Genomic DNA, 66,644 nt, shown 5'->3' on the forward strand with positions numbered 1-66,644 from the left:
TATCCTCTCAACAAGTCAAAAAATGGCAATTCCTAGCCGTCAGTTCGGGATACCCACGGCCACCTAAATCTATCCGGCACAAATATTCAAATACCAATTATCACCTTAGAAACACGTAACGGTCCCGCAGCAATGCGCGGTGTATCATCTAGTTCAGTTATATGAATGAAACAACCTATACATATAGATAATAAGGATTTCATTCCTCGAAATTCCTTTGACAAGAACTTTCAAAACCTTAAAACTCCTCAAAAATTTTAGAAGAATTGCCCCTTCTTCCTAATTTGAGTAGCCAGGGCTCATTCTCATGACAAGATTCAGAGAAGCGCCCGCGCCTCCTGTCGATTCCATTCACGCCCCCGCGCCGCTCCAGCCCAGTGCCTAGACCGCCAACGCAACCCCACATCGCCACGAGATCATCGTGGTTGCACCCCACCAACCTCCGGCGAATTTTTTCTTCAATTTCCCATCCGGTCATTGTTGCGCTCCTCCCCGTCGTTCTTGGGCACGGCCACGCTCCCCCCTCCATCCCCGGCCATGGGCGGAACAACAAAAGACCCACAACAACACGTACACAACAACCTGCACAAAGCGACCTAGAGAAAAGCTTCTACAAAGGAGCACTTACATGACAACAGGCACCATAGCCGATTTCAGTGAACCGTGTGTTCCGGACCACGACATCGAGTCAAATGAGGACGAAAAAGGGAAGAACACATTCAAACAAAGAATTACCCAAAACGTCACCCGTGGATGACGAATTTCGCCGATTTTCTCAACTCCGTCCTCGCACACACACGTCACGTTCACAGAGCCTCTATCAAATTATTTTTGCAGGTCATCCATCCTAGGCCCTAGCTACCTCTTGGACATCATCTACGCCTAGAAGTCATTGTTCGCCTTGTGGAAATAAGAAGGAAGAAAGAATAAGATGGAGAGAGACTTCATGTGGGGTCTAGTTTATTTGAAGATTTAAATTTGAGGGTTCGGTTAGCTTCAAACTTTTTTTTAATCCTCACGTTTGAGGAGTTATGATTTGAGGAGGTGTTCGGGGGCTTAAAAATGTAGGAATTTGGTTAGAGATGCCTCAAGTAGTTTAAATAAGAGTCTATCCTGGTCCTAAGCATATAGCTCCTCGTTAGTGTTCTCGTCGGCGCCGTTGTGGGCTACGTCCTAAACTTGTTGTTGAGGCATATCTCTCTCGATGTGGTTTTGGTGATTGATGACAACGTGTTTGCGAACTAATCGTGTGCTTTAAGTATTTCAGAGATTCATCCTTGGCACGAGACGATTTCTTCCCCTCAGAGTGTCATTCAAGACGGTGTAGCTCTTTCGTTTCTCTTTCGGTGGACTAGTTGCGTAGAGGGCACCGTACTATCAAGAGGGGGTCCGCTGGGGTATTGCTTGGGTGGAATCAACACGTACACATCCGCTTCTCACCCTCAGAGCTCTTCCGCTTCGTTGGAGAGATCTTTTCTCTTTGTGTGTCTTGTCTGGATCCCAGCGGTAGTACCGTGCTACCTAGCGGTAGTATCGCTGAGGGGTCACAAGCGGCAGTACCGCTCCGCAGCGGTAGTACTGCCGGTGACTCCGCAGCAGTACTACCGCTGGCCTGCCTGGCCCTACCGCCTCGACTTCAGCTTCGATGGAGAGATCTTTTTCTCTCTTGTCTGGGTCCCAACGGTAGTACTGTGCTACCCAGCGGTAGTACCGCTGAGGGGTCACAAGCGGCAGTACCGCTCCGCAGCGGTAGTACCGCCGGTGACTCCACAGCTGTACTACCGCTGGCCTGTCTGGCTCCTACCGCCTCGACTCGAGGGCTCTTTTTCTCGTGTCGGGTTTTGAAGCACTAGTTGCGGCAGTAGAGGCGGTAGTACCGCTTCGCAGCGGTAGTACCGCCCTTACCACCGCGGTAGTACCGCTCTGGGTCCAGGTCCCTACTTCTCTTCTCTACGCGGCAGTACCACTAGTTGGAGCGGTAGTACCGCTGGCTCAGCGGTAGTACCCCCCCCCAAGCGGTACTACCGCCCTCTGCGGGGCTGTTTAGTGGGGCAACGGTTGGATTGTTGCCCCCACTATAAAAGGGGGTCCCCTTCTTCTCCGTTGACCTACCTCTTCCCACTCAAGCTCCATTAATGCTCCAAGCTCCATTTTCGCCCGATCTATCTCTCTAGCCAATCAAACTTGTTGATTTGCTCGGGAGTGGTTGAGAAGGCCCCGATCTACACTTCCACCAAGAGTTTTTCGATTCCCCCACCTATCCCTAGCGGATCTTGTTACTCTTGGGTGTTTGAGCACCCTAGACGGTTGAGGTCACCATGGAGCCATGGTCCATTGTGGTGAAGCTTCGTGGTCTTGTTGGGAGCCTCCGATTAAGTTGTGGAGATTACCCCAACCTTGTTTGTAAAGGTCTGGTCGCCGCCTTCAAGGGCACCAATAGTGGAATCACGGCATCTCGCATTGTGTGAGGGCGTGAGGAGAATACGGTGGCCCTAGTGGCTTCTTGGGGAGCATTGTGCCTCCACACCGCTCTAACGGAGACGTACTTCCCCTCAAAAGGAAGGAACTTCGGTAACACATCCTCGTCTTCACCGGATCCACCCTTGGTTATTTCTTACCTTTACTTGTGCAAGCTCTTAGTGTTACTTCTCTTGCTTGCTTGTTTGTTTGTTGTTATCACATCATATAGGTTGCTCACCTAGTTGCACATCTAGACAACCTACTTTGATGCAAAGTTTAATTTGGTAAAGAAAAGTTAAAAATTGTTAGTTGCCTATTCACCCCCCCCCCCTCTAGTCAACCATATCGATCCTTTCAATTGGTATCAGAGCCCCGTCTCTTTATTAAGGACTTTACCGTCCGGAGAGTATGGTTGATACCGTAGACGGTGTGGAGGAACACTCCGGTGTGAATCCGATCTCGTCTACGGGCGATGGGGGAACCTCGGTCTCTCATGAGGAGTTCAATGTGGCCTTGGAGACATTGAAAACCTCCATGACGACCGAGGTTGAAAGCATGTTTACTAAATTCCTTGAAGGGCTTAAACTATCCACCGCACCGTTGAAAGTGGGTAGTCCCATCGATAAGGTGACGGATGCTACCTCCGATAAGGGGGAAGCTAGTAGCGAAAATGCTCCTTCTTCTAGTGGTAAGAATGGCACCAGCATCTTTGCTCATGTGGAACCACCACTTGTTTATGGTGGACCGGTTCCTTCCACTCATTTGAATCATGCCGGTCCTCCCCCTAAGATTGTGAAAAATGAGGACTTTGATTCTTGGGTTTACCGCTTTAAACATCATTTAAATCATGTGAACACTAATCTTTGGAGAATCATTGAAGAAGGTTTCTATCTGCATGATCCAAGCAACTTCACTCCTCGAGAAGCCGCGGATAATCAATTCAATGAGAATGCTCTCTTCATCATTCAAGATGCAATTCCACCCGAAGATCTACCTCATATTCGGCCCTTCGCCTTGGCCAAAGACGCATGGCTTTGTGTTGTCTCACTCTACCGGGGAAGCGCAAGCATTCAACGCTCCAACTATGAAGTGGTGGAAGATGAGGCTGATGAGTTTGCAATGAAAGAAGATGAAGAACCTCGTGAGCTTTATCGGAGAGTAACCAAACTCGCGGTCTCACTCCGAGATCACGGGAGCAAGGACACGGATGACAATTTGATCAAGCGCAAATTCCTCAAGGCAATGATGCCCTACCACAAGGCCATGTCCTCCGTCATTCATCAAAGGCCGGACTTCCACACTTTGACCTCAAGCGAAGTGTTGGATGAGTTTGTGTCCATGAGCATTTTGGACAAGACCGCCGATAATGTGGTGCTTCGTTCTCAAAGGGAAAAGAAGCCCAACCTTGCATTGAAGGCCAAGCTCTACGTTGAAGAAGAAGAAGAGGAAGAAGAGGAGAGCAACCCCGAAGATACAAAGTATGCATATCATGAACACATGGCACTTGCTTCAAGGAAATTTTGGAGCAAGAAAAACTCAAGGCCAAACTTTAACAAAAACAACTCAAGTGGCACGAAGAGCAAGCAACATGTAAGGACTTGCTACAATTGTGGCAATGTGAGTCATTTTGTTGCGGAGTGCCCGTATGAGAAGAGGGAAGACAATGGTGGCAAGCTCATCCGAAAGGACAAGGCCAAGTCGTTCCCCAACAAGAACAACTTCACCAAGAAGACTCCCCCAAGGCATTGGTGGTACAAGAAGAGTACAGTGAGGATGATGACGATGATGAAGATGGTGAGTCGGTTGCCATGGCCTCTATTTCCATTGCGATGACTCCACGGGTATCTCTCTTCGACTCACCCAATGAGAGCATCACCGCCGAGTGCCTCATGGCTAAAGCCACCAACAAGGTAACCTCCAACATCAAAACTACCATCATTAATCATCCTTCTTCAACGGATAGCATTGATGAACATGAGGGAGCTAATGTGGAGGTGAATGAGTTTGATGCCTTTATGGGCAAACTTAAGGGTAAATCCAAGAAGCACTTTGTTGCTCTCTTGGAACAACATGGTGAAGACAATGACATTATCGAGGCTCACGAAGATACCATCTCTAAGATGGAAGGGCATAGTCGTGACTATGCCGATGAGATCTCAGATCTTTCCAATGCTATTGAGGAAGATCTTGGTCTTCATTTGGCTCTTGAGGAGTCACACAATGTTGATCATGCTAAGTTAAAGAAAGACTTTGATCATGTTCTCATTGTTTCTCGTGTGCTAAAATCCGAGAAGGTCGAACTTGAGGTTGATCTTGCTAGACTCAAAGAGGAGTTTGATCTACTTGACAAGGCTCACAAGGTCTTGAAGGGTGCTCATGCTAGCCTCAAAGAGTCTCATGATCAACTTCAAGTAAAGCTAACCAAGGAAAAATCCACTTTTCCTCGTATGATGTTAATTGATAATGCAAATGCTACTAACCCGTGTTGTGAGCATGTGCATCTTGTTGAGGAGAACGCTAAGCTAAAGATGCAACTTGAGAAAGGTCTTGCGTATTGCATACAAGGCAAGAAGAACCTCAACGACCTCTTGACCAACCAAAAGGGAGTTGTGGCTAAGGAAGGGATTGGGTACGCGCCCGAGTCCAAGAACAAGAAGAAGAATGACAAGACCAAACGACCTCCTCCTCTCATGCAAACCTTTGTGAATGAGGGAGAGAGTGCTTCCAAGGATAATAAGAACAATGCGAAGGGTGGCCGTGTCAAAAAGGGCAATGCCACTCCTCCCATCAAAGCCGGCGACTTTAATCCTTCTTATGTGTTATGTCGGGCTAGTGATGGGTATGTCTATGCCAAATTTGTTGGTTCCCCTCATGAGTACATTGAATGGTCTATTTGGGTTCCAAAGATACTTGTAACTAACATCAAAGGACCCATTACAAAATGGGTACCTAAAACCAAGCATTGATCTCTTGTAGGTGTTCGCTTCCGGTGGGGATCATGGTTGCTCGATAGCGGAGCTACAAATCATATGACCGGAAGCAAGGACTTGGTGGTGGACGTGCACAAGATTCCATCTATGCCCACCAATGTCGAGTGGGGTGACGCCTCATCTTCTAAGGTATTGGGACTTGGCAAGGTAGTCATTTCTCATGATCTCACGATCGAGAAGGTCATGCTTGTTGAGTCCCTTGATTACAATTTACTTTTCGTTTGTCAACTTGCAATCATGGGCTTTGCCACTTTCTTTGATATCGATACCGTGGCCCTCTTGTGGAGCAATACTATTAAAGTAGCCTTTGTTGGGCATGTCGAGAACGGTCTATATGTGATTAACTTTTCGGAGCGACCCACTAAGACCGTGACATGCCTAATGGCTAAAGTTGATGTGGGATGGCTTTGGCATCGCCGTTTAGCCCATGTCAATATGAGATCTTTGCAAAGTCTTCTCAAGGGGGACCATGTCCGTGGACTAAGGAATGTTAGTTTTGCCAAAGATCGTGCTTGCAGTGCTTGTATCGAAGGGAAGCTACATGAGAAGGCTCACCCTCCCACGACTATCATTTACTCAAAGAGGCCTTTGGAGCTCCTTCACTTGGATCTCTTTGGGCCTCCATCCTTCGATAGTCTTGGGGGTAGGAAGTATTGCTTGGTGATTGTGGATGACTACTCAAGATACACTTGGGTGTATTTCTTCAAGAGGAAGAGCGAGACTCAACAAACCGTCATTGACTTTGCAAATGAAGCACAATGTCAACACAATGCAAAGATATTGACAACAAGAAGTGACAACGGCACCGAGTTCAAGAACTACACCTTCGATGAGTTTCTTAGTGATGAGGGGATCAAGCATCAATATTCCGCACCTTACACCCCTCAACAAAACGGTGTTGCGGAGAGGAAGAACCGGACGTTGATGTATGCGGCAAGGACCATGATGGCGGAGTTCAAGTCTCCATACAACTTTTGGGCCGAAGCCATCAACACCGCGTGTCATGCATCCAGTGGCTCTACCTCCGCAAGAGGTTGAACAAGACTCCATATGAGATACTCACCGGTAACAAGCCCAACCTCAAGTACTTTCGAGTGTTCGGGTGTAAGTGTTTCATTCTCAAGAAAGGTGTTCGGTTGTCTAAATTTGAAGCTAGAGCTTATGAGGGCATATTTGTTGGTTATGCTACAAACTCTCATGCTTACCGTGTCCTCAATAAATCCACGGGACTTATTGAGGAGACGTGTAAGGTGGAGTTTGATGAAAATAACGGCTCCCAAGTGGAGCAAAGTGGCACTTGTGATGTAGGTGATGAAATTCCTCCTCAAGCCATAAGAAGAATGGGTGTTGGCTTTATCCTACCCATTGAGGAACCCCTTGTGGCCGAAGGAGAAGGACAATGCTCCACTCAAGTGGAGCCATCACCAACCCAAGGCCCACACGCTTCCGAAGAACAGCATGAAGGCCCTCATCCTCAAGAACAAGACCAAGGGCAAGATCATGCTCAAGATGGTGTTGACACACCAAGTGATGCCCAAGGTCAAGTTCTCTCCTCCGAGCAAGTTCAAGAACAAGAATAAGCTCAAGACGACACTCAAGATGATCAAGTGACCATTTCACGTCTCACCCCCGAGGAGGAATTGGAGCATCGTGCCGCCAAGGTTGCTTCCATGCTCTCCACCAAGGATCATCTCATGATGAATGTGCTTGGAAGCTTAAGAAAGGGGGTAAGCACTCGTAGACAATTAGCAAACTATTGTGAGCATCACGCGTTTGTCTCTTGTGTCGAACCCCACAAGGTCTATGAGGCGCTCGAAGATCCGGATTGGCTCAATGCCATGCATGAAGAACTCAACAACTTCGAGCGCAACAAAGTGCGGAGATTGGTGCCAAGACCGACGGGGAACCACAATGTCATTGGAACCAAGTGGATATTTAAGAACAAGCAAGATGCCCATGGGATTATCATCCGCAACAAGGCCCATTTGGTAGCACAAGGCTACTCCCAAGTCGAGGGTATCGACTACGGTGAAACCTTTGCTCCCGTTGCTCGTCTTGAATCCATTCGCATGTTGATTGCATATGCTTCTCATCATAACTTTAAGTTACAACAAATGGATGTGAAGAGTGCTTTTCTTAATGGTCTTATTAATGAATTGGTTTATGTCAAGCAACCCCCCGGGTTCGAGGATCCCTACTTTCCCGATCATGTGTATCAACTCGATAAGGCGCTCTATGGCCTTAAACAAGCCCCACGTGTGTGGTATGACCACCTTACCGAGTTGTTACAAGACCGTGGTTTTGAAGTTGGGCTAATCGACCCCACTCTTTTTACTAAGAAGGTCAAAGGGGAGTTGTTTGTGTGCCAATTATATGTTGATGATATTATCTTTGGTTCCCCTGACAAAGCTTTCAATGAGGAATTTGCCGCTCTGATGACCTCAAAGTTTGAGATGTCTTCCATGGGAGAGTTGAAGTTCTTTCTAGGGTTCGAAGTGAAGCAAAGAAAAGAAGGAACCTTCATCAACCAAGCCAAATACACTCAAGACATGCTCAAGAGATTCAAGCTAAGTGACGTCAAGCCGGATACCACTCCAATGCCTACCAAGTGCCAACTTGACATTGATCCCAGTGGTAAAGCGGTGGATCAAAAGGTATATCGCTCCATGATTGGATCCTTGCTTTACCTTTGTGCATATAGACCGGATATCATGTTGAGTGTGGGAATTTGTGCACGGTTTCAAGCCGCACCTAAGGAAAGTCACTATGTGGCGGTCAAACAAATCTTTCGATATTTGGCTCATACCCCAAACTTTGGCTTATGGTACCCAAGAGGATCAAACTTCAATCTTGTAGGGTATTCGGATTCCGATTGGGCGGGAGACAAAGTGGATAGGAAGTCCACTTCCGGAGGGTGCCAATTCCTTAGTTGCTCGTTGGCAAGTTGGTCTTCCAAAAAGCAAAGTTGTGTGTCTCTCTCGTCCACCGAAGCGGAGTATGTAGCGGCCGGTAGTTGTTGTGCACAACTCCTATGGATGAGGCAAACTTTAAAGGATTACGGTGTCATTTGTGACAAAGTGCCTCTTTGGTGTGATAATGAAAGTGCCATCAAGATCTCTCTCAACCCGGTGCAACACTTCAAGATGAAGCATATTGAGATTCGGTATCACTTCATCCGGGATCACATTAGGCAAGGAGAGATCAAGCTCAACTATGTCAACACTCATGATAACCTTGCAGATATTTTCACGAAGCCCTTGGATGAAGCAAGATTTCGCGAGTTAAGGCATGAGCTAAATATCATTGATTCGAGCAATGTGACTTGAATCCTTGCACACCTCACCACACTCAATTTGTTGTCTAGTTTAGATGTAGGCATGGACATAGGGGGAGTGTTGTTCTCTCAATGAACTCTCCCTCCCCCCATTATGCATAAATTGATCAAGTCTTTCACATTAGCCATTGTTGATGGTACTTGTGCTTCAAAGACGAGTTTTGGTCATGGGCCCAAGGTTAAAATCTTCGCGGCGCCATACCTCTTGACTCAAACATAGGTGGCCTCGGCCACCGCCCTCTCTTGAAGAGGTGTGTCTTGGCCTTTTGCTGGTGTGTTCTCTCTTCTTCTTGCCTCTTGTTCTCTCTTTTTTTTCGAGCTAAGCCATGGTGGTTAGTTGCCATGGCGTGCTGGGCGGTACTACCGCTGGTGGTGCGCGGTACTACCGCTCATAAGCGGTACTACCGCCCCCAGCGCGATACTACCGCTGCGGGGCAGGACCAGGGGGTTATATCGGGGCAGGGGGAGGTTTCTTCTCCCCCATACCCATTCGCTTTGCCCCCTCATTCCTCTTCCTCTCTCCAGCCACGCATCGCCACGGGAGGGCTCTGGCGGATCTTTGTCTCCGGGGCGTCCCTCTCCATTTCCTTCGGTGGAGTCGATCCTCACCTCATTCTCTTGCCATGGATGCCGGTATTGCCCCCGTTTCTTCTCTCCTTTTGTCTCGTTTTCAGATCTTGCTTCTTAGGGGCAATGGTGGTTGCATCGCTAGATTTTTGGCTAAATCTAGGCTTGAGCAGGTTGGAGAAGGCAACTAGACTATCTAGATTAGAGTTTGGTAGGAATATTTTTGAATTTGGCAGGCCAGTAGTGCCGGATCTGACCACGGTAGTAGGGAACTGCTGTTTCCCCGCCTCGAGCGGTACTACCGCTCTCTTTGGAGCGGTACTACCGCTTGGGCAGTACTGCCGCGTGCATGTCACGGTACTACCGCTGCCTGCCAAGTTCCATCATGTTCCTGCCATAACTTGATCCTTTTGTTGTGTTTGTTGGCTTATGCTCGTTCTTTCTGGTTGTTTTGCGTGTTTTTGTGTTTGGTTCCAGGTGATGAACATCCTGAGCCTCACGCTCGCCGTGTCAACCCCGAGCGTGCAACGTCAAAGCGCTACCGCACCTCTGGGCCAGCAGGTGGTTCCTCTAGCACTCAACCACCACCAGCAGGCGCTTTTGCAAGTGCTCCTCCACCACCTCAGCAGTCGAAGAGATCTGCCAACAAGCCAAAGGGAAAGACTGTGACTGAGATGACTGCCAAGGAGTTTTGGGAAAAGCGTCGCCGCAACCCCTATGAGGTGGACCAAGATCCCACTTTGGTCAATCGCCCGTTCTGGAACCGCTTTCAGTTTGCCATCTATTTTGATGTGATCAAGGCCAAGAAGAATCTCTATGTTGATGTTCGCTCCATCGACACTGATGCCATGGAGAAGAACCCTGAGTACTTTGGCGAAGCCCTTTAGATGTGTAATCAGCCGAACATTCTCAGGATCATGCAGTTCAACAAGGATTTCGATGCAGATTTGGTGGCTCAATTCTTTGCTACCGTTCATCTTGGAATGGATGCTGACAGGACTCTGACTTGGATGACCAATGGCAAGTTGTTTTCCGTTAAGTGGAAGGCCTTCATGGAGTTACTTGATGTGGAAGATCGCGGGCTTGAGACTCCAGTAGGTTTCCGCCCTCACCGCAATACTACATCCACTCATAAGCAAGCCCATTTGGCCCTACTGCAGTGTGAAGGTTCACCCAGTGACTAAGAAGGAAACCTATGAGTTGTCTACATATCTGGACATTCTTCATCGTGTCTTCCGTGAGACTCTCTTCCCTCGCATCAGGAATCTGTATATGGTCCACTCCATCTCGTGGACATGCTTCTTTTCTGCCAGCATGAGAAGGAAGCAAACACTGGAGAGAGCCTGGACATTTCTCATATTATGTGGTCTGAACTTCTCTCTGCCGTTTCTGAGCGCAAGTGCCCGATATATGGTCCATTCATCATGAGGCTCATTGAGAAGGCCTGGGCACATGTCTATCCCAGAGTGATGTTGGAAACTGGAGACTTGGTTTCTCATGAGATCAAGCGTCTGAGGAAGAAGGACAATTGGGGCACCCCAGCGCCTAAACCCGGGGGTCCATCGACTGCTGCTGCTGCCATGGAGACTGAGGGTGGGGCTGCCACTGATGATCATGAGGAGGACTTTGGGCCCTCTAGTGCAGAACCTTCTTGGGCAAAGAAGCTTAAACGCAATATGAAGAAGCTTTTCTGCATGAAGTCTCATGGTCAGTACATGACTCATGTGGCGGAGAAGCAGGCCAGGGTGCGCCACAAGGAGCTCATGCGTCACCTGGGTGCGACCGTTGCCAGTGGTTCTGAGGGACAGATCACTAAAGAGGAGGAATGGATTCACCAGCATTGCCCTTGGACCGATTCAGACGCCGAGCAGTTTCCGACCAACGACGGAGATGCAGACGATCACGCTGAGTTGTGATGTTCGAGATCCTCAGCTTGCCATCACCTGGAGTCGTAGCATCGCTCTTTGCCCTTTTGGTGTCTCGATGCCAAAGGGGGAGAGAGTTTGGGGATTTGTGTTGTTGCCGTGCTGCGAGTGTGTCTTTGTGTCTTGTGCTTTCTCGTGTGTTCTCTCGTTGTCTTTGTTTGGTTTGGTTTGGTGCCTATGAGACCTAAGTTCTAGACATGTTGTGTGAGACATATGCTCCCTATCGCTACATTATTACTTATGTCTATTCAGTACTGTAGTATCTTATGAGTTGCATGCTTGTCCTGTTTTATACCCTACTCTCATATATCATGTGCTTAGAAGTGTTGGACTATAAAATATAGGGGAAGTGTTGATCCGGATGTGTGTGTCTTGCATTCCAAAGGCTCCACTAACTAGGTGCACACATTCAGGGGCAGCCCGTCTATATTTTGTAGTTCTAAGTATTGTTACTTTTATATCTTTTCCTTGTGCAAATCCCTAGTTGTCATCAATCCACCAAAAAGGGGAGATTGTTGAGGCATATCTCTCTCGATGTGGTTTTGGTGATTGATGACAACGTGTTTGCGGACTAATCGTGTGCTTTGAGTATTTCAGAGATTCATCCTTGGCACGAGACGATTTCTTCCCATCGGAGTGTCATTCAAGACGGTGTAGCTCTTTCGTTTCTCTTTCGGTGGACTAGTTGCGTAGAGGGCACCGTACTATCAAGAGGGGGTCTGCTGGGGTATTGCTTGGGTGGAATCAACACGTACACATCTGCTTCTCACCCTCAGAGCTCTTCCGCTTCGTTGGAGAGATCTTTTCTCTTTGTGTGTCTTGTCTGGATCCCAGTGGTAGTACCGTGCTACCCAGCGGTAGTACCATTGAGGGGTCACAAGCGGCAGTACCGCTCCACAGCGGTAGTACCGCCGGTGACTCCGCAGCAGTACTACCGCTGGCCTGCCTGGCCCTACCGCCTCGACTTCAGCTTCGATGAAGAGATCTTTTTTCTCTTGTCTGGGTCCCAGCGGTAGTACCGTGCTACCCAGCGGTAGTACCGCTGAGGGGTCACAAGCGGCAGTACCGCTCCGCAGCGGTAGTACCGCCGGTGACTCTGCAGCTGTACTACCGCTGGCCTGTCTGGCTCCTACCGCCTCGACTCGAGGGCTCTTTTTCTCGTGTCGGGTTTTGAAGCACTAGTTGCGGCAGTAGAGGCGGTAGTACCGCTTCGCAGCGGTAGTACCGCCCTTACCACCGCGGTAGTACCGCTCTGGGTCCAGGTCCCCACTTCTCTTCTCTACGCGGCAGTACCACTAGTTGGAGCGGCAGTACCGCTGGCTCAGCGGTAGTACCCCCCCCCCAAGCGGTACTACCGCCCTCTGCGGGGCTGTTTAGTGGGGCAACGGTTGGATTGTTGCCCCCACTATAAAAGGGGTCCCCTTCTTCTCCGTTGACCTACCTCTTCCCACTCAAGCTCCATTAATGCTCCAAGCTCCATTTTCGCCCGATCTATCTCTCTAGCCAATCAAACTTGTTGATTTGCTCGGGAGTGGTTGAGAAGGCCCCGATCTACACTTCCACCAAGAGTTTTTCGATTCCCCCACCTATCCCTAGCGGATCTTGTTACTCTTGGGTGTTTGAGCACCCTAGACGGTTGAGGTCACCATGGAGCCATGGTCCATTGTGGTGAAGCTTCGTGGTCTTGTTGGGAGCCTCCAATTAAGTTGTGGAGATTACCCCAACCTTGTTTGTAAAGGTCCGGTCGCCGCCTTCAAGGGCACCAATAGTGGAATCACGGCATCTCGCATTGTGTGAGGGCGTGAGGAGAATACGGTGGCCCTAGTGGTTTCTTGGGGAGCATTGTGCCTCCACACCGCTCTAACGGAGACGTATTTCCCCTCAAAAGGAAGGAACTTCGGTAACACATCCTCATCTTCATCGGATCCACCCTTGGTTATTTCTTACCTTTACTTGTGCAAGCTCTTAGTGTTACTTCTCTTACTTGCTTGTTTGTTTGTTGTTATTGCATCATATAGGTTGCTCAACTAGTTGCACATCTAGACAACCTACTTTGATGCAAAGTTTAATTTGGTAAAGAAAAGTTAAAAAATTGTTAGTTGCCTATTCACCCCCCCCCCCTCTAGTCAACCATATCGATCCTTTCACTTGTGTTGTTCGGTGTTATTGGACTTGAAGGTTGCGGAATTGTGTTGCACCTTGTGATACGGTGGGTACCCAATTGTGTCGGGCATAACTTTTTCTATTGGTACATAAAGAAAACCATAATAACAACACAAACATAACACTCAACCACAAAATGACATAGATTAAAGACCGTCCTTTAACATTAAAAATAATGAAGTATAAACCACCATGACATTAAAAATAATGAAGTATAAACCACCATGACGCATACACAAAGCAAAGAAATTGCAATGCAAAAATACAATTTTCTATTATGTCTTTATTTTTTTAGGGGTTATATTATGTCTTTACTGTAACATGTCCATGCAATGAAGACATTTTCTCTAAGTGTTGAAAATACATTTTTCATCTGGAAGCACCGGTCATGCACTTCAATGGGTTAGTGGTTTGTGGCCTCTTGAGCACGAAAGAAGAATGTTATGATATCATTGTTTGTAGATATTGCTATGGTAGCGGAGATGATATTGTTCCTTCTTAGATGAAGATGATACTCTCTCCGATCCATATTAATTGACATTGCTTTAGTACAACGTTGTATTACTTCCGTCCCAGAAAGCTTCTTAGATTTGTAAGAAAAGCTTTTCAAGACGGAGGGAGTACTAAAGCAACGCCAATTAATTTGGATCGGAGGGGGTATTTTCCTTGTGAGTAAAGAAAGAGGGGATGCTTGCATTTTCTTGTGAAAAAATGATTCTCATTTGTATATTCTCAAAAAATTGTTATCACCCCGTGCAGGCTCCCAAAAATGTTTGATTGCATAAGATACATGTGGATATTATCTTTAAAGGCTCGAGTGGAATATGCATTATCCTATGGAATAGCATAACAATTGGCCATTAGGGGAGCAAAACTCTTCTAACTTTTTTTTAGATGAAAACGAGGCAAACTCCCAGACTCCATTCCTCATAGAAAACAAAACAAGTACAACCTAAGGCTCCCAAGTTTTGCGAAACTTTAAAGGCGGAAAAGTAAAAGCAGTTTTAGTTATGATGAAAGATCAAACGGCAACAGTTTTTGAACAAAAATCCTTTCTCCGAAAGAAACTGCCATGTCACCTGAAGAAAATGACACCCCTCACCATGTCCTAACAACTAAAACTGCCACCAAATCGTTCGCATATGACATTCTCCCTGTCCTATGATAATTGTTTGATATAGGGGGACCTGAAATGAAGCTATCGCCACCGGATTTACCCAATTTCTTGCCGCAATTCGCCGGATATAACGGGTCTATAGTTGGCCAAACAGGTCGTGCTAATTGGGCCGCGTAGCACGCGGCCACGGCACGACTCAGGCACAGCACGGCCTGGGCTAAACGGTCCAGGCCCGGCACGCGGCACGCCATGGGCCGTGCCTAAGCCTGGAGGCTCGGCACGCGGGTTGGCACGGCACGACCCGTTTATTTTTTTGAAATATATAAATATATATGTCCTATATAGATACCTAATACTTTAATATTTTCAATATTTTTGTAGTGCATGCGTATTTTATTAGTGCATGGATCCGAGTATTAGTAGTGTTATAGTGTAGTCTTTGTATTTTTTTATCCTTTTGTAATTCTAGAGCATGTCTTGTATTCTTTTACTTCTTTGAGATGGAAGTTTTTAATGATATAGGTGGTAATAAAGCTCTAGATTTAACCCACATAATAGTTTACCAAATTTTGCAATTTTTTATATATTTTTACCCTTTTTTGCTGTTTTCAGAGGTATTACGAACAAAAAAAAAGCCAGACGGGACAGCATGCCACAACGCGGACATGCCGGCCCACGTAGCCTATGTGCCGTGCCTGGGCTGCTAGCTCCAGCCCATGGGCCGGCATGAAACGGCCCGGTTATTATTCATGCCGATGCGGGCCGTGCCGTGCCAGACACGTTTATGGCGGGCCGGCCCATACTGTAGCACGAGCTTAGCCGGCACCCGGCGGCTTTTTTGGCACGATCACGATCACATGGACGATACCAAAGTTGACACATGATCCGAAGACAATGACACTGCCGTCGCTGCCCCTCGACCTCACAAGTCACGTCGCCTTTTCTCGCGGGAAAATAAAGTCACAACGCCACACCTGCACCTAATAATCGAATCAAAATGTCACAACACGCTACACGGTATATACCCCATTGAGCAAGGATTTTCAAGTAGTATCCAGCACAGTTGTCGAGCAGAAGCAGGATGTCTCCGTACGCCGTGCTCGTCGCGGCCGTCGCCGTGCTCGTCGCCTTCTGCTGCGCGACCAGGAAAGCTCGAGGCAAGAACAGTAAGCTCCCGCCATCGCCCCCGGCGATCCCGCTGTTCGGCCACCTCCACCTCCTGGGCCGCCTCGCGCACCGCTCCCTGCGCGACCTGCACGCTCGGTACGGCAGCGACGGCGGCCTCCTGCTCCTGCAGCTCGGGCGCAGGCGGACGCTGGTGGTGTCCACGGCGGCCGCGGCGGCGGACCTGTACAAGAACCACGACCTCGCATTCGCGTCACGCGTGCTCAGCGCGCCGGTGCACAAGCTCTCCTACGGCTCGATCAACGTCTCCTTCGCGCCCTACGGCGACGCCTGGCGCCGCAGCAAGAAGATGGCCGTCGTCCACCTCCTCTCCCAGCGCCGCGCCGACTCGTTCGCCCTCGTCGCGGGAGTCCGCCGCGCCGCGGAGGCCGGGGAGGCCGGGGAGCTGAGGGGGCTCCTGTACGGCTACGGCAACGCGGTGGTCACCCGCGCGGCCACCGGCGCCGCGGGCGCCACGGCCGAGAGGATGAAGCAGCTGATGGGCAACTCTGCGGCGCTCATGTCGGGGCTCCAGGCGGAGGACGTGCTTCCCGACGCGGCGGCGAAGGTGGTGAGGTGGGCGACGGGGTTCGAGAAGAGGCTGGACGACCAGATGGAGGCGTGGCACAAGTTCCTGTCCGAGATATCGCCGAGCACCTTGAGAAGAAGTGGGACGACAGCGCAGGGGAGGATGACTTCTTGGACGTCTTGCTGCGGCTGAGAGAAGAAGGCACCGCCGGACTCGACCTCACCGACGATCGCATCATAAGCATTGTCCAGGTGATCGATCGAAAGCCCCAGAATTTCATCTTTAATTTTGGGTCCATGGTCTGCCTACGATTTTCAGAATTGCTATACTTTTCGTATAAATGATCTTCTTTTCAATTTCAGGTAATTCTTTATTCTTCTATATAGTCTTTATATTTTGAATAATTTGAATAATTCAAATCACGCCTTCTGCGGTCCAATTATTCTCTTTATTTGTATGTCGGCTTTCATTTATTCATTTATAATTTTCTTTTAGGATAAACTCCCTACGTGTCTCTATGGAATACGCGTGGACTGAAATAAGTGAACAAACACACTAAAACATGTCTATATACATTTCATTTAAAAAGTAAGTTAGAACATGTTATATTTGTGAACTGAGGGAGTATTTGTTACTTTGGCTCAAGCGGTTTTAGTATACAATCCATTATTTGTTTATTTTGGGTAACAGACAGCCGTGGGTCATGGGTTTTGCTTGTAGTTGAATTGAACTTGTTTTGTTTATTTTCTCTTATTTTCTTTCTTTTTGCCTCTTTTGTCTCTTCTGTTTGTTGCTAGTTACTTCAATGTATATTTTTCATATTTTATTAAAAGTAGCAAAGCAATAATACATATCTTACATGTAATTTTGTGTTAAGAGAATCCAGGTTTAATAATGTGGTAAATATAAACTCACTTTTGATTTGAATAGTTCCTGGTTAAAGGTGTTAACAAGGCAAATTGGATTTTCTTTGTGCGAAATGTTTATCTGTAGCAAGTAACAATCCATTGCACCTGCCTTCACAAGCTCCGAAAACAAGCAAATCATAGCAAACAAGGGTGTAGCTGAGGTTTTGAAATCGTGTAAAATATATTTTTATTTTATAATGACATATGTCATTGTTTGTATGGTGTAAACTTTTGATTAACAAAGAACTGAAAATCAGTCAACTTGATAGTGTCATGTGTCATTGTTTGTATAGTGGAGAACGTTAACGAATACCAAATTATAAACCAGTCAATTACCAAATAGACAATCTAGAATTTTTCTTATAACACTTACAACAGAAAAACTCCCACTCAATTGAGATATAGGAAAACCATTTAGTTGCTTACTAATTTATTTTCTATCCTTTGCTTTGTGTTTTTTTGGGCATATGTAGGACATGATCTTCGCCGGAACTGAGACATCATCTATTACGCTGGAATGGGCCATGGCGGAGCTCACGAGAAAACCCCAAAAAATGGCCAAGTTGCGGGACGAGGTAACACGAGTCACCAACGACAAGTTGGCCATCGAAGAAGATGACCTTAGCAGGATGGAGTACCTCAAGGCGGTGTTGAAGGAGGTGTTGCGTCTCCACCCACCAACACCACTTCTCATCCCACACGAGTCGACGACGATGTCGATCGTCCAGAGCTACGAGATCCCGGCAAAGACGACACTCTTTATCAATGTGTGGGCAATCGGGAGGGACCCCGTTGCGTGGGGTGAAGGGGCGGAGTGTTGGAAATATGCCCTAGAGGCAATAATAAAAGCATTATTATTATATTTCCTTGTTCATGATAATTGTCTTTATTCATGCTATAATTGTGTTATCCGAAAATCGTAATACATGTGTGAATAATAGACACCAACATGTCCCTAGTAAGCCTCTAGTTGACTAGCTCGTTGATCAACAGATAGTCATGGTTTCCTGACTATGGACATTGGATGTCATTGATAACGAGATCACATCATTAGGAGAATGATGTGATGGACAAGACCCAATCCTAAACATAGCACAAGGTCGTATAGTTCGTTTGCTAGAGTTTTCCAATGTCAAGTATCCTTTCCTTAGACCATGAGATCATGTAACTCCCGGATACTGTAGGAGTGCTTTGGGTGTACCAAACGTCACAATGTAACTGGGTGACTATAAAGGTATACTACGGGTATCTCCGAAAGTGACTATTGGGTTGACACGGATCAAGACTGGGATTTGTCACTCCATATGACGGAGAGGTATCACTGGGCCCACTCGGTAATGCATCATCATAATGAGCTCAAAGTGACCAAGTGTCTGGTCACAGGATCATGCATTACGGTACGAGTAAAGTGACTTGCCGGTAACGAGATTGAACGAGGTATTGGGATACCGACGATCGGATCTCGGGCAAGTAACATACCGATTGACAAAGGGAATTGTATACGGGGTTGCTTGAATCCTCGACATCGTGGTTCATCCGATGAGATCATCGAGGAGCATGTGGGAGCCAACATGGGTATCCAGATCCCGCTGTTGGTTATTGACCGGAGAGCAATCTCGGTCATGTCTACATGTCTCCCGAACCCGTAGGGTCTACACACTTAAGGTTCGGTGACGCTAGGGTTGTAGGGATATGTATATGCAGTAACCCGAATGTTGTTCGGAGTCCCGGACGTCACGAGGAGTTCCGGAATGGTCCGGAGGTAAAGAATTATATATAGGAAGTGCTATTTCGTGTTGGAAATATGCCCTAGAGGCAATAATAAATTGATTATTATTATATTTCCTTGTTCATGATAATCGTTTATTATCCATGCTAGAATTGTATTGATAGGAAACTCAGATACATGTGTGGATACATAGACAACACCATGTCCCTAGTAAGCCTCTAGTTGACTAGCAAGTTGATCAATAGATGGTTACGGTTTCCTGACCATGGACATTGGATGTCATTGATAACGGGATCACATCATTAGGAGAATAATGTGATGGACAAGACCCAATCCTAAGCATAGCACTAGATCGTGTAGTTCGTATGCTAAAGCCTTTCTAATGTCAAGTATCATTTCCTTAGACCATGAGATTGTGCAACTCCCGGATACTGTAGGAGTGCTTTGGGTGTGCCAAACGTCACAACGTAACTGGGTGGCTATAAAGGTACACTACGGGTATCTCTGAAAGTGTCTGTTGGGTTGGCACGAATCAAGACTGGGATTTGTCACTCCGTGTGACGGAGAGGTATCTCTGGGCCCACTCGGTAGGACATCAGCATAATGTGCACAATGTGATCAAGGAGTTGATCACGGGATGATGTGTTACGGAACGAGTAAAGAAACTTGCCGATAACGAGACTGAACAAGGTATCGGGATACCGACGATCGAATCTCGGGCAAGTATCGTACCGCTAGACAAAGGGAATTGTATACGGGATTGATTAAGTCCATGACATCGTGGTTCATCCGATGAGATCATAGTGGAACATGTGGGAGCCAACATGGGTATCCAGATCCTGCTGTTGGTTATTGACCGGAGAGTCATCTCGGTCATGTCTGCATGTCTCCCGAACCCGTAGGGTCTACACACTTAAGGTTCGGTGACGCTAGGGTTATAGAGATATTAGTATGCGGTAACCCGAAAGTTGTTCGGAGTCCCGGATGAGATCCCGGACGTCACGAGGAGTTCCGGAATGGTCCGGAGGTAAAGAATCATATATAGGAAGTGCTATTTCGGCCATCGGGACAAGTTTCGGGGTCACCGGTATTGTACCGGGACCACCGGAAGGGTCCCGGGGGTCCACCGGGTGGGGCCACCTGCCCCGGGGGGGCACATGGGCTGTAGGGGGTGCGCCTTGGCCTTTATGGGCCAAGGGCACCAGCCCCAAGAGGCCCATGCGCCAAGAGATGAAGGAAAAGGAAGAGTCCTAAAGGGGGAAGGCACCTCCGAGGTGCCTTGGGGAGGATGGACTCCTCCCCCCTTGGCCGCACCCTTCCTTGGAGGAAGGGGCAAGGCTGCGCCCTCACCCTCTCCCTTGGCCCTATATATAGTGGGGGGAAGGGAGGACAGCCATACCTAAGGCATGGCGCCTCCCTCTCCCTCCCGTGACACATCTCCCTCCTCCCGCAGCGCTTAGCGAAGCCCTGTTGGAATCCCGCTACTTCCACCACCACGCCGTTGTGCTGCTGGATCTCCATTAACCTCTCCTCCCCCCTTGCTAGATCAAGAAGGAGGAGACGTCGCTGCTCCATACGTGTGTTGAACGCGGAGGTGCCGTCCGTTCGGCGCTAGGATCATCGGTGATTTGGATCACGACGAGTACGACTCCATCAACCCCGTTCTCTTGAACGCTTCCGCGCGCGATCTACAAGGGTATGTAGATCCACTCCTCCCTCGTTGCTAGATGACTCCATAGATAGATCTTGGTGACACGTAGGAAAATTTTGAATTTATGCTACGTTCCCCAACAGTGGCATCATGAGCTAGGTCTATGCGTAGTTTCTATGCACGAGTAGAACACAAAGTAGTTGTGGGCGTTGATTTTGTTCAATATGCTTGCCATTACTAGTCTTATCTTGATTCGGCGGCATCGTGGGATGAAGCGGCCCGGACCAACCTTACACGTATGCTTACGTGAGACCGGTTCCACCGACTGACATGCACTAGTTGCATTAGGTGGCTGGCGGGTGTCTGTCTCTCCCACTTTAGTCGGATCGGAGTCGATGAAAAGGGTCCTTATGAAGGGTAAATAGCAATTGGCATATCACGTTGTGGTTTTTGCGTAGGTAAGAAACATTCTTGCTAGAAACCCATAGCAGCCACGTAAAACATGCAAACAACAATTAGAGGACGTCTAACTTGTTTTTGCAGGGTATGCTATGTGATGTGATATGGCCAAAAGGATGTGATGAATGATATATGTGATGTATGAGATTGATCATGTTCTTGTAATAGGAATCACGACTTGCATGTTGATGAGTATGACAACCGGCAGGAGCCATAGGAGTTGTCTTAATTTATTTATGACCTGCGTGTCAACATAAACGTCATGTAATTACTTTACTTTATTGCTAACCGTTAGCTATAGTAGTAGAAGTAATAGTTGACGAGACAACTTCATGAAGACACGACGATAGAGATCATGATGATGGAGATCATGGTGTCATGCCGGTGACAAGATGATCATGGAGCCCCAAGATGGAGATCAAAGGAGCTATATGATATTGGCCATATCATGTCACTATTATTTGATTGCATGTGATGTTTATCATGTTTATACATCTTGTTTACTTAGAACGACGGTAGTAAATAAGATGATCCCTCACTAAAATTTCAAGAAGGTGTTCCCCCTAACTGTGCACCATTGCGACAGTTCGTTGTTTTGAAGCACCACGTAATGATCGGGTGTGATAGATTCTAACGTCCACATACAACGGGTGTAAGACAGATTTACACACGCGAAACACTTAGGTTGACTTGACGAGCCTAGCATGTGTACAGACATGGCCTCGGAACACAGAAGACCGAAAGGTCGAGCATGAGTCGTATGGTAGATACGATCAAGATGAAGATGTTCACCGATGATGACTAGTCCGTCTCACGTGATGATCGGACACGGCCTAGTTGACTCGGACCATGTAATCACTTAGATGACTAGAGGGATGTCTATCTGAGTGGGAGTTCATAAGATGAACTTAATTATCTTGAACATAGTCAAAAGGTCTTCGCAAATTATGCCTAGCTCGCGCTTCAGTTCTACTGTTTAGATATGTTCCTAGAGAAAATTTAGTTGAAAGTTGATAGTAGCAATTATGCGGACTAGGTTCGTAAACTGAGGATTGTCCTCATTGCTTCATAGAAGGCTTATGTCCTTAATGCACCGCTCAGTGTGCTGAACCTCGAACGTCGTATGTGGATGTTGCGAACATCTCACATACACATTTTGATAACTACGTGATAGTTCAGTTAAACGGTTTAGAGTTGAGGCACCGAAGACGTTTTGAAACGTCGCGAAACATATGAGATGTTTCGAGGGCTGAAATTGGGATTTCAGGCTCGTGCCCACGTCAAGAGGTATAAGACCTCCGATGATTTTCTTAGCCTACAAACTAAGGAGAAAAGCTCGATTGTTGTGCTTGTGCTCAGATTGTCTGAGTACAACAATCGCTTGAATCGAGTGGGAGTTGATCTTCCAGATGAAATAGTGATGGTTCTCTGAAGTCATTACCACCAAGCTGCTAGAGCTTCGTGATGAACTATGATATATCAGGGACATATATGATGATCCTTGAGATATTCGCGATGTTTGACACCGCGAAAGTAGAAATCAAGAAGGAGCATCAATTGTTGATGGTTGGTGAAACCACTAGTTTCAAGAAGGGCAAGGGCAAGAAGGGATACTTCATGAAACGGCAATTCAGCTGCTGCTCTAGTGAAGAAACCCAAGGTTGAACCCAAACCCGAGACTGAGTGCTTCTGTAATAACGGGAATAGCCACTGGAGCAGAATTACCCTAGATACTTGGTAGATGAGAAGGCTGGCAAGGTCGATAGAAGTATATTGGATATACATTGTGTTGATGTGTACTTTACTAGTACTCCTAGTAGCACCAGGGGATTAGATACCGGTTTGGTTGCTAAGTGTTAGTAACTCGAAACAAAAGGCTACGGAATAAACGGAGACTAGCTAAAGGTGAGCTGACGATATGTGTTGGAAGTGTTTCCAGGGTTGATATGATCAAGCATCGCACGCTCCCTCTACCATCGAGATTGGTATTAAAACCTAAATAATTGTTATTTGGTGTTTGCGTTGAGCATAGACATGATTGGATTATGTCTATCACAATACGGTTATTCATTTAAAGAGAATAATAGTTACTCTGTTTATTTGAATAATACCTTCAAATGGTCTTACACCTGAAATGAATGGTTTATTGAATCTCGATCGTAGTGATACACATGTTCATGCCAAAAGATAGTAATGATAGTACCACCTACTTGTGGCACTGCCACTTAAGTCATATCGGTATAAAACGCATGAAGAAGCTCCATGTTGATGGATCTTTGGGCTCACTCATTTTTGAAAGGTTTGAGACATGCGAACCATGTCTATTGGTGTATATGCATGAAGAAACTCCATGCAAATGGACCGTTTGGACTCACTTGATTTTGAATCACTTGAGACATGCAAATCATACCACATGGGCAAGATGACTGAAAGCCTCGTTTTCAGTAAAATGGAACTAGAAAGCAACTTGTTGGAAGTAATACATTTTGATGTGTGCAGTCCAATGAGTGCTGAGGCGTGTAGTGGACATCGTTATGTTCTTACTTCACAGATGGTTTGAGTAGATGTTGAGTACATTTACTTGATGAATCACGAGTCTGAATTATTGAAAGGTTCAAGTAATTTCAGGGTGAAGTTGAAAGATCGTCGTGACAAGAGGATAAAATATCTATGATATGATCATAGAGATGAATATCTGAATTACGAGTTTGGCACAGAATTAAGACATTGTGGAAATTGTTCACAACTGATACAGCCTGGAACACCATAGTGTGATGGTGTGTCCGAACATCATAACTGCACCCTATTGGATATGATGCATACCATGATGTCTCTTATCGAATTACCATGATAGTTTATGGGTTAGGCATTAGAGACAACCACATTCACTTTAAATAGGGCACCACGTAATTCCCATGAGATGACACCGTATGAACTATGGTTTAGAGAAACCTAAGCTGTCATTTCTTAAAAGTTTGGGGCTACGACGCTTATGTGAAAAAGTTTTAGGTTGATAAGCTCGAACCCAAAGCGGATAAATGCATCTTCGTAGGACACTCAAAACAGTTGGGTATACCTCCTATCTCAGATCCGAAAGCAATAAGGGATTGTTTCTAGAATTGGGTCCTTTCTCGAGGAAAAGTTTCTCTCGAAAGAATTGAGTGGGAGGATGGTGGAGACTTGATGAGGTTATTGAACCGTCACTACAACTGGTGTGTAGCAGGGCACAGGAAGTTGTTCCTGTGGCACCTACACCAATTGAAGTAGAAGCTTATGATAGTGATCATGAAACTTCGGATCAAGTCACTACCGTACTTCGTAGGGTGACAAGGATGCGTACTGCTTCAGAGTGGTACAGTAATCCTGTCTTGGAAGTCATGTTGCTAGACAACAATGAACCTACGAGCTATGGAGAAGCGATGGTGGGCCCGGATTCCAATAAATGGCTCGAGGCCATAAAATCCGAGAGAGGATCCATGTATGGAAACAAAGTGTAGACTTTGGCAGAACAACTCGATGGTTGTAAGGCTGTTGAGTGTAGATGGATTTTAAAAGGAAGACGGACAATGATGGTAAGTATCACCATTAAGAAAGCTCGACTTGTTGTTAAGAAGTTTCCGACAAGTTCAAGGAGTTGACTACGGTGAGACTTCCTCACTCGTAGCGATGCTAAGAGTTTGTTGGAATTATATTAGCGATTACTGCATTATTTATGAAATCTTGCAGATAGGATGTCAAAACATTGTTTCCTCGATGATTTTCTTGAGGAAAGGTTGTATGTGATACAACCGGAAGGTTTTGTCAATCCTTAAAGATGCTAATAAGTATGCAAAGCTCCAGCTATCCTTCTAAGGACTGGAGTAAGCATCTCGGAGTTGGAATATATGCTTTGATGATGATCAAAGATTTTGGGTTTATACAAAGTTTATGAGAAACTTGTATTTCCAAAGAAGTGAGTGGGAGCACTATAGAATTTCTGATGAATATATGTTGTTGACATATTGTTGATCAGAAATGACGTAGAATTTCTGGAAAGCATATAGGGTTATTTGGAAAGTGTTTTTCAATGGAAAGCCTGGATTAAGCTACTTGAACATTGAGCATCAAGATCTATAAGGATAGATCAAAACGCTTAATGGTACTTTCAAATGAGCACATACCTTTACATGATCTTGAAGGTGTTCAAGATGGATCAGTCAAAGAAGGAGTTATTGCCTGAGTTGTAAGGTATGAAGTTAAGACTTAAAGCTTGACCACGGTAGAAGAAAGAGGAAGGACGAAGGTCGTCCCCTATGCTTTTGTCATAGGCTCTACAGTATGCTATGCTGTGTACCGCACCTGAAGTGTGCCTTTCCATGAGTCAGTCAAGGGGTACAAGAGTGATCCAAAAATGGATCACAGGACAGCGGTCAAAGTTATCCTTAGTAACTAGTGGACTAAGGAATTTTCTCGATTATGGAGGTGGTAAAAGAGTTCGTCGTAAAGGGTTACGTCGATGCAAGCTTAACACCTATCCGGATAGCTCTGAGTAGAGATACCGGATACGTATAATGGAGCAACAATTTAGAATAGCTCTAAGTAGAACAGTTATTTGAAATGGCTCCAAATATAGCGTAGTAGCTGCATCTACAAGATGACATATAGATTTGCGAAGCACATACGGATCTGAATGTTGCAGACCCGTTGACTAAAACCTCTCTCACAAGCAACATGATCAAACCCAGAACTCATTGAGCTTTAATCACATAGTGATGTGAACTAGATTATTGACTCTAGTAAACTCTTTGGATGTTGGTCACATGGCGATGTGACCTGTGAGTATTAATCACATGGCGATGTGAACTAGATTATTGACTCTGGTGCAAGTGGGAGACTGTTGGAAATATGCCCTAGAGGCAATAATAAATTGATTATTATTACATTTCCTTGTTCATGATAATCGTTTATTATCCATGCTAGAATTGTATTGATAGGAAACTCAGATACATGTGTGGATACATAGACAACACCATGTCCCTAGTAAGCCTCTAGTTGACTAGCTCGTTGATCAATAGATGGTTACGGTTTCCTGACCATGGACATTGGATGTCATTGATAACGGGATCACATCATTAGGAGAATGATGTGATGGACAAGACCCAATCCTAAGCATAGCACTAGATCGTGTAGTTCGTATGCTAAAGCTTTTCTAATGTCAAGTATCATTTCCTTAGACCATGAGATTGTGCAACTCCCGGATACCGTAGGAGTGCTTTGGGTGTGCCAAACGTCACAACGTAACTGGGTGGCTATAAAGGTACACTACGGGTATCTCCGAAAGTGTCTGTTGGGTTGGCACGAATCAAGACTGGGATTTGTCACTCCGTGTGACGGAGAGGTATCTCTGGGCCCACTCGGTAGGACATCATCATAATGTGCACAATGTGATCAAGGAGTTGATCACGGGATGATGTGTTACGGAACGAGTAAAGAAACTTGCCGGTAACGAGCCTGAACAAGGTATCGGGATACCGACGATCGAATCTCGGGCAAGTATCGTACCGCTAGACAAAGGGAATTGTATACGGGATTGATTAAGTCCTTGACATCGTGGTTCATCCGATGAGATCATCGTGGAACATGTGGGAGCCAACATGGGTATCCAGATCCCGCTGTTGGTTATTGACCGGAGAGTCATCTCGGTCATGTCTGCATGTCTCCCGAACCCGTAGGGTCTACACACTTAAGGTTCGGTGACGCTAGGGTTATAGAGATATTAGTATGCGGTAACCCAAAAGTTGTTCGGAGTCCCGGATGAGATCCCGGACGTCGCGAGGAGTTCCGGAATGGTCCGGAGGTAAAGAATTATATATAGGAAGTGCTATTTCGGCCATCGGGACAAGTTTCGGGGTCACCAGTATTGTACCGGGACCACCGGAAGGGTCCCGGGGGTCCACCGGGTGGGACCACCTGCCCCGAGGGCCACATGGGCTGTAGGGGGTGCGCCTTGGCCTGTATGGGGCAAGGGCACCAGCCCCAAGAGGCCCATGCACCAAGAGATGAAGGAAAAGGAAGAGTCCTAAAGGGGGAAGGCACCTCCGAGGTGCCTTGGGGAGGATGGACTCCTCCCCCCCTTGGCCGCACCCTTCCTTGGAGGAAGGGGCAAGGCTGCACCCTCCCCCTCTCCCTTGGCCCTATATATAGTGGGGGGAAGGGAGGACAGCCATACCTAAGTCATGGCGCCTCCCTCTCCCTCCCGTGACACATCTCCCTCCTCCCGCAGCGCTTAGCGAAGCCCTGTTGGAATCCCGCTACTTCCACCACCACGCCGTTGTGCTGCTGGATCTCCATTAACCTCTCCTCCCCCCTTGCTAGATCAAGAAGGAGGAGACGTGCTGCTCCATACGTGTGTTGAACACGGAGGTGCCGTCCGTTCGGCGCTAGGATCATCGGTGATTTGGATCACGACGAGTACGACTCCATCAACCCCATTCTCTTGAACGCTTCCGCGCGCGATCTACAAGGGTATGTAGATCCACTCCTCCCTCGTTGCTAGATGACTCCATAGATAGATCTTGGTGACACGTAGGAAAATTTTGAATTTATGCTACGTTCCCCAACAGTGGCATCATGAGCTAGGTCTATGCGTAGTTTCTATGCACGAGTAGAACACAAAGTAGTTGTGGGCGTTGATTTTGTTCAATATGCTTGCAGTTACTAGTCTTATCTTGATTCGGCGGCTTCGTGGGATGAAGCGGCCCGGACCAACCTTACACGTACGCTTACGTGAGACCGGTTCCACCGACTGACATGCACTAGTTGCATTAGGTGGCTGGCGGGTGTCTGTCTCTCCCACTTTAGTCGGATCGGATTCGATGAAAAGGGTCCTTATGAAGGGTAAATAGCAATTGGCATATCACGTTGTGGTTTTTGCGTAGGTAAGAAACATTCTTGCTAGAAACCCATAGCAGCCACGTAAAACATGCAAACAACAATTAGAGGACGTCTAACTTGTTTTTGCAGGGTATGCTATGTGATGTGATATGGCCAAAAGGATGTGATGAATGATATATGTGATGTATGAGATTGATCATGTTCTTGTAATAGGAATCACGACTTGCATGTTGATGAGTATGACAACCGGCAGGAGCCATAGGAGTTGTCTTAATTTATTTATGACCTGCGTGTCAACATAAACGTCATGTAATTACTTTACTTTATTGCTAACCGTTAGCTATAGTAGTAGAAGTAATAGTTGACGAGACAACTTCATGAAGACACGATGATAGAGATCATGATGATGGAGATCATGGTGTCATGCCGGTGACAAGATGATCATGGAGCCCCAAGATGGAGATCAAAGGAGCTATATGATATTGGCCATATCATGTCACTATTATTTGATTGCATGTGATGTTTATCATGTTTATACATCTTGTTTACTTAGAACGACGGTAGTAAATAAGATGATCCCTCACTAAAATTTCAAGAAGGTGTTCCCCCTAACTGTGCACCGTTGCGACAGTTCGTTGTTTCGAAGCACCACGTGATGATCGGGTGTGATAGATTCTAACGTTCACATACAACGGGTGTAAGACAGATTTACACACGCGAAACACTTAGGTTGACTTGACGAGCCTAGCATGTGTACAGACATGGCCTCGGAACACAGAAGACCGAAAGGTCGAGCATGAGTCGTATGGTAGATACGATCAAGATGAAGATGTTCACCGATGATGACTAGTCCGTCTCACGTGATGATCGGACACGGCCTAGTTGACTCGGATCATGTAATCACTTAGATGACTAGAGGGATGTCTATCTGAGTGGGAGTTCATAAGATGAACTTAATTATCCTGAACATAGTCAAAAGGTCTTCGCAAATTATGTCGTAGCTCGCGCTTCAGTTATACTGTTTAGATATGTTCCTAGAGAAAATTTAGTTGAAAGTTGATAGTAGCAATTATGCGGACTAGGTCCGTAAACTGAGGATTGTCCTCATTGCTTCATAGAAGGCTTATGTCCTTAATGCACCGCTCAGTGTGCTGAACCTCGAACGTCGTATGTGGATGTTGCGAACATCTCACATACACATTTTGATAACTACGTGATAGTTCAGTTAAACGGTTTAGAGTTGAGGCACCAAAGACGTTTTGAAACGTCGCGAAACCTATGAGATGTTTCGAGGGCTGAAATTGGGATTTCAGGCTCGTGCCCACGTCAAGAGGTATAAGACCTCCGATGATTTTCTTAGCCTACAAACTAAGGAGAAAAGCTCGATTGTTGTGCTTGTGCTCAGATTGTCTGAGTACAACAATCGCTTGAATCGAGTGGGAGTTGATCTTCCAGATGAAATAGTGATGGTTCTCCGAAGTCATTACCACCAAGCTGCTAGAGCTTCGTGATGAACTATGATATATCAGGGACATATATGATGATCCTTGAGATATTCGCGATGTTTGACACCGCGAAAGTAGAAATCAAGAAGGAGCATCAATTGTTGATGGTTGGTGAAACCACTAGTTTCAAGAAGGGCAAGGGCAAGAAGGGATACTTCATGAAACGGCAATTCAGCTGCTGCTCTAGTGAAGAAACCCAAGGTTGAACCCAAACCCGAGACTGAGTGCTTCTGTAATAAGGGGAACAGCCACTGGAGCAGAATTACCCTAGATACTTGGTAGATGAGAAGGCTGGCAAGGTCGATAGAAGTATATTGGATATACATTGTGTTGATGTGTACTTTACTAGTACTCCTAGTAGCACCAGGGGATTAGATACCGGTTTGGTTGCTAAGTGTTAGTAACTCGAAACAAAAGGCTACGGAATAAACGGAGACTAGCTAAAGGTGAGCTGACGATATGTGTTGGAAGTGTTTCCAGGGTTGATATGATCAAGCATCGCACGCTCCCTCTACCATCGAGATTGGTATTAAAACCTAAATAATTGTTATTTGGTGTTTGCGTTGAGCATAGACATGATTGGATTATGTCTATCGCAATACGGTTATTCATTTAAAGAGAATAATAGTTACTCTGTTTATTTGAATAATACCTTCAAATGGTCTTACACCTGAAATGAATGGTTTATTGAATCTCGATCGTAGTGATACACATGTTCATGCCAAAAGATAGTAATGATAGTACCACCTACTTGTGGCACTGCCACTTAAGTCATATCGGTATAAAACGCATGAAGAAGCTCCATGTTGATGGATCTTTGGGCTCACTCATTTTTGAAAGGTTTGAGACATGCGAACCATGTCTATTGGTGTATATGCATGAAGAAACTCCATGCAAATGGACCGTTTGGGCTCACTTGATTTTGAATCACTTGAGACATGCAAATCATACCACATGGGCAAGATGACTGAAAGCCTCGTTTTCAGTAAAATGGAACTAGAAAGCAACTTGTTGGAAGTAATACATTTTGATGTGTGCAGTCCAATGAGTGCTGAGGCGTGTAGTGGACATCGTTATGTTCTTACTTCACAGATGGTTTGAGTAGATGTTGAGTACATTTACTTGATGAATCACGAGTCTGAATTATTGAAAGGTTCAAGTAATTTCAGGGTGAAGTTGAAAGATCGTCGTGACAAGAGGATAAAATATCTATGATATGATCATAGAGATGAATATCTGAATTACGAGTTTGGCACAGAATTAAGACATTGTGGAAATTGTTTCACAACTGATACAGCCTGGAACACCATAGTGTGATGGTGTGTCCGAACATCATAACTGCACCCTGTTGGATATGATGCATACCATGATGTCTCTTATCGAATTACCACGATAGTTTATGGGTTAGGCATTAGAGACAACCACATTCACTTTAAATAGGGCACCACGTAATTCCGATGAGATGACACCATATGAACTATGGTTTAGAGAAACCTAAGCTGTCATTTCTTAAAAGTTTGGGGCTGTGACGCTTATGTGAAAAAGTTTCAGGTTGATAAGCTCGAACCCAAAGCGGATAAATGCATCTTCATAGGACACCCAAAACAATTGGGTATACCTCCTATCTCAGATCCGAAAGCAATAAGGGATTGTTTCTAGAATCGGGTCCTTTCTCGAGGAAAAGTTTCTCTCGAAAGAATTGAGTGGGAGGATGGTGGAGACTTGATGAGGTTATTGAACCGTCACTACAACTGGTGTGTAGCAGGGCACAGGAAGTTGTTCCTGTGGCACCTACACCAATTGAAGTAGAAGCTTATGATAGTGATCATGAAACTTCGGATCAAGTCACTACCGTACTTCGTAGGGTGACAAGGATGCGTACTGCTTCAGAGTGGTACAGTAATCCTGTCTTGGAAGTCATGTTGCTAGACAACAATGAACCTACGAGCTATGGAGAAGCGATGGTGGGCCCGGATTCCAATAAATGGCTCGAGGCCATAAAATCCGAGAGAGGATCCATGTATGGAAACAAAGTGTAGACTTTGGCAGAACAACTCGATGGTCGTAAGGCTGTTGAGTGTAGATGGATTTTAAAAGGAAGACGGACAATGATGGTAAGTGTCACCATTAAGAAAGCTCGACTTGTTGTTAAGAAGTTTCCGACAAGTTCAAGGAGTTGACTACGGTGAGACTTCCTCACTCGTAGCGATGCTAAGAGTCTGTTGGAATTATATTAGCGATTACTGCATTATTTATGAAATCTTGCAGATAGGATGTCAAAACATTGTTTCCTTGATGATTTTCTTGAGGAAAGGTTGTATGTGATACAACCGGAAGGTTTTGTCAATCCTGAAAGATGCTAATAAGTATGCAAAGCTCCAGCTATCCTTCTAAGGACTGGAGTAAGCATCTCGGAGTTGGAATATATGCTTTGATGATGATCAAAGATTTTGGGTTTATACAAAGTTTATGAGAAACTTGTATTTCCAAAGAAGTGAGTGGGAGCACTATAGAATTTCTGATGAATATATGTTGTTGACATATTGTTGATCAGAAATGACGTAGAATTTCTGGAAAGCATATAGGGTTATTTGGAAAGTGTTTTTCAATGGAAAGCCTGGATTAAGCTACTTGAACATTGAGCATCAAGATCTATAAGGATAGATCAAAACGCTTAATGGTACTTTCAAATGAGCACATACCTTGACATGATCTTGAAGGTGTTCAAGATGGATCAGTCAAAGAAGGAGTTCTTGCCTGAGTTGTAAGGTATGAGGTTAAGACTTAAAGCTTGACCACGGTAGAAGAAAGAGGAAGGACGAAGGTCGTCCCCTATGCTTTTGTCATAGGCTCTACAGTATGCTATGTTGTGTACCGCACCTGAAGTGTGCATTTCCATGAGTCAGTCAAGGGGTACAAGAGTGATCCAAAAATGGATCACAGGACAGCGGTCAAAGTTATCCTTAGTAACTAGTGGACTAAGGAATTTTCTCGATTATGGAGGTGGTAAAAGAGTTCGTCGTAAAGGGTTACGTCGATGCAAGCTTAACACCTATCCGGATAGCTCTGAGTAGAGATACCGGATACGTATAATGGAGCAACAATTTAGAATAGCTCTAAGTAGAACAGTTATTTGAAATGGCTCCAAATATAGCGTAGTAGCTGCATCTACAAGATGACATATAGATTTGCGAAGCACATACGGATCTGAATGTTGCAGACCCGTTGACTAAAACCTCTCTCACAAGCAACATGATCAAACCCAGAACTCATTGAGCGTTAATCGTTTATTATCCATGCTAGAATTGTATTGATAGGAAACTCAGATACATGTGTGGATACATAGACAACACCATGTCCCTAGTAAGCCTCTAGTTGACTAGCTCGTTGATCAATAGATGGTTACGGTTTCCTGACCATGGACATTGGATGTCATTGATAATGGGATCACATCATTAGGAGAATGATGTGATGGACAAGACCCAATCCTAAGCATAGCACTAGATCGTGTAGTTCGTATGCTAAAGCTTTTCTAATGTCAAGTATCATTTCCTTAGACCATGAGATTGTGCAACTCCCGGATACCGTAGGAGTGCTTTGGGTGTGCCAAACGTCACAAGGTAACTGGGTGGCTATAAAGGTACACTATGGGTATCTCCAAAAGTGTCTGTTGGGTTGGCACGAATCAAGACTGGGATTTGTCACTCCGTGTGACAGAGAGGTATCTCTGGGCCCACTCGGTAGGACATCATCATAATGTGCACAATGTGATCAAGGAGTTGATCACGGGATGATGTGTTACGGAACGAGTAAAGAAACTTGCCGGTAACGAGATTGAACAAGGTATCGGGATACCGACGATCGAATCTCGGGCAAGTATCGTACCGCTAGACAAAGGGAATTGTATACGGGATTGATTAAGTCCTTGACATCGTGGTTCATCCGATGAGATCATCGTGGAACATGTGGGAGCCAACATGGGTATCCAGATCCCGCTGTTGGTTATTGACCGGAGAGTCATCTCGGTCATGTCTGCATGTCTCCCGAACCCGTAGGGTCTACACACTTAAGGTTCGGTGACGCTAGGGTTATAGAGATATTAGTATGCGGTAACCCTAAAGTTGTTCGGAGTCCCGGATGAGATCCCGGACGTCACGAGGAGTTCCGGAATGGTCCGGAGGTAAAGAATTATATATAGGAAGTGCTATTTCGGCCATCGGGACAAGTTTCGGGGTCACCGGTATTGTACCGGGACCACCGAAAGGGTCCCGGGGGTCCACCAGGTGGGGCCACCTGCCCCGGGGGGGGCACATGGGCTGTAGGGGGTGCGCCTTGGCCTCTATGGGCCAAGGGCACCAGCCCCAAGAGGCCCATGCGCCAAGAGATGAAGGAAAAGGAAGAGTCCTAAAGGGGGAAGGCACCTCCGAGGTGCCTTGGGGAGGATGGACTCCTCCCCCCCTTGGGCGCACCCTTCCTTGGAGGAAGGGGCAAGGCTGCGCCCTCCCCCTCTCCCTTGGCCCTATATATAGTGGGGGGAAGGGAGGACAACCATACCTAAGGCCTGGCGCCTCCCTCTCCCTCCCGTGACACATCTCCCTCCTCCCGCAGCGCTTAGCGAAGCCCTGTTGGAATCCCGCTACTTCCACCACCACGCTGTTGTGCTGCTGGATCTCCATTAACCTCTCCTCCCCCTTTGCTGGATCAAGAAGGAGGAGACCTCGCTGCTCCGTACGTGTGTTGAACGCAGAGGTGCCGTCCGTCCGGCACTAGGATCATCGGTGATTTGGATCACGACGAGTACGACTCCATCAACCCCGTTCTCTTGAACGCTTCCGCGCGCGATCTACAAGGGTATGTAGATCCACTCCTCCCTCGTTGCTAGATGACTCCATAGATAGATCTTGGTGACACGTAGGAAAATTTTGAATTTATGCTACGTTCCCCAACATTTCGAGCATCGGGACAAGTTTCGGGGTCACCGGTATTGTACCGGGACCACCGGAAGGGTCCGGGGGTCCACCGGGTGGGGCCACCTGTCCCGGGGGGGCACATGGGCTGTAGGGGGTGCGCCTTGGCCTACACGGGCCAAGGGCACCAGCCCCAAGAGGCCCATGCGCCTAGGGTTTCAAGGAGGGAAGAGTCCCAAAGGGGGAAGGCACCCCTAGGTGCCTTGGGGAGGAGGGATTCCTCTCCTTGGCCGCACCCCCCTAGGAGATTAGATCTCCTAGGGCCGGCGCCCCCCCTTGGCCCTCCTATATATAGTGGGGAGATGGAGGACTTCTGACCTTTGCCTTTGGTGCCTCCCTCTCCCTCTCCAACACATCCTCCTCCTCCATAGTGCTTGGCGAAGCCCTGCCGGAGTACTGCAGCTCCATCAACACCACGCCGTCGTGCTGCTGCTGGAGCTATCTTCCTCAACCTCTCCTTCCCCCTTGCTGGATCAAGAAGGAGGAGACGTTACGCTGACCGTACGTGTGTTGAACGCGGAGGTGCCGTCCGTTCGGCGCTAGGATCTCCGGTGATTTGGATCACTTCGAGTATGCCTTCCTCATCCCCGTTCTTTGAACGCTTCCGCGTGTAATCTACAAAGGTATGTAGATGCAATCCGATCACTCATTGCTAGATGAACTCCTAGATGGATCTTGGTGAAACCGTAGGAAAATTTTTGTTTTCTGCAACGTTCGCCAACAGTGGCATCATGAGCTAGGTCTATGCGTAGTTCTCTTGCACGACTAGAACACAATTTGTTGTGGGCGTTGATGTTGTCAACTTTCTTGCCGCTACTAGTCTTATCTTGCTTCAACGGTATTGTGGGATGAAGCGGCCCGAACCAACCTTACACGTACGCTTACGTGAGACCGGTTCCACCGACTAACATGCAAAAGTTGCATAAGGTGGCTGGCGGGTGTCTGTCTCTCCTACTTTAGTTGGAGTGGATTCGATGAAAAGGGTCCTTATGAAGGGTAAATAAAAGTTAACAAATCACGTTGTGGCTTTCACGTAGGTAAGAAAACGTTCTTGCTAGAACCCTACTTCAGCCACGTAAAACTTGCAACAACAATTAGAGGACGTCTAACTTGTTTTTGCAGGAAGTGCTTTGTGATATGATATGGCCAAAGTTGTGATGAATGATGAATGATCTATATGTGATGTATGAGATGTTCATGCTATTGTAATAGGAATCACAACTTGCATGTCGATGAGTATGACAACCGACAGGAGCCATAGGAGTTGTCTTTATTTTTGTATGACCTGCGTGTCATTGAGAAACGCCATGTAAATTACTTTACTTTATTGCTAAACGCGTTAGCCATAGTAGTAGAAGTAATAGTTGGCGAGCAACTTCATGGAGACACGATGATGGAGCTCATGGTGTCATGCCGGTGACAAGATGATCATGGAGCCCCAAGATGGAGATCAAAGGAGCTATGTGATATTGGCCATATCATGTCACTATTATTATTTTGATTGCATGTGATGTTTATCATGTTTTTGCATCTTGTTTGCTTAGAATGACGGTAGTAAATAAGATGATCCCTCATAATAATTTCAAGAAAGTGTTCCCCCTAACTGTGCACCGTTGCGACAGTTCGTTGTTTCGAAGCACCACGTGATGATCGGGTGTGATAGATTCTAACATTCACATACAACGGGTGTAAGACAGATTTACACATGCAAAACACTTAGGTTGACTTGACGAGCCTAGCATGTACAGACATGGCCTCGGAACACAGAAGACCGAAAGGTCGAGCATGAGTCGTATAGAAGATACGATCAACATGAAGATGTTCACCGACGTTGACTAGTCTGTCTCACGTGATGATCGGACACGGCCTAGTTAACTCGGATCATGTTATACTTAGATGACTGGAGGGATGTCTATCTAAGTGGGAGTTCATTGAATAATTTGATTAGATGAACTTAATTATCATGAACTTGGTCTAAATTTTTTACAATATGTCTTGTAGATCAAATGGCCAACGTAGTCCTCAACTTCAACGCGTTCCTAGAGAAAACCAAGCTGAAAGATGATAGCAGCAACTACACGGACTGGGTCCGGAACCTGAGGATCATCCTCATAGCTGCCAAGAAAGATTATGTCCTACAAGCACCGCTAGGTGATGCACCTATTCTCCCTGCAGAACAAGACGTTATGAACGCTTGGCAGGCACGTACCGATGACTACTCCCTTGTTCAGTGCGGCATGCTTTACAGCTTAGAGCCGGGGCTCCAAAAGCGTTTTGAGAGATACGAAGCATATGAGATGTTCGAAGAGCTGAAAATGGTTTTCCAAGCTCATGCCCGGGTCGAGAGATATGAAGTCTCCGACAAATTCTTCAGCTGTAAGATGGAGGAAAATAGTTCTGTCAGTGAGCACATACTCACAATGTCTGGGTTACATAACCGCTTGACTCAGCTAGGAGTTAATCTCCCGGATGACGCGGTCATTGACAGAATCCTTCAGTCGCTTCCACCGAGCTACAAGAGCTTTGTGATGAACTTCAATATGCAGGGGATGGAAAAGACCATTCCTGAAGTATTTGCAATGCTGAAATCAGCAAAGGTAGAAGTCAAAAAGGAACATCAAGTGTTGATGGTGAATAAAACCATTAAGTTCAAGAAGGGCAAGGGTAAGAAAGCCTTCAAGAAAGACGGCAAGGGAGTTGCCGCGCCCGGCAAGCAAGCTGCCGGGAAGAAGCCAAAGAATGGACCCAAGCCCGAGACTCGGTGCTTTTATTGCAAGGGAAGTGGTCACTGAAAGTGGAACTGCCCCAAATACTTAGCGGACAAGAAGGCCGGCAAAACGAAAGGTATATGTGATATACATGTAATTGATGCGTACCTTACCAGTACTCGTAGTAGCTCCTGGGTATTTGATACTGGTGCAGTTGCTCACATTTGTAACTCAAAGCAGGAGCTGCGGAATAAGCGGAGACTGGCGAAGGACGAGGTGATGATGCGCGTCGGGAATGGTTCCAAGGTCGATGTGATCGCCGTCGGCACGCTACCTCTACATTTTCCTACGGGATTAGTTTTGAACCTCAATAATTATTATTTAGTGCCAAGTTTGAGCATGAACATTGTATCAGGATCTTGTTTAATTCGAGATGGCTACTCATTTAAATCCGAGAATAATGGTTGTTCTATTTATATGAGAGATATGTTTTATGGTCATGCTCGATGGTGAATGGTTTATTCTTAATGAATCTCGAGCGTAATGCTACACATATTCATAGTGTGAATACCAAAAGATGTAAGATTGATAATGATAGTCCCACATACTTGTGGCACTGCCGCCTTGGTCACATAGGTGTCAAACGCATGAAGAAGCTCCATGCTGATGGACTTTTAGAGTCTCTTGATTACGAATCATTTGACACATGCGAACCATGCCTCATGGGTAAAATGACCAAGACTCTGTTCTCAGGAACAATGGAGCGAGCAACCAACTTATTGGAAATCATACATACTGATGTGTGCGGTCCAATGAGTTTTGAGGCTCGCGGTGGCTATCGTTATGTTCTCACCCTCACTGATGACTTGAGTAGATATGGGTATGTCTACTTAATGAAACACAAGTCTGAGACCTTTGAAAAGTTCAAAGAATTTCAGAGTGAGGTTGAGAATCAACATGACAGGAAAATCAAGTTCCTGCGATCAGATCGTGGAGGAGAATACTTGAGTCACGAGTTTGGCACACACTTAAGAAAATGTGGAATAGTTTCACAACTCACGCCGCCTGGAACACCTCAGCGTAATGGTGTGTCCGAACGTCGTAATCGCACTCTATTAAATATGGTGCGATCTATGATGTCTCTTGCCGATTTACCGCTATCTTTTTGGGGCTATGCTTTAGAGACTGCCGCATTCACTTTAAATAGGGCTCCGTTGAAATCCGTTGAGACGACACCGTATGAATTATGGTTTGGGAAGAAACCTAAGCTGTCGTTTCTAAAAGCTTGGGGATGCGATGCTTATGTCAAGAAACTTCAACCTGAAAAGCTCGAACCCAAGTCGGAAAAATGCGTCTTCATAGGATACCCTAAAGAAACTATTGGGTATACCTTCTACCTCAGATCCGAAGGCAAGATCTTTGTTGCCAAGAATGGATCCTTTCTAGAGAAGGAGTTTCTCTCGAAAGAAGTAAGTGGGAGGAAAGTAGAACTTGATGAAGTATTACCTCTTGAACCGGAAAATGGCGCAACTCAAGAAAATGTTCCTGAGGTGCCTGCACCAACTAGAGAGGAAGTTAATGATGATGATCAAGATACTTCTGATCAAGCTCCTACTGAAATTCGAAGGTCCACAAGGACACGTTCCGCACCAGAGTGATACGGCAACCCTGTCTTGGAAATCATATTGTTAGACAATGGTGAACCTTCGAACTATGAAGAAGCGATGGCGGGCCCGGATTCTGACAAATGGCTAGAAGCCATGAAATCCGAGATAGGTTCCATGTATGAAAACGAAGTATGGACTTTGATTGACTTGCTCGTTGAGCGGCGAGCCATAGAAAATAAATGGATCTTTAAGAAGAAGACAGACGCGGATGGTAATGTGACCATCTATAAAGCTCGGCTTGTCGCTAAGGGTTATCGACAAGTTCAAGGGGTTGACTACGATGAGACTTTCTCACCGGTAGCGAAGCTGAAGTCCGTTTGAATCATGTTAGCGATTGCCGCATTCTATGATTATGAAATATGGCAAATGGACGTCAAAACGGCATTCCTTAATGGTTTCCTTAAGGAAGAATTGTATATGATGCAGCCGGAAGGTTTTATCGATCCTAAGAATGCTGACAAGGTGTGCAAGCTCCAACGCTCGATTTATGGGCTGGTGCAAACATCTCGGAGTTGGAACATTCGCTTTGATGAGATGATCAAAGCGTTTGGGTTTACGCAGACTTATGGAGAAGCCTGCATTTACAAGAAAGTGAGTGGGAGCTCTGTAGCATTTCTCATATTATATGTAGATGACATACTTTTGATGCGAAATGATATAGAACTCTTGGACAGCATAAAGGCCTACTTGAATAAGAGTTTTTCAATGAAGGACCTTGGAGAAGCTGCTTATATATTAGGCATCAAGATCTACAGAGATAGATCAAGACGCCTCATAGGTCTTTTACAAAGCACATACCTTGATAAGATATTGAAGAAGTTCAATATGGATCAGTCTAAGAAGGGGTTCTTGCCTGTGTTACAAGGTGTGAAATTGAGCTCAACTCAATGTCCGACCACAGCAGAAGATATAGAAGAGATGAGTGTCATCCCCTATGCCTCAGCCATAGGTTCTATTATGTATGCCATGCTGTGTACCAGACCTGATGTAAACCTTGCCGTAAGTTTGGTAGGAAGGTACCAAAGTAATCTCGGCAAGGAACACTGGACAGCGGTCAAGAATATCCTGAAGTACCTGAAAAGGACTAAGGAAATGTTTCTCGTCTATGGAGGTGACGAAGAGCTCGTCATAAAGGGTTACGTCGATGCTAGCTTCGACACAGATCTGGATGACTCTAAGTCACAAACCGGATACGTGTATATTTTGAATGGTGGGGCAGTAAGCTGGTGCAGTTGCAAGCAGAGCGTCGTGGCGGGATCTACATGTGAAGCGGAGTACATGGCAGCCTCGGAGGCAGCGCATGAAGCAATTTGGGTGAAGGAGTTCATCACCGACCTAGGAGTCATACCCAATGCGTCGGGGCCGATCAAGCTCTTCTGTGACAACACTGGAGCTATTGCTCTTCCCAAGGAGCCCAGGTTTCACAAGAAGACAAGGCACATCAAGCGTCGCTTCAACTCCATTCGTGAAAATGTTCAAGATGGAGACATAGATATTTGTAAAGTGCACACGGACCTGAATGTAGCAGATCCGTTGACTAAACCTCTCCCTAGAGCAAAACATGATCAACACCAGAATTCCATGGGTGTTCGATTCATCACAATATAACTAGATTATTGACTCTAGTGTAAGTGGGAGACTGTTGGAAATATGCCCTAGAGGCAATAATAAAAGCATTATTATTATATTTCCTTGTTCATGATAATTGTCTTTATTCATGCTATAATTGTGTTATCCGAAAATCATAATACATGTGTGAATAATAGACACCAACATGTCCCTAGTAAGCCTCTAGTTGACTAGCTCGTTGATCAACAGATAGTCATGGTTTCCTGACTATGGACATTGGATGTCATTGATAACGAGATCACATCATTAGGAGAATGATGTGATGGACAAGACCCAATCCTAAACATAGCACAAGGTCGTATAGTTCGTTTGCTAGAGTTTTCCAATGTCAAGTATACTTTCCTTAGACCATGAGATCATGTAACTCCCGGATACCGTAGGAGTGCTTTGGGTGTATCAAACATCACAATGTAACTGGGTGACTATAAAGGTATACTACGGGTATCTCCAAAAGTGACTGTTGGGTTGACACGGATCAAGACTGGGATTTGTCACTCCATATGACGGAGAGGTATCACTGGGCCCACTCGGTAATGCATCATCATAATGAGCTCAAAGTGACCAAGTGTCTGGTCACAGGATCATGCATTACGGTACGAGTAAAGTGACTTGCCGGTAACGAGATTGAACGAGGTATTGGGATACCGACGATCGGATCTCGGGCAAGTAACATACCGATTGACAAAGGGAATTGTATACGGGGTTGCTTGAATCCTCGACATCGTGGTTCATCCGATGAGATCATCGAGGAGCATGTGGGAGCCAACATGGGTATCCAGATCCCGCTTTTGGTTATTGACCGGAGAGCAATCTCGGTCATGTCTACATGTCTCCCGAACCCGTAGGGTCTACACACTTAAGGTTCGGTGACGCTAGGGTTGTAGGGATATGTATATGCAGTAACCCGAATGTTGTTCGGAGTCCCGGATGAGATCCCGGACATCACGAGGAGTTCCGGAATGGTCCGGAGGTAAAGAATTATATATAGGAAGTGCTATTTCGGGCATCGGGACAAGTTTCGGGGTCACCGGTATTGTACCGGGACCACCGGAAGGGTCCCGGGGGTCCACCGGGTGGGGCCACCTGTTCCGGGGGGGCACATGGGATGTAGGGGGTGCGCCTTGGCCTACATGGGCCAAGGGAACCAGCCCCAAGAGGCCCATGCGCCTAGGGTTTCAAGGAGGGAAGAGTCCCAAAGGGGGAAGGCACCCCTAGGTGCCTTGGGGAGGAGGGATTCCTCCCCTTGGCCGCACCCCCTAGGAGATTAGATCTCCTAGGGCCGGTGCCCCCCCCCTTGGCCCTCCTATATATAGTGGGGAGATGGAGGACTTTTGACCTTTGCCTTTGGTGCCTCCCTCTCCCTCTCCAACACATCCTCCTCCTCCATAGTGCTTGGCAAAGCCCTGCCGGAGTACTGCAGCTCCATCAACACCACGCCGTCGTGCTGCTGCTGGAGCCATCTTCCTCAACCTCTCCTTCCCCCTTGCTGGATCAAGAAGGAGGAGACGTTACGCTGACCGTACGTGTGTTGAACGCGGAGGTGCCGTCCGTTCGGCGCTAGGATCTCCGGTGATTTGGATCACGTCGAGTACACCTTCCTCATCCTCGTTCTTTGAACGCTTCCGCGCGTAATCTACAAAGGTATGTAGATGCAATCCGATCACTCGTTGCTAGATGAACTCCTAGATGGATCTTGGTGAAATCGTAGGAAATATTTTTTTTTTCCGCAACGTTCGCCAACACGGAGGAGTTTTGGCCTGAGCGGTTCTTGGCCAACGGTAACGCGACAGACGTGGACGTGAGGGGAAACGACCACCAACTCCTCCCATTTGGTGCCGGTCGACGACTCTGTCCCGCCATCAACTTTGCGATGCCGACGCTAGGGATTGCGCTAGCTTGCCTCAAACGCCACTTCGACTGGGGTCTCGCTGTTGGCACGTGTCTGGAGATGGGCGAGGCCCCGGGGCTGACCACACCTCCGTCGACTCCGATGCGCCTTGTCCCCAGATGCATAACAACTTAATTAGGCGTCATTAGCAGTGCCATAAATTAGTTGGAATAAGAGATATTATAACGACAAAGCATCTCATCGGTGATGGGGTCGATGCCAACAACGTCAACAATATGAGCTTCACGATTCTCAATCTTATTGTGCAGCTAACTTGACCGATGATGTGATGCAAACACCATTTGACATCGTGACTACTCAATTGTGCGGGGCGTCTATGCATAACATAAAACCACAAAAATAAAAACACTAGACATCGATTTTCGGGGTTATTGTAAAAAAATACCACGATGCATACACACAAAAATGTACCATAGAAATATTACTTTCTATGATTTTTTTCATGTAACAAGATCCATACGATGAAGACAATTTGCCTAAATAGTGATTTTTTCATCTTGAGAGCACCAGTCATGCACTTCCATGATCCTTGGGGTAGTGGCCGCCATGGCCTCTCGGCACAACGAAGTCTGCTATGATACCATGTATTTAGATATTTGACTTCGCGAAAAAGAAAGACATTTGACTTTTGTGATATTAATTTTTGTTTTCAAGATTATTATGGTAGTGAATTGAAGTACGGATTTTTTTAAAATGATGTTATGGTGATGATGCTGGAGAGAGGGGGGAGGGTAATTGTACTTTCTTGAGAAATCAATCCCCATTCATGTATTTAGACAACTATGACCAAGAGAATAAAATCGATTGTCAAATTTCACCTTCTTTGCAAAATCTTCTGACATAACTTACTGCGTCGAAATTTCTTTGCCAAGCAGAGAGGATGAAATTTATTGCACTCCATCATCGAGACCCTTTCAATAGTTTGTCATGGATGTTGGGGTTGAGGATCTCGGCAAAAACCCGCCATTGTCGACAACATGATGACAAGGCATCTCCAACGCCTTGGGGGCATCAATCAACATAATTCATGGAAATCTCTTAAATGAAAATAAAAAAGAAATTTGCCCTAGCTCCTATCTTTGGCTCAAGAAGAAAGGGTGGTCCATATTATATTGACTTGGTAACGCTTCTCCTCTTTTGGAAGAACTACTATATGATGCCCCACACGTTACTACGAATTATTTTGCAATATATTTCAACGAGACTTAGTTTTATAAACATGGGTATTTGGATTAATACCATGAGACCTAACAATATATACGACTCTTGTATAACTATAAACATTTAATCCTTTTTTCATACATGGTTGCATGTTGAGGTGTCATAGTTGCATGTTGAGATAAATGTGTTAGTGGTGATCAACTACTTAGTTATATAGCATAGAGGATACCGAGTTGGGTTCTTCTCCTACAACTATCGAATAGAACATGCCGAACAACATCTTCCTCATTGGGTGTGGGAAAAGGGAACAAGAAAAGGGTCTTATTTGGTAAGTTTATAATTTAAAGAGTGAGAAATGTAAGAGTATATGTTTGCCCGCGGAACTCTTGTTGAATTATAATACTTTACCACAAATACGGTAAGAGTAAAAATAAGGCCCTTATTTCCTCAAAACACAAATTTGGCCCAAGATTGTCCTTTTTTTATTCTAGGGTTTCTCGGAATCTAAAAGTTACCACTTAGAAGGTTTCAATATCAAGGCTCAGTACAATCAAGTCCACGACGTCCACCGAATAACCTTCATGTGTTTAAATAAAAGACCTTAATACAACACCAACCCTATAGATGTAAATAGTTGATCCCCATTTTTTATATTTCTACCGACACACGGGTTATCTTCTAGCTTTTAGAAAGTAACATGCCTCGTACGGAACTAGCATATTTTTGCTTCGAGTGTTGCCCATCGTCGAGAATAGTTGAAGTGTCAAGCCCGAAGGACTTAAACAATATCTTGGCCGGTCTAGAGAATTAGACAACACCGAATAGATGAAACTTGTTTCCTACACAAAATCTTACAACACTAGACTAGATCTGCACACTCAAAACGTTGAACAGTGAAAAGAGAAGAACGTTGAGCAACGGTCTCCTTCGTCTTTCGGCGCTAGAATGGAGGCAAGCGAAACAATATATTGTTTTCTTCGATAAGGTTGTACTTTTCTTTACGTGGGTTATATGTAAGTCACATGTTTTCCTTTTCCGGTGTAAGTCAAATCTTCACCCATTGTTTTTTTGTTCCAAGATTCATGTTGTCTTTTTTATCTTAGTTACATCAAATTAATTTCCATCCGTCTTCGGTTTTGACCAATTTCTGTTGCACATTGACTATATGTAAATGGACTGATTATTCTTTGTGTAAGTCACTTTTTCTTTACTTGTATTAAGCCTATTTCCCCTTTTTCTGTTTGTGTGCCTTTGCGCATGGTGGTGTACTCCCTCCGTTCGGTAAAAATGTACGTTTGGCTTTCAAATTTGTCCACAAAAAAGTGTACTTTTATCTTTCCAATTATTTCTAATGCATTTTCAACTAGAAAAAAATGCTTCTCTCCCATCACCCGGTAATCAAGACCATTTACATTTTAGACATGGTCTCCTTAATTTCTGCATGCAATTAGCTTATTGGGGGTTGGATAATTAAAGAGAAGAAATATGGTGGCTTGCACCTTTCCAATGCATTTTTTACTTCATTCTATAATTTGTTCTGGAAATTTTTATATGTACAATTTTCACTGGACGGAGGGAGTACATATTTTTGCGCCAAAGTGTGTATTGGCGTGTGCGTGTGTGTGTGCTGGAGTGTGATGGTGTGTGTGCGCGCTGGTGTGTATTGGGGAATGACTAGTGTAAAAGCAGCACCTAGTGTGCAAAAATAGAAAAACTCAATGACATCCGTTGGATCCTGAATGGATGTCTCAGATTCAAAGCATGGTAATTGGCGAAGCTTCTTGTTTATAATTTATGATTTATGAAACCCACTTGACTAACAGTTATGTATAAACTGATCCATCCACCATGTCTCTCAAGTTGGATCCGAGGCACTCATTCAACATTCGATGGATGTCGTTGCCTACATGCTAAGTGTTGCTTTTATGTTATGAGTGCAGAATAATTGAATTCACATTTTATAGTTGGAACAATGCAGTTTCTACATAATTTGTGAGCAAAATTTTGTCTTTTTTCATTTTATTTCTTCTTTTTAGGGTAACACCAATGACCCTAATTCATTTTACCTTAGAATAACTTCTGTTTTTTGTTTTTGATTTGATGATGCTTTTAGTTTATGATTATGCATAATGGAACTAATAAGTTGATTGTGGGTATCGTACATTTGCTTTCCGTAATTTTGACCAATGCATGACTACATACGTGAATTAACAATAGACATTATATACATACTTTTTTTTGTAAAAAAGATTGTGAAAGTCCGCATGTGTAGTAAAAGAAAAACCAGTAACACATATAGCAACGAAAAAGTGACTTACACAAAAAAACTGACCTAGCACAAAAAATGAATTACACAAAAAATGTGACTTGTACATACAAAATAATTCATTCAACTTACAATGGGCCAATTCTTTTCCCCCCAAAAAAACTAGCCCAACAATCGCTCTTTTTTTTTAGCGAAATCACTAATTAAGGAGTACTCGTTGCAAAGAACACTTCACTTTCCCAGGTCGCGACAAGTGGCGCACATGCAGCGCGTCACTAGTCGCAACCTGAGAGTTTTTCCTTTTTTCATAGATCCGTTTATTCAAAACGCTTTATCTTTTAAACCGAGCGTCCAAATCTCGAACCGTTTTTACCATTGGATTCCTCGCGTCGAGATCTTCAAAACTAGATCCCATATTGATAGGTTTTGATGAACTTTTTTATGAAAAAAAAGAATGAAAAAACCGGACGAAAAAATTGAACTGGGAGCACAATTTTTTTCCTTTCCGAAAGTGGCACATCCGTGCCTCTCGCGAAATCACACCCGTGCCTCTCCTGGAAGCAAAACCGTGACTCTCGTGGAATGAAAAAAACAAACAGAAAACACGTTTTTTTTCGTTTCCGAGAGGCACGGCCGTGACTCTCGCGAAAGCACAATCGTGCCTCTCGCGGAAGCAAAACCGTGAATCTCGCAAAAAAAACAGAAAACACGTATTTTTCCCTTTTTGAGAGGCACGGCCGTGACTCTCGCGAAAGCACAACCGTGCCTCTCGCGAAAGCAAAACCGTGACTCTCGCGAAAAAAAAACAAAAAATGTGTTTTATTTTTCCCTTTCCAAGAGGCACAGCCGTGGCTCTCGCCAAAGCACAACTGTGCCTCTCGCGGAAGCAAAACCGTGACTCTCGCGAAAAAAAATACAGAAAAATTGTTTTTTTCCCGTTTCTGAAAGGCACGGCCGTGACTCTCACTAAAGCACAACCGTGCCTCTCAGGAAAAAAACCTTGACTTTCGCAAAAGAAAAGAAAAAAAACACGTTTTTTTGAAAAAAATTGATGAAAAAGTTAAGAAAGACTGGGGGAAACCAAAAGTTGAAAAAAGCGTTTAAAAAGGCAAAAACGCGTGCGAAAAAATAAAAAAATAAAATCCGGAGGGAGCGTCCAGAGCACGACACGTGGCAAATGGCTGAGAGCGCGCCAAGTGGCGTTGATCGTTGCGAGGCTCTCAAAGGAGCGCTCGTTAACTAGTTGCTCTTTTTTTTATCCGTGTTCATGTCCAACCCGGTGGACACAGCCCTCTCGTCCCCAGGCCCAACCGACACCAAAACTCCACGCAGCCCGGCCCGGCCCAGCACCGTACAGGAAGAGTCCGTGGCACTTCCTCTCCCACGCCACGGCTCCCCTCACGCCGAGCGTACCCTACCCTACCCCCCAACTCCAATCCAAAGCCGATGCGGCTCCAAAATCCTCCTTCCTATAGTCGTCTCGCCGCAACCGCCGCCGTGCCCTAGAGCTGCCGCCGTTTGCCGCTCCCCGCTCGCCGCCGACGCCGCAGGCCCCCCAAACCCCCGCCGCGGCCTCTCGCGCGCGTCGCCGCCGTCCCCGCCCCACCTCGTCGGCCCCCCGCGCCGCCCCCGCCCTCCCCGCGTCCTCGGGCATTGATTTCCGAGGTACGAGCTCCCTCGGTCTGGTTATCCGGCGGTTGGCCGCTTCAATCCCGGGCTAACCCCGACGAAGTCTGCGTGCGTCCAGGCCCGTCCCTGTCCCCGGCGCAGCGGAGGCCATGCCGACCACCCCGGACATCGTGCTGGAGGGCGACGGCGGCGGAGGGGCCGAGAAGCCTGAGGAGGACGCCCAGGCCGCTGGAGACGACGTGGCGGCGGGGGAGACTGTGGGTGTTGCTGACGACTCTGATCCGGCTGATGAGAAGCCCGAGGAGGGCGCTGGCGGCGCTGGGTTGCAGTCGAATGAGGAGGGCGCTGACGCTGTGGATGATCCCGCAGGCCTGGGTGCTTCCCTGGCTGATGTCGGTTCCGACCAGACTAGTCAGGGGATTCATGATGGTGCTGACGAGGCTGATCAATTTGGACTCGGTGCACAAGACGATGCTCCTCTTATTGTGGATAGTGATATCGCGGTTAGTGATTATGGGGTGGATGCTCAGGATGAGGACGGGGCGCCAATGGATGCGGTTGCTGCAACCGAGTTAATTGATAGGGATGCAGAGCTTGTCAAAGAAGACGATGATGTTGCAGAGGAGGGCACAGAGGTGGATACACATCCCTCAACTGGAAATGACGATGGAGAGGAAGCGGTTGCAGCAGCAATGGATGCTCAGGATGAGGGGAGGCAGATGGATGCAGTTTCCATCAGTAGAGATGTCGATGAGGAGAAAGCTGCCGGTGCGGTTGGTGTTAATGCCACAGGTGAGGACATACAGGTGGATGCAGTTGACCCGACTGTAGTTGATAGTCAGGAAAAGGAGATCTCTTCAGCTGGTGATGATGGTGCAGGTGAGAAGGGCACGGCTGGAGTTGAGGGTGAAAAAGATGTCACGGCTGCCCAAAATGTTGCTGAAGAAGCTGAACTCGACATGATTGATAATGTTGTTGCAGAGGAGGTCACAGAGATGGATATTCTTGCCTCAACTGGAAATGGCAATGAGGATGAAGGGATCGTAACAGCTGGTGATGCTTCTGCAGATGCGGGGACGTCGATGGATGCAGTTTCCATCAGTAGAGATGTCAATGAGGAGAAATGTACCGATGCAGCTGGTGTTGGTTCCACAGATGAGGACATGCAGGTAGATGAAGGCGGAGATCAGGAAAAAGAGGCTGGTGATGATGTTGCAGATGAGGAGGGTGTTGAAAAACATGTGGTTACTATGACTGGAGAAGATGAAGAAGATGATATGGCTGAGCAAAACATCGCTGAAGAGGCTGACAGTGTTCCGGAAGAAGTTGACTTGGCTGGTGATGTACCTGAAGAAGAGGATGTGCAGATATATGAGGATGACGATGATGACGAACCTCCACCGTTGGCACGAAGAGGTGTAGGGCGCCCAAAACGAGGTCGTGCATCTTCGAAGGCTCAGGCTGTGGTGAAGCCATCTGTTAAAAGGAAGGATGAGGAGGAGGTGTGCTTCATTTGCTTTGATGGTGGTGAACTTGTGATTTGTGATCGTAGGTTTGTGCGACAGCTATGTTATTTTTCATTTGCCATTAAAAAATACACAACTATGTTACAGCTGTTGACTGCTCATTTTGTGTCCTCAGGTTTTGTCCCAAGGCTTATCATCCTTCTTGTATTAATCGGGATGACGATTTCTTCAAGTCAAAGGGCCAATGGACTTGTGGTATGTGTGATGATCTTCAGTTTGAATCCTTCCGAGTGCTCTTAAATAGTTGCATTTCAACTTTGTGGATATTGCATATTACAACCATGAATCATCCCAAATCCATGTTTTTCAGGAGGAATTTTTTGCAACGGACCTCCTTGCTTACAATTCCTTTGTTGGGATTGTCACATAATTTTCCTGTTTGATATATCTGATTTAGAAAATTTGTTATTTGTCCGTGACTGAAATTAGCTGCATCCCTTTTGTTGCATGGTCTTTTTCTATCTGTTTCCATGCATGTATTAGGAAATACTCACAATGATACATGAGTTTACCTCTAATAATCATAATGATTTTTTTTGTAAAGGTAGACAATGACTAGTATTGATGCTCAGCCTACATATAAAATCTCCAGAATTCTTATTTTTGATTCCATTTACTTTGCGTAATTTGTCAGGGTGGCACATTTGTAGCAACTGTCAGAAGCCTGCTCGCCAAATGTGTTACACATGTACCTTCTCGTTATGTAAAGTGTGCATTAAAGAGACAAACTTCATCTCTGTCAGAGGAACTAAAGGCTTCTGTGAGACATGCCTGAATACTGTGATGCTGATAGAGAACAAAGAGGAGGCAACTGAGCAAATGGTAACCCTTTTACCTCACTCTTAGCTTCCCTAGTCTAATATTTTCTTTGAGTTTAGTAACTTGGTTTCATCTAATGTCTTGTTTTTTATATATTTTTTTGTTTTCTGTTATGGCATTGAGGAGCTCATTAGTGCTGTGTGATTCTTGTTCGTATGATAGGTCTGAACCTAGAAAGATTGCAAGCTTGATGCTCATTCTTTAGATGTCTGCATAATTTAAGCATACATATTGACATGTGATCTATCTTTGATTTTGTAAAATCAAGTGGGTGAACCTAACTTGTATGCAACTGAACATGTACGGTGTACCAATAACTATTGTTCTGTATTATTGTGCTAGAACTTGGTATACTGCATTCATGAAATGTTTGAATGTTTTTTTGCATGCAATTTCTGCATTAGCATTCAGACCTGTCATGGCTTCAAATCATTTAATTTTGTTGTTTTTTGCATTGGACGGTAATTATTTTCCCGTGCTGCCATAATTGGGTGGTCTGCTTTAAAAACTATTGAGGTGCATCCGCGGATAAGCTGCAGGATAACAAATGAAACCCTACTTATGGGTGCACCTCTGATCATTATTGAGGTGCACAAGGCACACGCAGAACACGAACTTGCCCCATGGAAGCAAGATTATGGAAGAAGTGATATAAATTATGAATAATGAACGGGCTGTTGACATTTACATGGCATGTACATTGTACCAGTAAACAACCGTTGCTTTGGAGTAGGGTCATTGCAGGTTTTGAAGTACTTGCCGGCCCAGCTAGCTTTGATGACATTGTTAGCCACTTATGGTACTTGGTCTCCACACTCTAGTGGGAAACCATGCTTTATCGTTTGGAGGATCACGTCCAAGGTTATCACCTAGACAGTAACCAGAGGTTGCGCACCTGGTATATTCGCAGTCTGCTTCGGTGTAGGCAATGAGAGCGTTGGTCAACAAGGCTCTGAGCTGGAGGGCATGATAAAGTTGCCCTTGGGGTATGAAATCACCTAGACAGTAAACCAGAGGTTGCACACCTGGTATGTGTCCAGTCTGCTTCGGTGTAGGCAATGAGAGCGTTGGTCAACAAGGCTGTGAGCTGGAGGACATGATAAAGTGCGCTCTTGAGGTATGAAATCACCTGCTTGGCGAGGGGGAGGTGCTGCTCGCATGGGTCGTGCATATGCAAGCATACTTGTTTCATGGCATATGCTATATCGGTCCTCTTGAACTTGTAGATGCTGTAGTGTGCCACTGGATCCGCAACAGGAGGGCCTGCTGGGAGAAGATTCTGGCGGGTAGACAACAGTATTTAGAAGATTACAACTATCCATATTCCTAATCCACGGTTGTGATGTTGGCTAGGGGACTAAATACATACGGGAACACCCATGTTGAGAAAACAATGGCATGTTGCACAAATGACCTATTCTGTTTCAAATGCTGATTAATCATCTGTCCATTCTTATATTCCAGTTAGACTTAGGATGCCGGGAAGCTTTTGGTTGGTTAGTCTATGTTTAGCTTCTGCTTGTTCTTTCCTTCTGCTTTGTTGTCATGACATGTCCATTTAACTTAGTATTGCTGCAAATTGCTTGTAAGATGTCTTCTTTTCCTGCTGACCAGTTGTCATGTCAGCAACTTTACATGCATGAAATGATCTATTAATGTTTCTCTGGTGCTCATACTTTCTACTTATACGACTGCACTTAACAGGATGTAGATTTTGATGACAAAGATAGCTGGTGGTCTTTGTTCAAGGATTATTGGCTGAATTTGAAAGAGAAGTTACCATTGCCATATGCAGAAGTATCAGCCGCTAGGCGTCTAAATAATAGATCTCATCTTAGTGAACTACCTGAAGCTAATGATGAAGAGGAGGCTAATTCAGACAGTTCACCAAAAACGAGGGGAAAGAAGCGATTAAAGCGTGCTGCTGACGAGGACAGCTCCAAAGGGAAAGGCACCACTCGTAAATATACTAAACAAGGCTCAGTTAGCCGTGATGCTAAGCCTAAGAAGCCTAGAGGTGCAAAGGCTAGACAACTGTCAAAGCGTGCTTCAAGCAGTGATCATGGACCAAAAGAATCTGAAAGTGTGGGGACATCGACATCCTCAGCTGAGGATACTAGTTGGGCCTCAAAGGAGCTCTTGGATTTTGTTGCACATATGAGGAATGGTGACAAATCAGTGCTATCTCAGTATGAAGTTCAACGCCTTGTACTTGAGTATATTGCACGTGAAAATCTGCGGGATCCTCGCGGGAAAAGCATGATAGTTTGTGATTCTTGGCTCCAAAGTCTCTCTGGGAAAGAACGTGTTGGGCATTTTGAAATGCTGAAGCTTCTTGAATCTCATTTTCCTTTGGCTGAGGTCTCACCAGCTGATATCGATGGCAACCATGGTGGTGTTGTAGACCCTGATCCTAGCCAGGACGCTGATGGTAACAGTGAAGCATCAGTTGTGATGAGTTCAGAAAAAAGAAGGAAATCACGGAAGTATGATCACAGAGCTCTGCAAACGAACCTTGATGACTTTGCCGCGATAGACAACCATAATATCGGCTTGATATACCTGCGTCGCAACCTAATGGAAGAGTTGATAGGTGATGCTGACACATTTAATGAGAAGGTTCTTGGAGCATTTGTGAGAATACGTATATCTGGTACAGGTCAAAGGCAAGACATCTATCGACTTGTGCAGATTGTCGGTAAGATGGTACACTTTCACAACAGTTGTCAGATTCAGCTCTTCATGGGTCTGATTGCTGAATTTTTCTTTATTTGTGCGCAGGGACTGGAACAGCTGTTGAGAAGTATAAATGTGGGAAAAAGGCAACTGACATAACATTAGAGATACTAAACTTGGACAAGAAAGAGGTTATTACTATTGACATAACCTCAAATCAAGAATTCACTGAGGTATTTTCTTTACTCAATAGGAATATGATAGTCCTACTCAATAGGAAATCCATATTTGGTTTTATAGTTCTCTTCTGTACTGAATTACTCCCTCCATTACAATGAATAAGGCGCGCACATTCCAAAATTGAACTTTGACCATAAATTAGACCAACTAAATGTTGGTTATGCATGACAAAAATTATATCCTTGAATTCGTATTCGCAAGAAGTTTTCAGTGGTAAATTGTTAAGTCACAAAAATATATATTATATTGGTCTAATTTATGGTCAAAGTTTGATTTTGGGATGTGTGCGCGCCTTATTCATTGGAATGGAGTAAATATTGGTTTAAGTTACTGTAACTTTGTATACTGTTAGTAAGTGATTGGTGCTGACGTAACCGACCTTTTACTATAATGATATAAGCAATGCGCTTATTCAGTAGATGTATTTGCATTTGCTGATTGCTATCATTGTTCTTGTTGTAGGAGGAATGCAAACGTTTACGGCAAAGCATAAAGTGTGGATTCATTTCAAGACTGACGGTGGTAATGTTATTGTTATTACATACTATTATGTTGTGTTTGTGTTACGGTGCACTGTTTTTCTATTGTAACCATCCCATCTTCCAGGGAGAGATTCAGGAGAAGGCAAGGGTTCTCCAGTCTGTGAAAGTCAATGATGTAAGCAACTAGTATTTCCAGTCAACCATTTCTATTTCATTTGTTTATTCATGAATGGCATTTGGATCGTTGCAGTGGATTGAAAGTGAAAAGATGCGTCTTGCGCATCTTCGTGACCGTGCCAGCGATATGGGCCATAGGAAAGAATATCCTTTTTGACATTATTTGATCAATCAATATTTAGTTGTTTCTGTAGATCATGATTCAAGATTATGGTCATATTTCTCCTCTCTTTCTTCTGGTTGTTTGTTTGTTTGTATTTTGAGTTTAGTTTTTTCTGCAATGAGGATGCATATCTTTCTGTTGTATGATAATTTAGCTTGCATGCCTTGACCAGTATTTACGCTTAGAGAATGTGTAGAGAAGCTGAAGCTTCTAAGTACTCCAGAGGAGCGTGCTCGTAGGCTAAAGGAAGAACCTGAAATACATGCTGACCCCGCCATGGATCCGAATTATGAATCTCCAGAAGAACCAGAGGAGGATGCTGAGAGAAGTACTTAACTTGATTTTGCTTTGTTCTGCCGTAATTTCTTTTCCTGATTCAAATTTCTTATGAGTCTGGCATCGACTTCCATTCTTCTTTTATACAGGTAGCTTCAGTAGGCCGAGAGGTTCTTTCTCTAGGAAAGATATCAATCCAGTGTCTCCTGGTAAAGGAGAGGGTAGGAACGCTGCACGAGATTCAAGAACTAACTGGGAGTCAAACCGAAACACATGGTCAAGTACACAATTGGAATCGCCTCATGGACGGAGATCTACATTTTCTTCTCATGGTGAAAGTGCTGGTTACACAGGTAAATCAGAGAGTCCAAACGTCAGTACACAAAAAGTTAATGTGGAAGCCACGGCAGCTAATACTCCACATGGGCCATCTGTTATCTCATCTCAAACTCTAACGGCTAATTTAATGTCGCCAACGCCAGCATCACAGTCAACAGTCAATGAGTCTGAAAAGATATGGCAGTACATGGACCCCTCTAATAAAATCCAAGGCCCCTTTTCAATAGTTCAGCTGCGCAAATGGAACAGCAGTGGGTACTTCCCTCATAATTTGAAAATATGGAAGTCTAATGAGAAGCAGGAGGACTCAATATTGTTGCCTGATGCTTTGGCTGGGAAGTTTGAGAAAGACCTGCCTCCGTGGGAACCACCACTTGGTAGCTCTTCTCAAACGGACAGAGGTTACTTGAGAAGCAGCTCAGATGTAGGTGCTAGACCCTCTGGTGACTCCCTTGTGGAAAGGACAAAAACCGGTGAACATATTTCAAAATCAGCAGTTTTAAATAAGTCACAGTCTTTCCCGGATACAACAAATCCTGGAACAACTGTGATCCAGCCTGGCGCACAAAGTTATTATGGTACGCAGAATCCTCAGGCAGCTTTTGCAAGCCAACAATCTCTCATTGAAAGTTGGAATGCATCCTCAAGTCAGTTTGGTGCTGCAGTAAATCCTATGGCACTTCCTCAGCCAACCATAGGAGGAGGCTTTTCAGGGCAGAATAATGCGGTTGCAGGAAATGTAGGTCAGCTGACTCCTGTACCAGCTCCTGCAACAGTGGGCACAGAAATAGTTAATTCGCAGTCTTCAGGTGATGGTATTTCCCTTTGCATGGTTTATATGCTTCAAAAATTTGGTTGAAATTTGGAATTTGTAGTACATATGTATTTTAGTTTGATGTATATTATTTCTTTCTCCTTGCAGATCGTGGACTAGCTCAGCCCGGAGCTGCGCCATCAAACACTCAGCAATTTGAAGGTAGCTCATTGCTTGCAACAGTTCTAATGCAAAGTCTCAGGGGTTTTCAATCTTAAACATCTCTTGTTGCTCCTTGTGAATTATGGTTTTCAAGTGTAAACCTACCTAACGTCGTTATTATGGATCACCTGCAGATGCAAGGAACCAATCAACCGACGCCTCCAACACGACACAGCTGATGACACATGCACAAGTGGCAAACACATCTGGCCAAGCTCAGGGGGCTGGAAATACGAACTGGGGATCCACACTTCAGAGTAATGCAAACATGGCCTGGGGAATGATGGGACAGACTAATATGAACATGCCCTGGCCAGCACAAGGTGCCGCCAGCTACAACATGGGTATGACCATGCCAACACAGCAAAATGCAGTCCAAAACATGGGCTGGGTCACACCAAATCCAGGAAACACCAACTTGAATATGGCGTGGGCTACAAATCAAGGCCAAGGGACTCCAAATGCAGCTGCTATGATGGGAGCTCAGATGCAAGGAGTTGCGATGGCCCCTTGGGGCGGTGCCATTGCGCAAGGAAATGCAAATTCTTATCCTGGTTGGGTGCCCCAAGTTGGAAACGCAAGTCAAAATGCCGGTGGCTGGAGTGCTCCTCCGCAGGGAAATTCAGGTCCTAACCCTGTAAATGGCACAGGCCAGGGGAATAATAACGTGAACTGGAATTCACCAAGTGGGAACCCGACATGGAACAACCAGCAGGATTTTAATGGTGGTGGCTCGCGTGGGAGGTCATGGAGGCCTCAGTCTGGGGGTCGGGGGTCACGGCCGCCGTGCCATGTCTTCCAGAGGTCTGGTCGCTGCAACAAAGAGCATTGCTCCTATTCCCATACGCCAGGAGACGAGGGATATTCACAGAGAAACGATCGCCACTTTGATAGGCGGCCTTCGAGCAACGAGAGACCTCAGCATGACAGGCGGCCTTCGAGCAACGAGAGACCTCAGCATGACAGGCAAAACGATAAACATTTTGATCGTCAAGTGTCAGGCAGCGAGAGGCAGCAGGATAGGCCCAACAGCAGGCAGAGCGGCTGGGATGGCTGGGATAACGGTGGGAAGGCTGATAGGTCAGAATCAAAAGAGGGGCAGTAGAACCATGGGGGCTTCTTCTTCTGGTCCGTTCTCCTGTTTTGTTGTATGCAGTAGCTAGCCTGCGTGTTTCTGAACCTACCTACCTGATGCGCTGTAGCGATTAGCATCCTGCCCAAACTGTCATGTGATAGAAGAATTGTAGCTTAAAGCATCATGTGCATCCTACTCTTGTGTTTTCTTTCTTGCCTTGGAACCAAACCAATACATTTTCTGAATAAATCCTGATGTCGGAGATGCAAGGGCTTGAGGTAGGTCCTGTTGTAATGTTGCTTGAGCTGCTGCTGCTGTGTCTGTATGCATTCTCGTTGGGTGTCAGGTGTTGATTATGCGTGAAGGTTTGCTTCTGTGGAACTTTGCTTGATCTGTTTAGCTAGTTTGCCTTGCACAAAGATCTCGCGGGCTTGGTTTTTACTGCAAATATAGTAGATTGTGCCATTCCCCTCTAATTTTTGTTTGCTTTTGCTTGACCTGTTTAAATTCTGCAAGGTGTCTGTGGGGTTGGATAATTCTGGTGGCACTCTTTGGGGGTATTTTGAGGTGCGTTCCTTGATCTTGGGTCGTGCATGTTGTTTTTGAAGGATGTTTGGTGAGAAGGCCAAGTGAAGATTCCCCAGTTTATACTCCTTTGCCCATGATCCAGGCACGTCCATGCAACCTGCGCTTCAATAGGGCCCCTTTCTGAATTGGCCTTTGAACAGTTGCATCAGGTGCTCTGTGTTACTTGATGGCTTCCGTGGAAGCATCAAGTTTACTCAGCTGACATGTTGATCCAATCTTGCCAAAGATTTGAAAGAGCAGACATGCCACTGAAACAAAAAAAGATTTTGCTCAGTTACCACTGATGGACAAATTTAAAGAGAAGACATGAGCGATTATGTGGCCAATATGGCGTTGGGCACATAGTGGTTGCCCTAAGAGACTTGATTCTTCCAGACATTGGCCCTAACCGTGCTTCGCGCTCTTCTAGTGTGTTGGATCATCTAGGTTTTTTTAGTGCCTTTTGCTTATAGTTCTAGGTCTATTGCTAAAGTGACCCGGCTTCTGGCGGCCACGTTGGCTCAAATCTTTGCTAGATCCAAAACTGTGCCCTGTTTTTCGGAGATGATTATATGAGCATTTGAAAAATAAGAAATGCCTTCAGTTTTCAGCAAAAAAGGGTCCATTGTAGCTGCCCTGGGAGGCTCTCTTCATTGCTGACCCTTAATCTTGAGACCCATCGTACCAAGGCCTCCAAGAAGCAAGCTCTCTGTCTTTGGTGCTCTTCTTTGTAATTTCCCTTTTAGCTGCTTGTCTTTTTAGTGTAGTATGCTCGGACCACCTTCTCTTCGATATTGTGACCATGTAATCTTGAAAACATTGTGTTCGGACTGTGGTCCCTGTTTTCTGCATTTTCATTTAATACAAAATACTGTGGGAGTTTCAAAAAAAAAAGTTGATTCAGAGGTGCGGTTTCACGTTCAAGTCCAATGCCGGAGTAGAAGATGTTTGCCAATGCCACTGTCGAGATACTATACGTTCATTCCTTTCTTGCTTAGCTTAGCAAATCGAGTATTTTATATCATCGATTTTTTGTCGAAACAGACCACCTGCCCACTGGAATTGCCAGAAAAGACCCCCTCCAGACGAAATTGACAAAAAAGACCCCCTGGGCCGTAGCGGCAGGCGACACGTGGCACCTGCCGCCACGCCAGGAGGCGGCAGCGCGGTTAAAACGTGCTTTGTACAGTTCTTCGTGCCGGGACGGAACGGGGCGAGCCTGGTGGGCCCTGCCGCCATCGGGTGAGGTGGCCTCTCGTGCCCATGCCGTGCCCAGGCCGACAGGCACAGCTACACGCGCGACGTGACTGTGGGCCATGCCGCCACCGGGTGAGGCGGCCGCGCTGTTTGTGCCCGACAACCTGTCCTATTGCAGACTGGGATGATTCCCACGCGTGCAACGACAACGAAATTCATGGGCTCGTTGTTGCAAAGTGGGGTGATTCTCACGCGCGGAGGACGACGAATTTCACGGGCGGGAATCACTCCGGCTTTTGCTTCTCTTGCCTCAGCGGATGCGACGACACTGCAGGAATCACTCTGACTATTGCTTCAGCGGATGCGATGGCACTGCGGGAATCACTCACTCGTTGCGGGAATCCGAGGCTACGGGAACCTGTTGTGCCGACACTACAGGGATCCTCTTCTTTTTATATAGTATGCTTCTGCTCCGTGCGCAAGCACATTGGCCTCCTCTTCTACCCTATGAGTGTGTAAGAACAGAGAGAAAGAAAAACTCACTAGGCACTTTCAGTCGTGATTTAGGGCGATTTAGAGTTGGATTTTGAATATGTTGAAGTTGAAGAAAAGATAGACGAAGGTAAGATCTATTCATTTTTGTTGGTTTCATTTGCATGCATGATGTTTTTACTCTTTTTGTTTAGTTCATAACTATGTGTTATCTGTTTTGTTAGGCATTATTTCATCACTTTTTGGAGTCATTTAGAGCTTCAGGAGTACGATTTGCCTAGCAAAGTGAACTACGAAGTTGAAGATCAAGGTATGAGCTTTGCAATACATTGATTTTTTTGTGCATGCAGGGTGGTAATTAGTTAGTCTTTTAGCTCGTTATTAGCTATGCAATGTTAGTGCTTAGAGGTTAGAAATAATTTCAGACGACAGATGTAGCATTTATAACATTTTTTTAGAAGAGTAGGTTAAAGATGTTGTATCAATGTTAGGGTGCATCCATTAGTATTGACATGTGAGAAATCTTAATACGGTAATTAAGAAAAACTTGTACTGTAATTGTTCATTGCATGTGGTATATGTTATTTCATGTGGTATGTTTATTAATAAGTCTATGGTTAGGAAACCTTAGGTCTACTTTGTTATGTTGCAATAATCTAAATTTTATATGTTAAGATTAGATGCTAATGTACTTCATGATGTATGTAATTAGGTAAAATAATTCATCTTAGTAGCAAACAAGGAGGAAATGATGTGATTGAAGAAATTGTGTTTCCATCTTCGCTGTCCCTTTTGAGGTGATGACCACATACATGCAAGTACCATGTTCATACTTTTGATAGCAGAAAGACAAATCCGTGTAATATTGATGTTCATGTGATAATAGGTTGACTCCGTTCATATAGTACTGGTGACGGATATTTATTTGAACTATTTTGACGCTTAATTGCATTCGCAAGCACATCCATATTGGAGCTAAGGTATAAAATGACACCATAATTTTGTTAATATTTTTTATATTGATGTACTGTTGTGAATAATGTGCATGCCGCTGCAAATATTATTATTTGTAAATAAATGATTGTTATTGTATGATATGAAAAAATTATATAAAGCCGGAAGAAATTAAATGTTTTACTCATATGATATTAAAATGTTATTATTGTACTATTATGTTTAGTGGTTGTTTGGATAGTGAGTCATTACCCTCGGTTTTGTCATAACATGTTGTAAGAAAATTAGTTTTTACTAATTTTTCCAAAAGCTCAGTTTTTGCATGTTACGAGAACCACTTTAGGATATTTTTGGGGTAGTTAGAGAAAAGCAAACAGAGTTTTAGTTTGTTACGCTCGTAGACGAGTTTGAGAAAAAATAGATCTTTAAATACCGAATATTTGTAACGAAAATACGATTATTATTTTAGTCGTATGATATGTAAATGTTGTCATCGTACTAGTACTAATTGTTCAGTTACTAATTATTTGAAATGTAGACATGTGTGTTGGTTAGGTACTATGAAAAATTTAGTAGTGTACTATGGGAAAGTCTTACGTGACGGTCCTTTCGGGGTGGATGTGTCCTTCTGCGAGTCAACTACAGTTGTAGTGAGAGACATGGTCAACGTGGGTTACGCAGAAGTTAGAAGGTGCATCCGAGCGGTGTTTGGCCCAGGGATGCAGGGGAAAAGATGACAATGGAGGCCTTCGTCGTTGATAGAGGAAATGATGGGACAACTTCCGTTGGGGTTTGCGGCCTGTCACGGGTGATCGGTCGTGGGGGTCGTACATGAGGTTTGCAAGCAATCCCAATAACTCAATGTATGGTCAGCCGATGGTGTATGTGAAGTTCATTTCAGTCACTGATGTTGCCGGATGCAGTAGTAGGGTTGGTGAGGTCGAGTTGGCCATCACATCAGCCCCTAGCGTCGGCCCATCGGAACCGACGGGCGGCCAGCCTGTGTATGACACATGATATTGGTCTGCGGCCGTTGACATGAGCGAACACGTGGAGGGATTGCCGGAGGCGCTAGATGATGATGATCATTCTTCTGCGTCTTCGGAGTCAAGCAAAGAAGAAGATGTTCCTCCTCAGAGGGCGGTCGCGGCGGCACTGCAACCTGGGTTTTTACAGGATATGAGCATCACCAATGAATTTCACTCTGCTTCTGGTCTAGGAGCGGGGAGCCTGGAGGTTGGGCAAGTTTTCCCAGACAAGAAGTCTGCTTACCAGGCAATGAGTAGCTATGCAATTGGTATCCACCACCAGCATAGAGTGAAGCAGTCTGATAAAACAGAGTTGAAGGTCATATGCATCCACATCACGAAAGGTTGCCGCGGAAGAGTTCTCGCTAGACTGAAGCCTGGGGTATGTCAGTCATGGCATATCACAAAAATAGTGAAGCATACCTGTGAGCAAACTGGGACTTTCAAATCACTGCAATGTGACAGCAAGATATGTGGCACAGATGATGGAAACGATTGTGCAGGGAAGTCTCAACATTAGTGTTAGGGCTCTGCAAAAAGATGCAGAGGATCAAATTGGCTTCCCTGTCAGCTACAGCAAGGCTAGGCGTGCGAAGGAAAATATATTCAAGAACTTGTATGGTACCTATGAGGAGGCCTATTCTTATGCCCCCAAAATGCTTCATCAGATAGCAAGTGCTAATAGGGGGACTCAAGTTTGGCGGAGAGAACGTCCAAACCCAATGAACCCGGGTGAGCTAATCCTGGACCGCTTATTCTGGGCATTCGCCCAGACTATACAAGCCTTTAGGCACTGTCGCCCGGTATTATCAGTTGATGGTACCTTTCTCACTGGAAAGTACAAGGGCACACTATTGGTGGCGATTGTAGCGGATGCAAATAATCAGCTTCTTCCTATTGCATATGCACTGGTCGAGAGCGAGAACAAAGATAGCTGGTTGTGGTTCCTGAGTTGCGTGAAGATGGGTGTCGTGAAAGAGCGTGAAGGTGTTTGCATCATCTCTGATCGCAACACTGGATTATTAAGCGCTCTTGACATAATTAAGGCATTGGAACAAGAGTGGGGCTGGCCCGATCTAGAGGGAAGGTGGTGCATGAGGCATTTGACAACAAACTTTTACTCCAAATTCAAAAACAAGGATTGGTTCAAGTTATTCAAGAGGACGTGCATGCAAAAAATTGAAGCCAAAATGGATGCGATCTGGGCATGTATCAATGGTGAGATCGACCGCGCAGCCTTGCCGCAGAGAGAAGACCGGAGGGGTTGTAGGACGCCCATAAATTTGAGTCAATGGATCCGCGAGAATTCCCCTCATTTGGACAAGTGGGCGCAGGACCACGACACCGGGGCTCGGTATGGAATAATGACCACCAACATGTCAGAGGTGTACAATGGTGTTCTTAAAGGGGTGCGAGCATTGCCTATCACAGCCCTAATTGAAGAAACTTGGAGCAGGACCCTGTCATACTTTGCAGACAGGGTCACCGTCGCCAAAGCACAAGTTGAATTGAACAAGCCATGGTCCGGGAAGATGCAAATACATCTGGACGAGAAAGCAAAGAAGTCCCAAAGTTATGGCTGCAGGAAAGTGGACGCACTTAGGAATAAGTGGGAGGTCAATGTGCGAGCCAAGTACGTTAAGGGTCACCACATAGGGTCAAAAAAGTAAGCTGTCACCCTCAGCTCAACGTCCTATGAGTGCACTTGTAACAACCCCAAGCTTGAGGGCTACCCTTGCAATCATGTTCTCCGGGCGGCTGCTGATCAAAAAATTAGTGTCGAGCCATACATATCGCCGCCATACTATCCCGCTTCACTCTTCAGCTTATGTTAGGCCGAAATGATTTTTTTTAATTTTGGCTGATGAATACTGTGCAACCATTGCCCATCTTATACATTGAAAAAAAATATTTTCGCACAACCCTTTCCCCTCAATATTTTCCCGCCAACGCTTTCCCTCCATATGTTCCCGCCACCCGTTTCCCGCCAACCCCTTCCCGCCATATCTTCCCGCCAACCCCTTCCCGCCAACCCTTTCCCGCCATACTGCAGTCGTTATTTCCTGCCATTTTCTCCTGTCTACCTATAAAACCCCCTTTAGACGGAGCTGGATAAGCATTCGAGTGTAGTGTAGTCGAGATGTCCCATTATCCTTTTGATCGTAGTTTTCACCCTGAGATGAGCAGGACTCTTCTAAGGCTAGCTACCGATTTCAGGATGGACAATAGGATAGTTCCATGGGACGAACTCACCGGTAGTGACACCATAATGAATGAGTTAGCTCACGAATTACGTAGGTCTAGGTGGCCTGAAAGGACCTATGAGGAGGTACGTAAAGGACTTCTTAGGTTGCATGCAAGGTGGAAGAAGGTAGTGGAGTCAAAGAGTGAAACTTTCAGAAGGACCGCAGAAAAGCATCCATTTTTATGGACTGAGGAGAGCGAGGACGAAGATGATATCTTCATGCCGCCGCTTTCGGGTTCTGCATCGTCAAAGGGCAAGAGTTCTGCATCGTCCAAGGGCAAGAGTACTGCATCCTCGAAGGGCAAGAGTTCTGCATCGTCCAAGGGTAAGAGTTCTGCATCCTTGAATGGCAAGAGTTCTGCATCGATGGAGGATGACGATGATGCCTTCATGTAGTTTTTAAGCTGTATTCCAGCTCTATCGTTTAATTTAGATGTACTTGCATTATTAGTTTGTACTCTTTTATTGTAGGGCATTATGTTCTATCTTAATTTCATTTTGTAGTTGTTGTACGCTGTTCGATAATTAGTGGAGGGAAAGAAAATGCCACTACTTTATTCTAAAACTATATATATATTTTCCATTACGGCACGGTAAAACTGAAAATAAGATACATCGTAGAGTTAAAATAAAGCTACATTTAACTACTGAAATAAAACTACATTAAACTGTATAAATAAAGATACAAATGATTGTGAAATTTAAAATACTACCACAGGAATCTACTGAGTCCAGCCTGGATATTTTTCTTTTCCATTGCCAGCTTCTTCTGCTGCCTTGGCCTCACGAGCATCGGATTCCCACCCGTGGAAATGAGCGTCGCCGCATGGGAAATGAGCGTCGTCTGCCATAGCACAGGTTGTCCGGCCGCATGCGTGGGAATCGTCGTGTGAGAATCAATCACCGCAGTCTGCAACAGGGACATTGTCGCGCGTGCAACAGCAACAGAGGTGCCCCCTACAGGTTCCTGCAGCGTGTGAGTAATTCCCACAGTGCCGTCGCATCCATGAGGCAAAAGAAGTAAAAGCCGGAGTGATTCCCGAGCAGCAGCACGGCATTAGCATGGCAAAAACAACCAGTGCCGGCACAAGGGCTCAAAATCCACAGATTCCCGCCCGTGAGAATCAGCGCCGTCTGCAACAGGAAAGATGCCGCCTCCTCCGGTGGCGGCCTGGCCCACGCCTCGGCCCACACGCAGCAGGGATGTCGGCCAGGGAGCGGCAGTGGCAGCACTCGCCGCCTCGCCAAGTGGCGGCCGGGCCCGCCACTCCTGGCCCGTTCCGTCCCAGCTGCGCCACTGTGCGATAACCCGTTGTGCCCCGCGTGGCCGCCTCCTGCCATGGTGGTAGGGCCCGCCGCCTCCTGGTGTGGCGGCATGTGACACATGTCGTCTGCCGCGTCTGCCGCCACTAGTGAGGGGGTCCTTTTTGACAATTTTATCTGCAGGTAGTCCTTTTTGACAATAGCGTTCAGCACGGGGTCCTTTTGGACAAAAAATCTTATATCATGTACAATGGGGCAAGTGTTTCTACTACCTACCTTGGGATGTCGCGGCGATCTATTATAGGAGCCGCACAACCTTGGCTAGCTAGCCGTGCAAGGATCAAAACAAACATATTGTATGTGACAATTTATAATCCACTGATGCTTGCTCACAAGTCACAACGAGCCCCAGCACATATCCAAACGCACGCGCCACGACTGAACAAAGCACATGGAATGGAGGTTGATTTTTCATTTTGTTCGTGAGTGAGTGTCACTTGACATCGGATTTGTTTCATTCGAGGATCAACTAGCAGATATCTTCGTCATATGTGGTTTTCCTAGTACGCACATACCTAGGGCCAGGGTTCCGCCTCCTCCTCCTCCAAGAAAGAAAGTTAGGGTTCGTGCCTCTCGCCAGCGCCGGCGCAGGTCCGCCTTGTCTCCGGTGGCCCTAGGGCCATGGAGGCGCGGTGGATCTTGGCAAAGGCCGGCGGGAGGGCTCCGTTTTTAGTCGTTTTTTCAATCTTGTTAGGGGTTGTGTCCTACTCAGGAAGGCGAGACGGCGGCGGCTCTCTGAAGATGGAATAAAGGTCTCCCCACCTAGCCCCCGTTCCGGCGGTGCGTCTAGCATCGTTGGTGGGCATGTGGAGGTGTGTCTTTGGCAGATCTATCTTTGGTGGATTTGCTCGGATCTCGTCGTTGTTCGTCTACGTTCGTGTGTCTTCGGTTTGGATCCTTCCGATCTACGTTATTTTTCATCGGTGGCGGTTGCTGTTCTGGGGTGCTGGTCCTATGGGGCCTTAACACGACGACTTCCCGACTGTCTACTACAACAAGTTGTGCCCGACTCCGGCGATGGAGGGACGATGACGGCGGTGCGCCTTCGGCTTGCTTCGGTGTTTGTAGTCGTCGCTAGGTGGTCTACGGATCTGGATGTAATTTTTATTTCTGGTTTTCGTTGTGCTGCCATGATTGAAGATAAATAGATTGAAAGTTTTTCTGCAAAAAAACTAGCAAATATCTTCAGAAAGGCATTGCCAGTTGACACGTTCAACAAGTTACGGTTCAATCTTGTCTCGGTTCCAGGGAAGTTGTGATCCAAGGGGCAAATATACAGAGAGATATGATTCCTTTTTTTTTCGAAATGAAGGCAAAAGATTTTCCTCATCCATTAAATAAGCAGAAAAGAGTTACCTGATTAATTAACGAAAAACCGGGCTAAAACCGTCACAAACCGCCGAGTGGCACACAAAAGATATCCCACACAAACCTCAACAAGGAAGGCCTCATCAAGATATACTCGGATGTCATCATTACCACGTCTCCCCAACATGCGTCATCGCCCTTCCTAGACTCCGACTTCACCGAAGACGAACCTCGACCGCACCCTCACCATAAAGGTTGTGTGGAAACACAAGCAAAATCGTGCCAGACCCAACTGTTGGAAATATGCCCTAGAGGCAATAATAAAAGGATTATTATTATATTTCCTTGTTCATGATAATTGTCTTTTATTCATGCTATAATTGTGTTATCCGGAAATCGTAATACATGTGTGAATATATAGACACCAACATGTCCCTAGTAAGCCTCTAGTTGACTAGCTCGTTGATCAACAAATAGTCATGGTTTCCTGACTATGGACATTGGATGCCATTGATAACGAGATCACATCATTAGGAGAATGATGTGATGGACAAGACCCAATCCTAAACATAGCACAAGATCGTATAGTTCATTTGCTAGAGTTTTTCCAATGTCAAGTATCTTTTCCTTAGACCATGAGATCGTGTAACTCCCGGATACCGTAGGAGTGCTTTGGGTGTACCAAACGTCACAACGTAACTGGGTGACTATAAATGTATACTACGGGTATCTCCGAAAGTGTCTGTTGGGTTGACACGGATCAAGACTGGGATTTGTCACTCCGTATGACGGAGAGGTATCTCTGGGCCCACTCGGTAATGCATCATCATAATGAGCTCAAAGTGACCAAGTGTCTGGTCACGGGATCATGCATTACGGTACGAGTAAAGTGACTTGTCGGTAACGAGATTGAATGAGGTACTGGGATACCGACGATCGAATCTCGGGCAAGTAACGTACCGATTGACAAAGGGAATTGTATACGGGGTTGCTTGAATCCTCGACATCGTGGTTCATCCGATGAGATCATCGAGGAGCATGTGGGAGCCAACATGGGTATCTAGATCCCGCTGTTGGTTATTGACCGGAGAGCCATCTCGGTCATGTCTACATGTCTCCCAAACCCGTAGGGTCTACACACTTAAGGTTCGGTGACACTAGGGTTGTAGAGATATGAATATGCAGTAACCCGAAAGTTGTTCGGAGTCCCGGATGAGATCCCGGACGCCACGAGGAGTTCTGGAATGGTCCGGAGGTGAAGAATTATATATAGGAAGTGCAGTTTTGGCCATCGGGAGAGTTTCGGGGGTCACCGGTATTGTACCGGGACCACCGGATGGGTCCCGGGGGTCCACCGGGTGGGACCACCCATCCCGGAGGGCCCCATGGGCTGAAGTGGGGAGGGGAACCAGCCCATAGTGGGCTGGTGCGCCCCTTTGGCCCACCCCCTGCGCCTAGGGTTGGAAACCCT

The 66,644-nt window shown here is 45.7% G+C and overlaps 1 protein-coding gene and 1 pseudogene across 1 annotated transcript; both read left to right on the top strand.

Annotated features, from left to right (window-relative positions):
• Positions 1 to 15,620: 15,620 nt before the first annotated feature.
• Positions 15,621 to 45,404, top strand: LOC119299891 (annotated as a pseudogene).
• A 1,895-nt stretch (positions 45,405 to 47,299) lies between these two features.
• Positions 47,300 to 56,353, top strand: LOC119302581 (zinc finger CCCH domain-containing protein 19-like). Its single transcript, XM_037579617.1, has 12 exons — positions 47,300 to 48,862; positions 48,952 to 49,031; positions 49,471 to 49,658; positions 51,360 to 52,353; positions 52,437 to 52,564; positions 53,034 to 53,093; positions 53,178 to 53,228; positions 53,304 to 53,374; positions 53,573 to 53,721; positions 53,819 to 54,817; positions 54,931 to 54,984; positions 55,119 to 56,353. The coding sequence occupies exons 1-12, from the start codon at positions 47,460 to 47,462 to the stop codon at positions 56,087 to 56,089; spliced, it is 5,148 nt and encodes a 1,715-aa protein (XP_037435514.1). The 5' UTR covers positions 47,300 to 47,459; the 3' UTR covers positions 56,090 to 56,353.
• The last annotated feature ends 10,291 nt before the right edge of the window (positions 56,354 to 66,644 follow it).

The sequence above is a fragment of the Triticum dicoccoides genome, chromosome 5A (genome assembly GCF_002162155.2).
Source record: "Triticum dicoccoides isolate Atlit2015 ecotype Zavitan chromosome 5A, WEW_v2.0, whole genome shotgun sequence".
In the NCBI taxonomy this organism is placed as follows: Eukaryota; Viridiplantae; Streptophyta; class Magnoliopsida; order Poales; family Poaceae; genus Triticum; species Triticum dicoccoides.

Excerpts from the sequence above, each read along its gene's own strand:
- LOC119302581 (XM_037579617.1), top strand. The coding sequence starts at position 47,460 with ATGCCGACCACCCCGGACATCGTGCTGGAGGGCGACGGCGGCGGAGGG. Across the intron at positions 48,863-48,951 it reads CTTGTGATTTGTGATCGTAG|GTTTTGTCCCAAGGCTTATC; the intron begins GTTTGTGCGACA and ends TTGTGTCCTCAG. Across the intron at positions 52,354-52,436 it reads TCGACTTGTGCAGATTGTCG|GGACTGGAACAGCTGTTGAG; the intron begins GTAAGATGGTAC and ends ATTTGTGCGCAG.